Source organism: Erinaceus europaeus, chromosome X, assembly GCF_950295315.1.
Source record: "Erinaceus europaeus chromosome X, mEriEur2.1, whole genome shotgun sequence".
Classification (NCBI taxonomy): domain Eukaryota; kingdom Metazoa; phylum Chordata; class Mammalia; order Eulipotyphla; family Erinaceidae; genus Erinaceus; species Erinaceus europaeus.
The window spans coordinates 1,354,738-1,425,040 of NC_080185.1; the positions used below are offsets into that span (position 1 = coordinate 1,354,738).

The window sequence follows — 70,303 nt, forward strand, 5'->3', positions numbered from 1 at the left end:
GCTCCCAACACACACACACACACACACACACACACAAACACAAACACACACTTTGGCTCAGATCCCTACACACACACACACGCACTGTGGCTCACTTCCCTGCAAACACACACACAAACACACTGTTGCTTAGGTGTCTCCACACACACACGGTCGCCCAGCTGCACATACACACACACACACACACACTGTGGCTCAGCTCCCTACACACACAGACACACACGCACGCACTGTGGCTCAGCTCCCTACACACACACACACACTGTGGCTCAGTTCCCTACACACACACATACACACACAACCCTGTTACTCAGCTCCCTACACACACACACTCACACACACACACACTGTGGCTCAGCTTCCTACACACACAAACACTGTGGCTCAGCTCCGAACACACACACACACACAGTGGCTCAGCTCCCGACACACATACACTGTGGCTCAGCTCCGAACACACACACACACACACTTTAGCTCAGCTCCCTACACACACACACACACACACGCACTGTGGCTCAGTACCTGCAAACACACACACAAACACACTGTGGCTCAGCTCCCTACAAACACACAAAGACACTGTGGCTCAGCTCCCTACACACACACACACACACACCCTGTGGCTAATATCCCTACACACACACACACACACACTGTGGGTTAGCTCCCTACACACACACACTTGGTTCAGCTCCCTACACATATACACCCACACACAGTGGCTCACCTCCCTACACACACAGAAACACACACACACACACTGTGGCTCAGGTCCCTACAAACACACACATATACTGTGTCTCAGCTCCCTACAAACACACACACACAAACACACTGTGGCTCAGCTCTCTCCACACACACACGGTGGCTCAGCTGCACACACACAAACACACAAACTGTGGCTCAGCTCCCTACACACACATACACACACACACACGCACTGTGGCTCAGCTCCCTACAGACACACACACTGTGGCTCAGCTCCCTACACACACACATACACACACACCCCCTGTTGCTCAGCTCCCTACACACACACACTCACACACACACACTGTGGATCAGCTCCCTACAGAAACACACACACTGTGGCTCAGCTCCCTACACACACTGTGGCTCAGCTCCATACAAACACAAACACACACACACACTGTGGCTCAGCTCCCTGCACAGACACACACACACACACACACACACACACACTGTGGCTCAGCTTCCTACACATACACACACACACTGTGTCTCAGCTCCCTACACACACACACACACACACACACACACAAACACGCACTGTGGCTCAGCTCTCTCCGCACACACACGGTGGCTCAGCTCCACAGACACACACACACACATACTGTGGCTAGCTCCCTAAACACACACACACATATACACACACTCACACACATACTGTTTCTCAGCTCCCTACACACACACACATTGTGGCTCACCTCCCTACAAACACACACACAAACACACTGTGGCTCAGCTCTCTCCACACACACACGGTGGCTCAGCTGCACACACACACACTGTGGCTCAGTTCCCTACACACACACATACACACACAACCCTGTTGCTCAGCTCCCTACACACACACACACACATACACACACACACACACGCACGCACTGTGGCTCAGCTCCCTACACACAAACACACTGTGGCTCAGTTCCCTACACACACACATACACACACAACCCTGTTGCTCAGCTCCCTACACACACACACTCACACACACACACACTGTGGCTCAGCTTCCTAAACACACACAAACACTGTGGCTCAGCTCCAAACACACACAGACAACACACACACACACTTTAGCTCAGCTCCCTACACACACACACACACACGCATTGTGGCTCAGTACCTGCAAACACACACAGAAACACACTGTGGCTCAGCTCCCTACAAACACACAAACATAGACACTGTGGCTCAGCTCCCTACACACACACATACACACACACACCCTGTGGCTAAGATCCCTACACACACACACACACACACACACTGTGGGTTAGCTCCCTACACACACACTTGGCTCAGCTCCCTACACATACACACCCACACACACAGTGGCTCAATTCCTACACACACACAAACACACACACACACTGTGGCTCAGGTCCCTACAAACACACACACTGTGTCTCAGCTCCCTACAAACACACACACACAAACACACTATGGCTCAGCTCTCTCCACACACACAGGGTGGCTCAGCTGCACACACACACACACACAAACTGTGGCTCAGCTCCCTACACACACACACACACACACACGCACTGTGGCTCAGCTCCCTACAGACACACACACACACACTGTGGCTCAGCTCCCTACACACACACATACACACACACCCTGTTGCTCAGCTCCCTAAGCACACACACACACACACACACACACTGTGGCTCAGCTCCCTACACACACACACACACTGTGGATCAGCTCCCTACACACACACACACACACACTGTGGCTCAGCTCCCTACACACACTGTGGCTCAGCTCCATACAAACACACACACACACTGTGGCTCAGCTCCCTGCACACAAACACACACACACACACACACACATACACTGTGGCTCAGCTTCCTACACATACACACACACACTGTGTCTCAGCTCCCTACACACACACACACATATACACACACTCACACACATACTGTGTCTCAGCTCCCTACACACACACACACATTGTGGCTCACCTCCCTACAAACACACACACAAACACACTGTGTCTCAGCTCTCTCCACACACACACGGTGGCTCAGCTGCACACACACACACACTGTGGCTCAGCTCCCTAAACACACACACATATACACACACTAACACACATACTGTGTCTCAGCTCCCTACACACACACACACACACACACACACAAACACACTGTGGCTCAGCTACAAACACACACACACACAGTGGTCAGCTCCCTACACACACACACACACACACACACAAACCCTGTGGCTCAGCTCCATACACACACACATACACACACACACACACACACACTGTGTCTCAGCTCCCTACACACACATACACAAACACTCACTGTGGCTCAACTCCCTTCACACACACATACACACACACTGTGGCTAAGCTCCCTACACACACAAACACACACACTGTGGCTCAGCTCCCAACACACAGAAACACTCACACACTGTGGCTCAGCTCCATACACAGACACACACACACACACACACACACACTGTGGCTCAGCTCCCTACACACAGAAAAACACACACACTGTGGCTCAGCTCAATACACACACACACACACACACACACACACACTGTGGCTCAGCTTCCTAAACACACACAAACACTGTGGCTCAGCTCCAAACACACACAGACACACACACACACTTTAGCTCAGCTCCCTACACACACACACACACACACACGCACTGTGGCTCAGTACCTGCAAACACACACACAAACACACTGTGGCTCAGCTCCCTACAAACACACAAACATAGACACTGTGGCTCAGCTCCCTACACACACACATACACACACACCCTGTGGCTAAGATCCCTACACACACACACACACACACACACACACACACACACACACACACACACACACACACACTGTGGGTTAGCTCCCTACACACACACTTGGCTCAGCTCCCTACACATACACACCCACACACACAGTGGCTCAATTCCTACACACACACAAACACACACACACACACTGTGGCTCAGGTCCCTACAAACACACACACTGTGTCTCAGCTCCCTACAAACACACACACACAAACACACTGTGGCTCAGCTCTCTCCACACACACAGGGTGGCTCAGCTGCACACACACACACACACACACACACAAACTGTGGCTCAGCTCCCTACACACACACACACACACACACACACGCACTGTGGCTCGCTCCCTACAGACACACACACACTGTGGCTCAGCTCCCTACACACACACATACACACACACCCTGTTGCTCAGCTCCCTAAGCGCACACACACACTCACACACACACACACACACACACACACACACACTGTGGCTCATCTCCCTACACACACACACACACACACACACACACACACACTGTGGCTCAGCTCCCTACACACACTGCGGCTCAGCTCCATACAAACACAAATACACACACACTGTGGCTCAGCTCCCTGCACATACACACACACACACACACACACACACACACATTGTGGCTCAGCTCCCTGCATACAGTGGTCAGCTCCCTACACACACACACACACACAAACCCTGTGGCTCAGCTCCCTACACACACACATACACACACACACACACACACACACACTGTGTCTCAGCTCCCTACACACACATACACAAACACTCACTGTGGCTCAACTCCCTTCACACACACATACACACACACTGTGGCTAAGCTCCCTACACACACAAACACACACACTGTGGCTCAGCTCCCAACACACAGAAACACTCACACACTGTGGCTCAGCTCCATACACAGACACACACACACACACACACACACACACACACACACACACACTGTGGCTCAGCTCCCTACACACAGAAAAACACACACACTGTGGCTCAGCTCAATACACACACACACACACACACACACTGTGGCTCAGATCCCTACAAACACACACACAAACACACTGTGGCTCAGCTCCCTACACACACACACACACACACGCACTGTGGCTCAGCTAGCTACACACACACACACACACCCTGTGGCTCAGGTCCCTATACAGACACACACACACACACTGTGGCTCAGCTCACTACACACACACACACAGTGGCTCAGCTCCCTACACACACACACACACACACACACACACACACACTGTGGCTCAGCTTCCTACACATACACATACACAAACACAAACTGTGGCTCAACTCTCTACAAACACAAACACACACACTGTGGATCAGCTCCCTACACACACACACTGTGGCTGAGCTCCCTATACACACACACACACAAATACACACACAGACTGTGGCTCAGCTCCCTAAACACACAAACACACACATTGTGGCTCAGCTCCCTACACACACAGAAACACACTCACACACTGTGGCTAAGCTCCATATACACACACACACACACACACACACTGTGGCTCAGCTAACTACAAACTCAAACACACACACACACATTGTGGCTCAGCTCCCTACACACAAACACACACACACTGTGGCTCAGCTCCCTGCACACACACACACACCCTGTGGCTCCGCTCCCTACACACACACACACACACACACACACTCACACACACACACACACACACACTGTGGCTCAACTTCCTACACACACACAAACACTGTGACTCAGCTCCCAACACACACACACACAAACACACACACACACTTTGGCTCAGATCCCTACACACACACACGCACTGTGGCTCACTTCCCTGCAAACACACACACAAACACACTGTTGCTTAGGTGTCTCCACACACACACGGTCGCCCAGCTGCACACACACACACACACACACACACTGTGGCTCAGCTCCCTACACACACACACACACACACACACGCACTATGGCTCAGCTCCCTACACACACACACACACTGTGGCTCAGTTCCCTACACACACACAACCCTGTTACTCAGCTCCTTACACACACACACTGACACACACACACTGTGGCTCAGCTTCCTACACACACACAAACACTGTGGCTCAGCTCCGAACACACACACACACAGTGGCTCAGCTCCCGACACACACACACACTTTGGCTCTGCTCCGAACACACACACACACACACACACACTTTAGCTCAGCTCCCTACACACACACACACACACACACACACGCACTGTGGCTCAGTACCTGCAAACACACACACAAACACACTGTGGCTCAGCTCCCTACAAACACACAAAGACACTGTGGCTCAGCTCCCTACACACACACCCCCTGTGACTAAGATCCCTACACACACACACACACACTGTGGGTTAGCTCCCTACACACACACACACACTTGGTTCAGCTCCCTACACATATACACCCACACACAGTGGCTCACCTCCCTACACACACACAAACACACACACACACACACACACACACTGTGGCTCAGGTCCCTGTAAAAACACACACACACACAGTGCCTCAGCTTCCTACAAACACACACAAACACACTGTGGCTCAGCTCTCTCCACACACACACGGTGGCTCAGCTGCACACACACACACACACACACAAACTGTGGCTCAGCTCCCTACACACACATACACACACACACGCACTGTGGCTCAGCTCCCTACAGACACACACACACTGTGGCTCAGCTCCCTGCACACACACACACACACACACACACACACAGTGTGGCTCAGCTTCCTACACATACACACACACACACTGTGTCTCAGCTCCCTACACACACACACACACACACACAAACACGCACTGTGGCTCAGCTCTCTCCGCACACACACGGTGGCTCAGCTCCACAGACACACACACACACACACACACACACACACACACTGTGGCTAGCTCCCTAAACACACACACACATATACACACACTCATACACATACTGTTTCTCAGCTCCCTACACACACACACACATTGTGGCTCACCTCCCTACAAACACACATACAAACACACTGTGGCTCAGCTCTCTCCACACACACACGGTAGCTCAGCTGCACACACACACACTGTGGCTCAGTTCCCTACACACACACATACACACACAACCCTGTTGCTCAGCTCCCTACACACACACACACACACGCACTGTGGCTCAGCTCCCTACACACACAAACACACTGTGGCTCAGTTCCCTACACACACACATACACACACAACCCTGTTGCTCAGCTCCCTACACACACACACTCACACACACACACTGTGGCTCAGCTTCCTAAACACACACAAACACTGTGGCTCAGCTCCAAACACACACAGACACACACACACACACTTTAGCTCAGCTCCCTACACACACACACACACACACACACACACACACACGCGCGCGCACTGTGGCTCAGTACCTGCAAACACACACAGAAACACACTGTGGCTCAGCTCAAACACACAAACATAGACACTGTGGCTCAGCTCCCTACACACACACATACACACACACACCCTGTGGCTAAGATCCCTACACACACACACACACACACACACACACTGTGGGTTAGCTCCCTACACACACACTTGGCTCAGCTCCCTACACATACACACCCACACACACAGTGGCTCAATTCCTACACACACACAAACACACACACACACACTGTGGCTCAGGTCCCTACAAACACACACACTGTGTCTCAGCTCCCTACAAACACACACACACACAAACACACTGTGGCTCAGCTCTCTCCACACACACAGGGTGGCTCAGCTGCACATACACACACACACAAACTGTGGCTCAGCTCCCTACACACACACACACACACACGCACTGTGGCTCGCTCCCTACAGACACACACACACACACACACACACACTGTGGCTCAGCTCCCTACACACACACATACACACACACCCTGTTGCTCAGCTCCCTAAGCGCACACACACACACACACACACACACACACACACACACACACTGTGGCTCATCTCCCTACACACACACACACACACACACACTGTGGATCAGCTCCACACACACACACACACACTGTGGCTCAGCTCCCTACACACACTGTGGCTCAGCTCCATACAAGCACAAACACACACACACTGTGGCTCAGCTCCCTGCACACAAACACACACACACACACACATACACTGTGGCTCAGCTTCCTACACATACACACACACACTGTGTCTCAGCTCCCTACACACACACACATACACACACACACACACAAACACGCACTGTGGCTCAGCTCTCTCCACACACACACGGTAGCTCAGCTCCACACACACAGACACACACACACACACACAGACACACACACACTGTGGCTAGCTCCCTAAACACACACACACATATACACACACTCACACACATACTGTGTCTCAGCTCCCTACACACACACACATTATGGCTCACCTCCCTACAAACACACACACAAACACACTGTGGCTCAGCTCTCTCCACACACACACGGTGGCTCAGCTGCACACACACACACACTGTGACTCAGCTCCCTAAACACACACACATATACACACACTCACACACATACTGTGTCTCAGCTCCCTACACACACACACACAAACACACTGTGGCTCAGCTACAAACACACACACACAGTGGTCAGCTCCCTACACACACACACACACACACACAAACCCTGTGGCTCAGCTCCCTACACACACACACACATACACACACACACACACACTGTGTCTCAGCTAACTACACACACATACACAAACACTCACTGTGGCTAAACTCCCTTCACACACACATACACACACACTGTGGCTAAGCTCCCTACACACACAAACACACACACACTGTGGCTCAGCTCCCAACACACAGAAACACACACTGTGGCTCAGCTCCATACACAGACACACACACACACACACACACTGTGGCTCAGGTCCCTACACACAGAAAAACACACACACTGTGGCTCAGCTAAATACACACACACACACACACACACACTGTGGCTCACCTCCCTACACACACACACACAGTGGCTCAGCTCCCTAAACACACACACACTAACACACACACACAGTGGCTCAGCTCCCTACACACACACACACACACACAGTGTGGCTCAGCTCCCTACACATACACACACACACACTGTGGCTCAGCTCCCTACACACACACACACACATACACACACACACACTGTGGCTCAGCTCCCTACACAAAAAAAACACACACACACACACACTGTGGCTCAGCTCCTTACACACACACACACACACACACACACACACACACACACACACACACTGTGGCTCAGTTCCAAACACACACACACATACACACACTATCTGGTTCAGCTCCACACACACACACACACACACACACACACACACACACACACACACTCTGGCTCAGCCCCCTACCAACAAACACATACACACTTGGCTCAGCTCCCTACGCACACATACCCTGTGGCTCAGCTCACTACACACACACACACACTGTGGCTTAGCTCCCTACACATACACACACACACATTGTGGCTCACCTCCCTACACACACACACACACACACACACACTGTGGCTCACCTCCCTACACACAAACACACACTGTGGCTCACCTCCGTACACACACACACACACACACACACACACACATACTGTGGCTCAGCTCCCTACAAACACAAACACTCACACACATACTGTGGCTCACCTCCCTACACACACACACACACACACACACACACACACTTTGGCTCACCTCCCTGCACACAAACACACACTGTGGCTCACCTCCCTACACACACACACACACACACACTGTGGTTCAGCTCCAACACACACACATACACACACACTATGGCTCAGCTCCCTACACACACACACATATACAGACACACACAGAGACACACACTGTGGCTCAGCTCCCTACACACACACACACTGTGGCTTAGCTCCCTACAAACACAAACACACACACACACACACATACTGTGGATCAGCTCCCTAGACACACACACACACCCTTGGCTCAGCTCCCTACACACACACACACTGTGGCTCAGTTCCCTACACAGAGACACACACACACAGTGGCTCAGCTCCCTACACGCACACACACACACACACACTGTGGCTTAGCTCCCTACACATACACACACACATTGTGGCTCACCTCCCTACACACACACACACACACACACACACTGTGGCTCACCTCCCTACACACAAACACACACTGTGGCTCACCTCCGTACACACACACACACACACACACACACACACATACTGTGGCTCAGCTCCCTACAAACACAAACACTCACACACATACTGTGGCTCACCTCCCTACACACACACACACACACACACACACACACACTTTGGCTCACCTCCCTGCACACAAACACACACTGTGGCTCACCTCCCTACACACACACACACACACACACTGTGGTTCAGCTCCAACACACACACATACACACACACTATGGCTCAGCTCCCTACACACACACACATATACAGACACACACAGAGACACACACTGTGGCTCAGCTCCCTACACACACACACACTGTGGCTTAGCTCCCTACAAACACAAACACACACACACACACACATACTGTGGATCAGCTCCCTAGACACACACACACACCCTTGGCTCAGCTCCCTACACACACACACACTGTGGCTCAGTTCCCTACACAGAGACACACACACACAGTGGCTCAGCTCCCTACACGCACACACACACACACACACTGTGGCTTAGCTCCCTACACATACACACACACATTGTGGCTCACCTCTCTACACACACACACACACTGTGGCTCACCTCCCTACACACAGACACACACTGTGGCTCACCTCCGTACACACACACACACACTGTGGCTCAGCTCCCTACAAACACAAACACTCACACACATACTGTGGATCAGCTCCCTACACACACACACACACACACACACTTTGGCTCACCTCCCTACACACAAACACACACTGTGGCTCACCTCCCTACACACACACAGTGGCTCACCTCCCTACACACACACACACACACACACAGTGGCTCACCTCCCTACACACACACACACACACACACACACACTGTGGTTCAGCTCCAACACACACACATACACACACACTATGGCTCAGCTCCCTACACACACACACATATACAGACACACACAGAGACTCACACTGTGGCTCAGCTCCCTACACACACACACACTGTGGCTTAGCTCCCTACAAACACAAACACACACACACACACATACTGTGGATCAGCTCCCTAGACACACACACACACACCCTTGGCTCAGCTCCCTACACACACACACACACACACACACACACACACACACACACACACACACACTGTGGCTCAGTTCCCTACACAGAGACACACACACACAGTGGCTCAGCTCCCTACACGCACACACACACACTGTGGCTCAGCTCCCTACACACACACACACACACACACACACACACACATGTGGCTCAGCTCCCTACACATACACACACACACACTGTGGCTCAGCTTCCTACAAACACAAACACACACTGTGGCTCTGCTCCCTACACACACACACTGTGGCTCAGCTCCCTGTACACACACACACACACTGTGGCTCTGCTCCCTACACACACACACAAACACACACACTGTGGCTCAGCTCCCTACACACACAGAAACACACACACATACACACTGTGGCTCAGCTCCATACACTCACACACACACACTGTGGCTCAGCTCCCTACAAACTCAAAAAAACACACACACTGTGGCTCAGCTCCCTACACACAAAAACACACACACACACACACTGTGGCTCAGCTCCTTACACACACACACACACACACACACTGTGGCTCTGTTCCAAACACACACACACACACACACACACACACACACTTTGGTTCAGCTCCACACACACACACACACACACACACACACTGTGACTCAGCTCCCTACACACACACACTGTGGCTCAGCTCCCTACACAAACACACACACTGTGGCTCAGCTCCCTACACACACACACACACACACTGTGGCTCAGCTCCCTACACACACACACACACACACACACACACTGTGGCTCAGCTCCCTACACACACACACACACAGTGGCTCAGCTCCCTACACACACACTGTGGCTCAACTCCCTACAAACACAAACACACACACTGTGGCTCCTCTCACTTACACACACACTGTGGCTCAGATCCCTACACACACACACATACACACACATACTGTGGCTCAGCTCCCTACACACACACACACACACACACAAACACACACACTGTGGCTCATCTCCATACACACACACACACACTCACACATACACACACACTGTGGCTCAGCTCCCTACACACACAGAAGCACACACACACACACACACACACACACACACACTGTGGCTCTTCTCCATACACACACACTCACACACACACACACACTGTGGCTCAGCTCCCTACAAACTCAAACACACACACACACACACTGTGGCTCAGCTCCTTACACACACACACACATACACACACACACACACACACTGTGGCTCAGTTCCAAACACACACATACAAACACACACTATCTGGTTCAGCTCCAAACACACAAACACACACTTTGGCTCAGCCCCCTACCCACAAACACACACACACACACACACACTTGGCTCAGCTTCCTACACACACACACCCTCTGGCTCAGCTCACGATACACACACACACACACACAAACACACACTGTGGCTCAGCTCCCTACACATATACACACACACAAGGTGGCTCACCTCCATACACACACACACACACACACACACACACACACACTGTGCTTCATCTCCCTACACACACACACACACACACACACACTGTGGCTCACCTCCCTACACACAAACACACCCTGTGGCTCACCTCCCTACACACACACACACACTGTGGGTCAGCTCCCTACAAACACAAACACACACACACATACTGTGGATCAGCTCCCTACACACACAAACACACTGTGACTCACCTCCCTACACACAAACACACACACACTGTGCCTCACCTCCCTACACACACACACACACACACACACACACTGTGGCTCAGCTCCCTACACACACACACACACACACAGTCGCTCAGCTCCCTACACACACACACACATACACCCACACCCTGTGGCTCAGCTCCCTACACACACACACACACACACACACACACACACACACACACACACACGTGGCGCAGCTCCCTAAACACACAACACACCCTGTGGCTCAGCTCCCTACAAACACTCACACAAACACACGGTGGTTCAGGTCTCTCCACACAATCTGGCTCAGCTCCCTACACACACACACACACACACACACACACACACACTCTGGCTCAGCTCCATACAGAGACACACACACACACACTGTGGCTCAGCTCACTACACACACACACACTGTGGCTCAGCACCCTACACATACACACACACACTGTGGCTCAACTCCCTACAAACACAAACACACACACTGTGGCTCAGCTCCCTACACACACACTGTGGCTCAGCTCCCTACACACACACACACACACACACACACTGTGGATCAGCTCCCTACACACACACACTGTGGCTCACCTCCCTACACACAAACACACACTGTGGCTCACCTCCCTACACACACACACACACACACACACACACACGTGGCGCAGCTCCCTAAACACACAACACACCCTGTGGCTCAGCTCCCTACAAACACTCACACAAACACACGGTGGTTCAGGTCTCTCCACACAATCTGGCTCAGCTCCCTACACACACACACACACACACACACACACACACACACACACACACTCTGGCTCAGCTCCATACAGAGACACACACACACACACTGTGGCTCAGCTCACTACACACACACACACTGTGGCTCAGCACCCTACACATACACACACACACTGTGGCTCAACTCCCTACAAACACAAACACACACACTGTGGCTCAGCTCCCTACACACACACTGTGGCTCAGCTCCCTACACACACACACACACACACACACACTGTGGATCAGCTCCCTACACACACACACTGTGGCTCACCTCCCTACACACAAACACACACTGTGGCTCACCTCCCTACACACACACACACACACACACACACTGTGGCTCAGCTCCCTACAAACACAAACACACACACACACACATACTGTGGATCAGCTCCCTACACACACACACACACTGTGGCTCACCTCCCTACACACACACACACACACTGTGGCTCACCTCCCTACACACACACACACACACACACACACACACACACACACACACACACACACACTCTGGCTCAGCTCCATACAGAGACACACACACACACTGTGGCTCAGCTCACTACACACACACACACTGTGGCTCAGCTCCCTACACACACACACACACACACACACACACAAGTGGATCAGCTCCCTAAACACACACACACACACACACCCTGTGGCTCAGCTCCCTACAAACACACACACAAACACACTGTGGCTCAGGGCTCTCCACACACACACTGTGGCTCAGCTCCCTACACACACACAAACACTGTGGCTCAGCTCCTTACACACACACACACACACTCTGGTTCAGCTCCATACAGAGACACACACACACACTGTGGCTCAGCTCACTACACACACACACACACTGTGGCTCAGCTCCACACACACACACACACACACACACACACACACACTGTGGCTCAGTTCCCTACACACACACACACACACATACACACACTGTGGCTCAGCTCCCTACACACACACACACACACACACACACACTCTGTGGCTCAGCTCCCTACACACAAACACAAACACGCACTGTGGCTCAGCTCTCTACACACACACACACACACACACACACTGTGGCTCAGCTCCCTACAAACACACACACAAACACACTGTGGCTCAGCTCTCTACACACACACATGGTGGCTCAGCTCCACACACACACACACACACACACACACACACACACACACACACACACACACACACACACACACTGTGTCTCAGCTCCCTACACACACACACACACACACACACTGTGGCTCAGCTCCATACAGACACACACACACACACACACACACACACACACACACACACACACACACACTGGACCTCTCTCCTCCTGTCCCTCCCAGCATGCCAGTGGCTGAGGGGTGGTCTGAGCTGGGCTGGGGGCTGTGGTCCCCCCACCCCCATGCTTCTCCCCATCTGACCCAGGGCCTCACAGGACCCTCAGGGCAGCAATCTGAGCCATGGGGGCTGAGCTGCAATCCCCCCCCAGGCTTTGGACTCCAAGAGGTGAGGGGTGTCTCCCTGCCCCTGCTGCCACCTGGGCCCAAGTGCTGAGTGGCTGAACCTCTCTGTGGGTGTGTCCTCCCGCGATGTCACCCCTCCTTCCCAGACAGTGGCTGGCAGGATCTTTAGCATAGTGCCCCATAGCTTCCTCCCCTGATCCCCTCCCGGGGTCGCTGCCCAGCCTGGCCCTTCCTGCCCTCCGCCCGCTGTGTACCTGGGACCTCAGGTGCCCAGTGCTGTCCCCAGGGCTGTCCCCGGGGCTTCTCCTGTCCTTGCTGCCCCTCGTGCCTCAGCGGCAGCTGCCAGCTTGTGGGTGCTGCTGGCCATCCGAGAGCGGACTGCCCCCAGCCCAGCCCAGCCCAGCCCAGCCCAGCCCAGCCCAGCTCTGCCCTGCCTTGCCCTGCCCTGCCCTGCCCTGCCCTGCCCGGGAGTGTTGTTGGGGACGCCTTGCAGCGGGTGGGGCAGAGGCCTGTCTCCTCTTGGTGGCAAGTCACAGGGAGGGCTGGGGTGGGATCCTCTGACCACAGAGTCCTGGGTGCCTGCGGCCTCCTGGGAAGGCTCTGGCCTCTCAGGCCCTCCCACTTCGCCATTCACTGGCCCTCTGAGGCTGTGGTTTCCTAGAAGCCTCCAGCCTGCTTTGGCCCTGCTCTTTCTCCACTGCACAGCTCATCACCTTCGACAGTCTTTCTCTTTGTAAAATTATCTTTATTTTTATTTTATTTTTTGCCTCCAGGGCTTGGTGCCTGCATCTTGCATCGACTGCTCCTGGAGACCATTTTAAAAAAAATATCTATTCCCTTTTGTTGCCCTTTTTGTTTTATTGTTGTAGTTCTTATTGTTATTATTTTTATTTTTTTAAAGAATTTATTTATTTTTCCATGAGTAAGATAGGAGGAGAGAAAGAACCAGCCATCACTCTGGTGCACGTGCTGCCCGGGATTGAACTCAGGACCTCATGGTTGAGAATCCAGTGCTTTATCCACTGCGCCCCCTCCCGTTCCACTTAAATCTGCTTTATTTATTGGATGAAGACATGCATACATCAAGAGGGAAGGGGAAGATAGGGAGAAAGACACCTGCAGCACCGCTTTTCCACTCTCAAAGCTTTCCTCCTGTGGCTGGGAACCGGAAGCTCGAACCTGAGGCCTTGTACGTTAGAACATGTGCGCTCAATCAGGTGCACCGGCACCGGCCGGCCCCTCTTGGCAGTGTGCACTCATGCCCTGTGGGCTGGTGCTGGACATGGGGTGTGGCAGGAGCAGCTGGCGCTCCCGTGCCCAGCCGCTTCCCCCTCGACAGTTCTGTCCCCAGGCCCCATGGGCCCTGCCGCCCTGCTGGCTGAGTATTCTTCTGCGGCTATGAAGGGCAGGCAGCATTTCTGTGTCCTCGGCCCTGCCCTCCAGCACACATCTCAGCACTGCTGGGAGAGGCCCAGGCAGGGAGGAGAAGGCACACTAGGCGAGACTGGCTCCCTGGAGTGGAGAACCAGTGACGGCAACACAGGCTTTCATTCTTCGATGCGCATCTCACTTTGCCGCCAGGCTTATCAGTGCCTGCAGAGTCACACTGTTCCCGGCACCTGTTTGTCCTCTTCCCCCTCCATTTTCTTTTGGGATAGAGCGTTTGAGACAAAGGAGAAACACCGGCGGCATCATCCCACCACTCGTGAAGCTCTCCCCACCGAAAGTGGAGGCTGGATGCTTGAACCTGGATCTTCTCTATCAGATATGCCACCATGAGGTTCCTTCTCTGCGTGTGCTTTTCATTTTATTATTTTCTAAAATATTTCATTTCCTTTTGTTACCCTTGTTTTTTATTGTTGTAGTTATTATTGTTGTTGTTGATGTTGTTTTTGTTGAATAGGACAGAGAGAAATGGAGAGAGGAGGGGAAGACAGAGGGGGGAGAGAAATACAGACACCTGGGGGTCGGGCGGTGGCGCGGCGGGTTAAGCGCTCGTGGCACAAAACGCAAGGACCGGTGTAAGGATCCCTGTTCGAGCCCCCGGCTCCCCACCTGCAGGGGAGTCGCTTCACAGGCGGGGAAGCAGGTCTGCAGGTGTCTATCTTTCTCTCCTCCCCTTCTCTCCATTTCTGTCTGTCCTATCCAACAACGAACAACAACAATAATAACCATAATAACCACAACAAGGGCAACAAAAGGGGAAGAAATGGCCTCCAGGAGCAGTGGACTCACGGTGCAGGTACCAAGCCCCAGCAATAACCCTGGAGGCAAAAAAAAAAAGATAAGACACCTGCAGACCTGCTTCATCGCCTGTGAAACGACTCCCCTGTAGGTCGGGAGCCGGGGGCTCGAAACCAGACTCTTATGCCGGTCCTTGTGCTTTGCGCCAGTGTTTTCCATTTTATTCAATAGGACTGAGAGGAATTGAGAGGGGGAGATAGACCCCTGCAGACCTGTCTCACCACCCCTGAAGCTGCTCCCTTGCAGGTGGGGGTTGTAGGCCTGAATTTGAGCCTTTTGCATGGTAACGTGTGCTCAGCCAGGTGTGCCCCGCTCGGCCCTGTGTGTTTTAAATGCATAGTCACAGGCTGTCTTCAGGATCACACAGCCAGAACTAGTGCATGAAGAAACAGCCTGGCACAGGGTGGAACAGTTGTGGTGGCAGCCCCAGCCCAAGCTTGGCAGCGAGCCAACCCTTCTTGGGGGTGCTCAGCCTTGCCTTCAGGGGAGCCCAACTCGGGGCGGCACTTTCTGGCCCTTTCCTCCACATGGCAGCCCACCCAGTTTTCCTTAGCCCTTGTTCTGGCAGCAGCCCCTCACATGCTGGCAAGTCCTGCTGACCCTAAGACTAGACCCCATGCCCTCTTCCCAGGCACTGCCTTGTGCCTCGGCCATTTCCAAATCCACCTCCACGGCTGTGGTGCTCTGGTAGTTTAGTGACAAGAGCTGTGAGTCCGAGAGTCACCCCCCCCCAGCAAAGCTGTGCGTCCATGGTAGCACGTGAGCCCTGCTCCTAGAGGAAGTGCTGCAGAACCAGAACCGGTACGGCAGAGTGACCCCAGAGACCTCCTCCAGCACAAAGAATCAACAGGTTAAAAATAAAACGGTCTTTTTATTGTCTCCACAAAAACAACATCAGGGTGGCCTCCGGTGCGTCCCCCGATGGTACGACAATGAACAAGAGGCATGCATGACAACAACCATTTTTCTCCTCTCAGGAGAAGGGTCAGCCCTTGTGGGCCCCGAGGGTGACAGGCAGGCAGAGCCAGGAGGCTCCAAGGAAGCTCGGGCCCACCAAGCTGCGGGGGGGCTGGGCCGGCTGCCCCAACGGGATAAAGCAGAACAAGGCGGAACAAGGCGGGGAGGAGTGGGGGGCAGGTGCTGGCCAGGCCAGGCCCGGAGCCCCCAAGCTAGAACACACAGAAAGCGCCCACCCCAGCCCCAGCAGACCCCACGAGGAAAGTCAGCAGGACTGGGAGTGGGACCGGCAAACAGCAGCAAGCATAGCATCAGGGCTCTGCCCAGAAGGGGTCGCTGTCTCCTGTCTGCATGGAGTAGTACACCAACAGCAGGAAGGCAGCGAAGGCCACAAACAGGAGCAGCTGGCCCCAAAGCGGGACCTGGCGGTCCGGGCCCAGCCCCAGCCCAGGGGCCTGCTTCTCTGGCCGGATGGCGCGGCGGGTGAGCCACGAAGAGGAGGGCACCGAAGATGAGGATGCAGTGGAGGTGGAAGATGCGGGGTAATAGGACAGCCCCAGGGAGCCTCTGGAGATGCTGGACAGCGGGCGGTAGTGCATCATGCTCTGGTAGGCACTGTCTCGGTACACCGAGCGCTCCCTGAGGCAAGAGGGAGTGGCAGTCAGGGTCGGGACAGGGGCCTGGCGCAGCCGGCCCGGCCCACACTCACCTATCCTTGCCCTCCTCTTCGGAAGAGAAGAGCCCATCATCGCGCACCTGCAGGAGGGGACCAAGGGGGTGCTCCATCAGTAACCGTTCCTTAGGTCACAGGCTGGGTGCAGCCCGTGCCTGCGGGCTCCCATCAAACAGTTCTGATCTCTCCCCAGGGGAGCACCCTGGCCAGGTGGGTGGGACCACCACTGCACCCCGATTTGTACCAAGGCAGCTATGACCCCTTGGGTGCGCCTACAAGCTCACCTGGCAGTGGAGATTGTCAGCATCGGACAGTGAAGCGGAGGACTGGCGGAAGCCCTTGGAGGTGCCCACAGACTCTGGCTCACCGTAAGTCCTGGTGCTCATGTAACTCTCCTCGTAATAGTCATCATTGTAGCCTTGGGAGAGGGGCCAGGATAGCATTGGCAGCAGTGCTGTCCCCTCTACGCAAGCCCTCCATGATTCTGAGCAGAATCCTATCTGGGGGCTCATGACAGCACTAAGGGATGGCGGGGGGTGGGTTGAGGTCTGACACCAGGACCCTGAGGGAGACAAAGGTGCCAGGGTGCCCATCCCACCGCCCCCTTGCCTTACCCTTGCTCTGGTAAAGTAAGGAATCCTCCTTCTTGGGCAAATCATACATATCCGAGTCCGCGGATGTCGAGTCTACGTCTGAATGGGAGAAGGGACCGCCTGTGCCCAGGTTCCGTTCCCTGTTCCCTTTTCCCGTGCCCCGCCCAGCCAGAGGCCCCGTCACACCACAGCCACCCTGCCACCCACGGCTGGTCAGGTGGGGCTGCGGGGGGGGGGGGGGCGCTCACCCGAGTATCGATAGGAAAAAGAGGATGCGGACGAGTTCGGGGGCGACAGCCTTCGCCTCTGGGTCTCGTACTCGAAGATCTTCTTTTCGTAGAGCTTGCGAGTGGAGCCTAGCAGACAGGGGCGCAGGGGCGGTCAGGGCGCGGGCTGGAGCCCGGCGGCGAGGGGAGGGGGCGTGGGGAGGGGACCGCCACCACCCGCCGGCAGCATACCCACGACCGGCCCATGCGGAATGTTGTACTGGCGCAGCACGGCGGCCAGCTCGGCGTCCGACAGGCCCGCGTAGTCATCCATGGCGCGGACGGCCGAGCTGGCGACACAGGCCGAGCGGCGGCTGCCTGCAGGCCGGCGAGGGCAGCGCGAGAGCCTCGGGAGCGGCTGCGCGGGCGTCACGCGGCGTCACCCCGGCGTCACCGGCGCGGGCTCTGGAACTGCGTGCGCAGACCGGGGCGGGGCGGGGCGGGGCGGGGCCGGGAGGGAGCTGCGGGCGCAGACCGGTTAGGCCGTGGGAGCGGGCGGGACTGGGAGCGCAACGTCCCTGCGGCGGGATTGGCTGCAAGGCGAGGGGCGGGGCGTAGCTCGGCTGCGGCGTGGGAGCGGGCGGGGCTCTGAGCGCTGACGTCACCGGCGGGAGCTGGGGCAGTCGCGGGGCGGGGAGGGGCGGGGCCTGCGCGCTGACAAGGGCCCGCATGCGGGGCGGGGCGGGGCGGGCCGGCGGGAGGAGATGTCACCCTCTGGCGTGTTTCAGCAAGCGGAGAGGGAGGGCGGGGCGGTACCCACAAGTGTCTAACCGGCAGAAACCGGCCTGGAGTGCGGCAGGCAGGCTTTCACCGTCTGGCCTGTGGGTTCCAGCCTGTCACCTGCCCCCTCCACCCGCGACCCCGCAGACCCTTCGTGCTGGGCACCTCCTCCCCGGGCCCCAGCGCCAGGGCTTCCCCGCCACGATCCGCCCACCACCGCGGGAAGGGCCCCGTTCCCAGTCCAGGCTGGCCGCTGTGTGCGCGCGCCACGTCGGGGAAGGGCCGCCCGCACCCCAGAACCAGGGCCAGCGGCCGCTTCGCCACCCTACACCCTACAGGGCCGTCGCCCGCCGGCCCCCCTCCGCCTCCCTGCCTTCTTCGAAGTCCTTGCTCCACTCTCCACTATCTGCTCGCTCGGGAAGAAGTGGGGCACTGGGCCAGGAGGCCGCCAGCTCTTGAGGAGCAAGCACCCTTGGAAAGGGGCCGGGCGTGCCAGTGGGCACTGGCACAGGCTCCTCAGCGCCCAGGCAGGGGGGGCCCTTCCACCCTAGGGGCTCCTTGGCGGCGGGCCCGGAGTGTCCGGGTCTGGATAGGCCTCGCTGTGTAGGCGCATAGCAGGGAGGCAGGGGTGCCAGTCTTGCTAATGAGTCCGAATGTTACTGGATGGTCGCAATCTTAGGCAGTAAAGAGCTGTTCCAGGAAGAATGCAATCTATGTGACAACCATGTTCTAAGTAGAACCAGGATATGGCGAGATTAGAGGGCTGGGAATTGCAGCATGAGGACCAGGAGGACCAGGGGCGGCACTGTCCTGGTCCTGGGTAACAAAGGCTGACAGAGAAGCAGAGAGGCTAGGCTGGTCCCCGATCAGTGGTACATGCACTTGTATTGAGCTAGAGAAGGGAGGAGCAGCCCTGTGACTGGACACACAAGCCTTTTGAGGGCTTGCTGTGGGCCAGGCTATAGAGTGAACTAAAGGCCTGCCCTGCCTCCCTGCTGGGGTATGAGGGTGCGGCTCCCCGTCACTTGCCTGCCAGCCAGCCCAGGGAGGCAGGCCTTAACAAGCAATGGCTTGCTGCTTATCTCCCAGAGCAGGGAGGGAAGGAGCTCTTAGGCTCTGGGCCACTGATAGGCTGTCTCATGGAATTCTGAGTTTTGGCAAGACCAGAGTCCCCAGCACCTCTCCAAGCCTTCTTCTGCAATGCTGGCCCCTGTCCCAGAGGCTCCATCCTCCCCCATGCCACCCCTCCCTGTACAGATCCAAGCTGTTTCCTTATGAGGTCAAGGAATTCCAGTTTGCCTTCTCCCTAAGGAACACCCCCACCCCCAGCACCTGCCTCGGCACTCTGCCTTTTATGTGTCCCTCTGTTGTCCTACTGTGAGTGGTCCCAGGAGAGAGGCTGTGATGGCCCTCTGCGCCCACCCTATCAGCACTGGGTGCCCCGCTGAAGCACAGTCCCTTCCAGCCCACCAGAGGCCAGAAAAGACTATGGGTCCCCTCCATGCCACTTTGTCATGGAGAGGTGAACATGAGTGCCTGGTGGTGAAGACAGTCACCAAAGGGTCCCAAATGTTCTGATACCTCAAGAGACTGGATCCCCAGTCAGCACCAGTCTTGGAGTAAGGGGCCTCTCAATGTGGCCCAGCAGAGGGACCTAAGCAGTCTTAGGGGCTGGTCCTGAGTGAAAAGGGCATGGGGGTCTTCAATTCCAAGTCCAGGATAAAGAAAAATGCTTCTTCCTAGGCAAGGGAGGTTTGTAAGCAGTACTTTGTAACTCACAACCCCGGACAGATTGAAAGGTTTAAGAAGTCATACTGAGGGGAGTCGGGCGGTAGCGTAGCGGGTTAAGCGCATGTGGTGCAAAGCGCAAGGACCGGCTTAAGGAGCCCCCAGCTCCCCACCTGCAGGGGGATTGCTTCACAGGCGGTGAAGCAGGTCTGCAGGTGTCTGTCTTTCTCTTCCCTTCTCTGTCTTCCTCTCCTCTCTCCATTTCTCTCTGTCCTATCCAACAACAATGACATCAATAACTACAATAAAACAATGGCAACAAAAAAGGAATAAATAAATAAGTAAATAGAAAAAAAGGATATTAATTTTTTTTAAAAAGTCATACTGAGGCGAGTGAAGCCTTGCGCACCCATGTACTGGTAGTGGTGCTTCAGCAGACCACTACTGTTTTCCTTAAGATGTGAATCCCTCACACACACACACCTGATGTAGTTCAAGGCTTGTCAGCAATGTTACTGACCTTAGGCTTTAACTGGCATTTCAGTGCTCTGAAGCAGCAGGACAGGGACTACAGTGCCACCGTCAACAGCTGAGCAGAAGCTTCCACAAGAACACCACTGGCACAGCGGGTGCAGCATCAGTCTCTGGAGCAGGAGGTTCAGACATCCATCCCTGGTACTGCATGTGCCAGCTGAGCTCTCTGCTTCTCTCCGCCTCCTCTCTCTCTTTCATTAATAAATGTGATCTGAGAATGAGACAGAGAAAGAGCAGGAAGATGAGGGCTGGCAAAACCCTTCAGTCGGATAGTGCGCTGCTCTGCCATGTGTGAGACTCAGGCCCCACAACGTGAAAGGGAGCTTCAGTGCCATGGTGTCCCTCACCCGTCTCTCCTTTGCATCTCTCTCTCTCTCTCTCTCTCTCTCTCTCTCTCTCTCTCTGTATGAAAAAGTCATGTTGGATTGGAGAAGCCTCAGTGATGAGACACACACACACACACACACACACACACACACACACCCCTGCTCACCCCAGGCCTCGGTTCCTCTTGGTTAGCACACTGCTAGAGAGGAACTGTCCTTGATTCTGCTCTTCTCCTGGGAAGAGCTAGTGCTGCGGGGGTGGCAGCCAGGCGTTCTGAGTATCTACAGGGTGGGAGACAGTGAAGATGGAGGCGGAGGAGCCCAAGATCCCCATTTGTTCATGCCCGACCACCAAGCTACCTCTCTCTGGCTTTGAATGCACCACTGGTGCTGGGAGGCTTCCCTTCTCAAAGGGCATCCTTGGCCATGAGCTCCAGCAAGCCACCTCAGGGGCCATTTGTCTATGAAGAGGTAGTAACTCACCCTCCTCCCCGCTGGTGGAAGAGGTTCCCACCAAAGGGAGGAGGGAGACTGAGAAAGAGACAGACATTCAGACAGGCTGCTAGGAGGGCACATGGTGGGCCAAGGTGAGCAGGCCAGCAGCAACAGGGCTGGAAAATCCATCAGTAGGTGCAGACTGGCACCTTCCCGTGGTGTTGCAGTGCAGAGCCCAAGTGCACTCAGGTGTGACCAAGCTCCTGTCTTCCCTCCCTTGCCTTCTCTAAGGCAATAAAGCCAAGAGAGTAGAGAGTGTGGGAGTGCCATGCGCAGGTAGTAAGGGAAGAAGGCTTCTGTGAAGTAGGCATTTGTGTTGGGCCATGGGTGTGCGCTTTCCGGCTCAGGATCGAAAACGGAGTCCTCAGTGGGGTCGTGGGCGACATGGTAAACCAGCTTTATGTGGCCTTCCCCAAAGAAGGGACATTTTAGCTGAATCTGAAGCTGCCAGGAAATAGGCACTTAGACGAGGAAGAGGGTGCGCCTGGCAGTGCCAGGGTGCGACAGGACCTACCCCCTTCACAGATTTTTGCTGCACCCCACTGTACACCCCGACTTGGGAACTGTTCCTGACTGGGCTCCTGGAGCCCAGTCCGTTTCTGCTGCTGGTTCTCAAGCCTAGCTGGGCACCCAGGAGCTGCAGAGGGACTGCTCCGAGGTGGGCTCAGGTCTTGTTCCAATGTGGCCGCCCAGACGTGGGGCGTAGGCACACCCAGTCCCTGGGGGCTGCACCTGAGTGACCCGGTCCCCCAGTGGAGCTGCGGCCCTGGGAGCGGCCTCCGGCTGGCTGGGGGCATTGTGCTTGGTAATATGTGCACTTAACCAGGTGTGCCACCACCTGGTCCTCTCAGCTGGGGGCTTTGAATCTGCTCTAGACTGAGGGCTGAGACCCCGTGGCTCTGGAGGCCAGCGCCCCCTCCCCCATCCTCCCCAGCCGCCTCAGGGCGGTGAGCTCATCCCGGGAGGCGGGTCGCCAGGAGGCCCGGGCGCGGGAGCCCCGGCGCCCCCGCCCCCCCACTCATGGGCGATTTTACCAATTAAGGCTTTCTCGGCGGGCCGGGCTGGCCGGGCGCGGGGCGGGCGCGGGGCGGGGGAGCGGCCAACAAGAAGGCGCCGGCGGCCGCGGTCCATTCGCGTGGAGGCGCGCAGCGTGCAGCAGTCGTGAGCGTGGGGCCCCTGGGTGCGACGCAGGCGCTGAGGCTAGCCAGGCGCCACCCCTCGGTTGCCGGCCCTGCAGGGACAGCAGGTGAGGCCTCTGCTGAGAGAGAGGAGGGAGGGGGAGACGGAGAGGGAGAAAGAGGTTGATAGGGAGAGGGAGAGGGAGAGGGAGAGAGAGTGTGTGTGTAGGCTGGTCCCTGTGCTGCTCTGGGGCGGCAGGGTGCGGAGATGGGCATGGCGGGAGGACCCTAGAGTAGGCTGGGTGCAGCTGCCGCCAGATACTGGAGTACCAGGGCTGCCTTCCCTAGGGCCCCTGATCTCTCACAATGCCCATGAAAGGGTGCTGAGAGGGTGTCCTAAATGGTGGAAGGATCTGAGACCATCCTTGGGTGCCCAGGAGCTGGTTGCAAGACAGGAAGGAAGGAAGGAAAGAAGGAAGGAAGGGCCCCTGGGCAGGACACTCTGTGTCTGCTGAGGGGGGCGTGCCCACCTGGAAGGCCTTGGCATATAGTACCCTTTGAGCGGACAGTAGGTTTCCCCTGGCACAAGGCCTCAGGGCAGTAGATGCCTGGTGCACTGGGGAGCTGGCTCCAGGCAGTGTTTCCAGAGGCCAAGGCAGGGCGTGGCCAGTCTTCAGGGACTCCTCGGGCAGCCAGATTCCTGGGCTGGGCCCTGGGCTCTGTCCCAGGCTGGCCCTCAGCTGGGCGTTCGCTGCCAGCCAGGATGTGAGTAACAGAGTCCCCAGATTCTCATGCCAGCCAGGTCCAGAAAAAGTTGGCAGAGTCAGCTGTCAGGCCCACTGGCACACACTGCAGGCTGAGCAAGGATCAAGTTGTGAGCTGGGCCAGGAGTGCTCTCCCTGATGCCCCCGGGCCTCGAGCTCGTCTCACTGTGCTGTCCTGGGGCTTTCTTCCCCAATTGAAGCACCCCTGTGGGAGGGACTGACCTGGGGTCCTAGGGCTGGGCTAGGGTGGGGGCGGGGTGTCTCCAATATCCAAGAATCTACTCCAAATAAGGGAAAATATGAAAGCTGAATTTTGACTTCCAAGGATTGTCCAATCTGGGGTCTCTGGGATGGGGCGCCATCTGGTGGTGAGAGCTCCCCCTTGGCACAAGCACCCTCTGCCCCTTGACCCCTGACCCCCACCCCAAATAGGGAAAGTCTAGGGTCCGGAGGCCTGGAACCCAACCTTCCTGACCCCTTTTCTGCTAGAGGTGACTGCTGTTTGTTCCCCTGCTCTCTGAAGATGAAGGTATGAGCAGAGGGCCCACATGGCAGGGAGAAAAGCAATTCTTGAGGGGATTCTGTCCTTGGAATCCTGTTTCCCAGGACAGCCGCCATCTCCACTCAAATGGGACCTGACAGGGAAAGGTATGCTAGGGCCCCTTTCAAGCTCTCCCTGGTCCCCGGCCCCCAGTCCCTGTGCGGGTTTGTGCAGGTGAGTCTGGAAGCGATCAGCAGTGTGCGGCAGTCGAGCCAAGACTGCAACAGGCCATTTGGAGCCCTTAGCCCAAGGCCTGTGGGGCAGCAGGTGTGGAGTGAGCCAGCAGGCAATGCTGATGCCTGCTGGGAGCCGAGTTCCACCACGGGTGATGCCGACACCCAGGCAACATGAGTGCCAGCCATATTTGGGCATGACCGATTAGCTGACCAAGGCTGCTGCCACTGGCCTCAGCAGATAACTTGACTCCTATTGCTGTGCAGTTCCATCAGGAATTGAGCAAGAGGGACAGATAGCTTTTCTGGAAGGAAGGGAGGTGCTAGGAGTGGGAGGAGGAAGCCACTCTGGGAGGACTGATTAGTGCAACGTTCCTGTCCCTGTGCCTTGCTTCATCTCCATTCCTCAGTCTCCCCGATTACACACACACACACACACACACACACACACACACACACACACACAGGGTGCCCTGTCCTGAGCCCGCTGTACTCTGGCAGCACAGCGAGGCCTATCCAGACCCGGACACTCCGGGCCCGCCGCCAAGGAGCCCCTAGGGTGGAAGGGCCCCCCCCTGCCTGGGCGCTGAGGAGCCTGTGCCAGTGCCCACTGGCACGCCCGGCCCCTTTCCAAGGGTGCTTGCTCCTCAAGAGCTGGCGGCCTCCTGGCCCAGTGCCCCACTTCTTCCCGAGCGAGCAGATAGTGGAGAGTGGAGCAAGGACTTCGAAGAAGGCAGGGAGGCGGAGGGGGGCCGGCGGGCGACGGCCCTGTAGGGTGTAGGGTGGCGAAGCGGCCGCTGGCCCTGGTTCTGGGGTGCGGGCGGCCCTTCCCCGACGTGGCGCGCGCACACAGCGGCCAGCCTGGACTGGGAATGGGGCCCTTCCCGCGGTGGTGGGCGGATCGTGGCGGGGAAGCCCTGGCGCTGGGGCCCGGGGAGGAGGTGCCCAGCCTGGCGGGGGGGGGGGGGGGGGGGGGCGGGTGCAGGGCAAGTGAATCGAGCTGGGAGACATCCCCCGCAGCGGCCTAGGGGACGGAAAGTCCCTTATATGGGTTGCTCGCTGGAGGTCAAGTTGTCCAGCGCCAGGCGCCGCTCGGCCTTTCACTGGTAGCTTTTCCCCCGCAGGGCTGGCGCCAGGCCGCTGGGCCAGGGACACCGCTACCTCGTTTGGGGCCCCAGGACGCTGGGTGGCGCTGGGGTCTGGGTTCGAATGTCCGGGCGGGGGGCTGGAGGGGCATTCCAACGGGCGGGGCGGGGCGGGCATGGAGGCCCCACCCCGCGGCCCCGCCCCGCCCCCCGCCCGCATTTAAAGGGCTCGCGCTCTCTCCGCAGCTCAAGCCCCGCTGTCGGCATCGCTCCGCGAGCGCTCAAGTGCCTACGACTTTAATTAAAGGGCCGTCCCCTCGCTGAGGCTGCAGCACCGCCCCCTGGTTCCTCGCGCCTCAAAATGAGTAGCTCTCACTCCCGGGCCGGCCAGAGCGCTGCGGGCGCGGCTCCGGGCGTTGGCACCGACATACGAGACGCCGAGATGCCGGCCACCGAGAAGGACCTGGCGGAGGACGCGCCCTGGAAGAAGATCCAGCAGAACACCTTCACGCGCTGGTGCAACGAGCACCTCAAGTGCGTGAGCAAGCGCATCGGCAACCTCCAGACGGACCTGAGCGACGGGCTGCGGCTCATCGCGCTGCTTGAGGTGCTCAGTCAGAAGAAGATGCACCGCAAGCACAACCAGCGGCCCACCTTCCGCCAGATGCAGCTGGAGAACGTGTCGGTGGCGCTCGAGTTCCTGGACCGCGAGAGCATCAAGCTCGTGTCCATCGGTGAGGACGCGGGCTGTCCCTGTGCCGGGAGGGCGAGGGCGGGCGCTCCGTGTGTTTTCCCACCGACCTGGGGCCGACCGCCCCCCCCCCCGCGGCCACCCCGCTAGGCCACCCCACAGTCCCAGGGGCCCCGACTCCGCGGGGCTTTGAGAACAAAGGCGCGCAGGCCGGCGGCTGGCTGATCGTGTAGACCGCTATGCGCCCCCGCCCTCCGCGCCTGGCTGGCCCGCTCCCAGGCTGAGCTCACATCCTCCGCAGGCCGCGCCCCCAGCCTGCCTGCACCCGCAGTGGGTCAGGGTCTGGGGCGGGGTTCAGGGTGCAAGCTCTAGTCTAGCGCCCCATCCTTGCAGAGGGGAGGGCTAGGCTCTCGCCCCGATGGCGGTTTGCAGAGGGCCCCTGGGCTTTTCCGGCGCTCTCGAGCTTCTTAACCAGACACTGGGGTCTCCTTATCTTGAGCTCAGTTATTCTGGGCCTAGAAAGCAGGGCCCCCACTCGAGACGACCCCAATCCCATTTCGATTCCCCAGGGAATGCAGGCAGGTTGGAGAGGGCCCCAGCTAGACAAAGGATGTCTGAGTGGCCCCGGTGCAAGGGCTTGGCTGGTAGTAACTTGGACGCCAGCTTACTGTCCAGAGGGCCCTGCTGTTCTGCCGCAGGAATGTAGGAGCTGGCTGGGATGCTCTGTACCAGCCAAGCGTCCCTGTCATCGGCTGGGCCTCCTGCAGCATCCCGGGCCCCAGCGGACTGGGGCCATTAAGGGACAGGCGCCAACAAGGTGCCTTGGGAATGTGCACCTGGAAAAGAAGGCGGGAGCTTTCATTCTTAACAGTTTCCCTGACGGGCCCGAGTGTGGCCTGAGCTGCACCAAGAAAGAGGGACTGAGCAGCTAAGAGCCACACTTTTCTTCTGTGGGATGCCAGCTGAGGCTGAGGCCCACCCCCCAGTCTTAGCTTCAGTCCTGCCAGGCTGAGTCATCTCTTGGAGGGGGGCAAGCGGATGTGGGGAGCCCGGCCACACCCCAGCTAACTGGGGGGGGGGTCCTACTCCCTTCTCCTCTTCTGTGAGTTGGCTACATCGGGACTAGTTCCCAGAGCTTTGCCATATAAGGCAAAAAAATGTTGGAAAGCAGCAGTGATTAGGGGAGGGAGGGGACAGCCTGGCCAGGGGCTGGGGAAAGGAGTGGGGGCGGGGCTCTCCAGCCTGGGCTGGCCTCGGTCCCTCCCTCTTTTGTGAGGGGGAAGGGCCTGGCCTGGTCCCTCGTGGGTCTCCACAGGCCTCCCCAGGCCCCTGGACAGGGCCAAGGACTTGGCAGCGTGGGCAGAGGGGGCAGGTGGGCCACCCTGGCAGGGCCCCTGCCTTTGGTCTCTGCACGTTCTGCTCGCCCCATCCCAAAGCCCCTGCTTGGGCCGACCCCAGCCTGGAGCGGGAAGGCCTCCTGCTCGGAGGGCCCCTCAGGCCCTTGAGGTGCTGCCTGGTGGCAGCTGTACATGATTTGGGGGGCGGCCGCCCCCACCCCCAAGCTGGCTCCCTGCACAAGTACAAGTATTTTCTGCAGACACCAGGGGCGGGCTCCCCAGGCCGGGCTCAGATCCGCCCCCAGCCCTGGAGGAGACCCAGAAAGAGGCTTGGGTGTGGCTGCAGGCTGAGGTGTGCCTGGCCCGACCACTTCCCCTGCGGTCTCCCGGCCAGAGCCAGCTCCCATCCGCCCTAGGCCCCAGGTCCCCAGGTCCCCAGCGCTTAGCTGGTCTCAGGCTGCGAGACTCAGGGTGCCCACCTGGGGTGTGTGTGGGGAGTTAGTGGGTGCCTAGGAAGGACCCAGGCTCCCTGCCTAAGGTGTGTGGTCCTGAACCGTGGAATCCCACCACTGGTGCCTTTGGGCTGCCCTACACTCATACACACTCACTCACACACTTACACTCATTCACACACACTCATACACATGTACACACATTCACAGTCACACACTCACAGTCAGTCACACACACACACACATACACATTCGCACATGCGTGCACGCTCAGGGCCAAGCCTGCCTCTTGCCCCGACCCCCAGCCTGGCTCTCAGGAAGTGGGGTGGGTGGGGCTCACACCCTCCACCCATAGTCCTTGCCCAATGCCCCCACTTCCCCTGCCCCGCGCCCCCAGCCCTCCAAGCTGTCAGTGCTATTTCCCAACCGCCCCACCATGGCCTGGCCTTCCTCTTGTCTGCCCAGCCCCCCCTCCCCTCCCTTCCCCTCCTCTCCCCGGGGGCCGAGGCCTGGGTGCCCGCCCTCTCCAGAGGCCCCTGCCTAAGGGGGAGGTGAGCCCCACCTCTGGGCCCCCCAGCAGGGTCTCTTCATGGCGCTGCGTTGTCACCACCTGTCTACAGGTCCCCCCCTCCAGACGTCCCGTCTGTCTGCTCCCTTCCTGCCCCCACAGGGACCCTGGGCAGGGCAGAGAGGGCTCACCTGTTGGGGCCTTTCCCTCCCCTGGGACCCCTGTATCCCAACTGCCTGGGAGTGTATGTGGGGCTCCCCCCAGGCCCCCGCCTGTCCGCTGCTGACACCTCACCCCACAGACAGCAAGGCCATCGTGGACGGGAACCTGAAGCTGATCCTAGGCCTCATCTGGACACTGATCCTGCACTACTCCATCTCCATGCCCATGTGGGATGAGGAGGACGACGAGGAGGCCAAGAAGCAGACACCCAAGCAGCGGCTCCTGGGCTGGATCCAGAACAAGCTTCCACAGCTGCCTATCACCAACTTCAGTCGGGACTGGCAGAGCGGCAGGGCCCTGGGTGCACTGGTTGACAGCTGTGCCCCAGGTGAGGACAGTGGGAGTGGGTGGTCGGGCGGGGTCTTCCGGGGACCCTGCAGCCCAAGTCACGGCCTCCCTGCTCTATAGGCCTGTGTCCTGACTGGGACTCCTGGGATGCTAGCAAGCCTGTGAACAATGCCCGTGAAGCCATGCAGCAGGCTGACGACTGGCTGGGCATTCCTCAGGTAGGTGCCCGCCTGCCCCAGCCCATGGGACAATGGGCATTCATCTCGGCAGCCAAGACCATTTGGTTTCTGCCTTTTGTCTGTGGCAGGTGATCACCCCTGAGGAGATCGTGGACCCCAATGTGGACGAGCACTCTGTCATGACCTACCTGTCCCAGTTCCCCAAGGCCAAGCTGAAGCCAGGGGCTCCCCTGCGGCCCAAACTGAACCCCAAGAAAGCCCGAGCCTATGGGCCAGGTGAGGGAGTCTGCTGGGGGCCGGGGTCTTGGAGGAGGGGTCAGCAGTGCCAAGTCCTCTGGGCCTTGAGGAGGAGGCCCAGCTGCTCTCCTACGACTCAAGACGAGGCCCAGCCAGCCAGTGTGTGAGGTGGGCGAAGGGCTCAGCAGAGACAGGCTTGCTTTCCAGCAAACAGGCCCAGGCCTGTCCATCACTGGAGTGCAGTGCGGCTGGGGCCTGCTGTAGGCTGAACCACTTCCCGCAGTTGAGGTGCTGGATGGGACGGGCCTGCCGGTCCACGGGGAGGGGCAGCGCCCCCTGCTGGGCCCTTGCAGACCCCCCTCCTCGCCCTGGCAGGCATCGAGCCCACTGGCAATATGGTAAAGAAGCGGGCAGAGTTCACGGTGGAGACCAGGAGTGCTGGCCAGGGGGAGGTGCTGGTGTACGTGGAAGACCCAGCTGGCCACCAGGAGGAGGTAAGGGGACCTGGGGCTGGGAGCCTGTGGGGGGGCACCCAGAGGCGCGGCTCGTCACAAAGGCTCATGGCCTCCTCCCCACCGTAGGCTAAGGTGACAGCCAACAATGACAAGAACCGGACCTTCTCCGTGTGGTATGTCCCCGAGGTGACAGGGACGCACAAGGTGAGACCCCTCCCCCGGGAAGGCTGCTGAGGGCAGGGCCTGGCTCGGGGCCTGGCCTCACAGCCGTCCCTCCGGAACAGGTTACCGTGCTCTTCGCTGGCCAGCACATCGCCAAGAGCCCCTTTGAAGTGTACGTGGACAAGTCACAGGGCGACGCCAGCAAAGTGACCGCGCAGGGCCCTGGCCTGGAGCCCAGTGGCAACATTGCCAACAAGACCACCTACTTTGAGATCTTCACGGCAGGTGAAGCAGCTGCGGCGGCCCTGCGTGAAGGGTGGGGGGACATCAGGAGGGAGCCTGGACAGCCTGAGGCTGAGCGGGGCATCACTGCAGGAGCTGGCACGGGTGAGGTGGAAGTGGTGATCCAGGACCCTGTGGGCCAGAAGGGCGTGGTGGAGGCGCAGCTGGAGGCCCGCGGGGACAGCACCTACCGCTGCAGCTACCAGCCAACGGTGGAGGGTGTGCACACAGTGCACGTCAGCTTTGCGGGTGTGCCCATCCCCCGCAGCCCCTACACCGTCACTGTCGGCCAAGGTAGGCCAGCTGAGGTAACGCTGCAGCCTGGCCTGGTGCCCAGGCCTCTGCTTCCACTGCCGGCCTCCTCTCTTCCCTACTCCTCCCCTTCCCTCGCCTCCTACCCTCTCCCTCCCTCCTCCGCCTACCTCTCCCCCTCCTTCCTCTCACCTCTTCCCTCCTCCTTCCCCCTCCCATCTCTCCCCTCCCCCCCCTTCCTCACTTTCTCGTCTCCTCTCCATGCTCTCACCTTTGGAAGGCTCGCTCCAGCTGTCTAGACACCTGCTGTCCTCTGCTCTGCCCACTTGGTCAACGGTACTTGCATCTGTCTTCTGACTTCCATTGAGTGGGGGGTAGGTGGGGCAGGGGCGTGGGATGGCGTGGAGGTGCTGGGGTCACAGTCCCTTGTTCTTTTCTGTGTGCCTTTCACTCTCCTGTTGAGACCCTCGAATCCCAAGGGCCTGGGCCTGAGGGAGGCAGAGAGCAGGCCCCTCAGTCCTGTTCCCAGCCCTTAGCCGTCCTTCTGCCCACAGCCTGCAACCCAGGCGCCTGCCGGGCTGTGGGCCGTGGCCTCCAGCCCAAGGGTGTGCGAGTGAAGGAGACCGCTGACTTCAAGGTGTACACAAAGGGAGCGGGCAGCGGGGAGCTGAAGGTTACCGTGAAGGGCCCTAGTGAGTTGACTGGGGCGGCTGGGGCGGGCGGACAGAGGCCACCCCTAGTGCAGGGAGGCAGCCCTAACCCTCCCATCTCTCTCTGGTAGAGGGGGAGGAGCGCGTGAAGCAGAAGGACCTGGGGGATGGCGTCTATGGCTTCGAGTATTATCCCATGGCCCCTGGCACCTACATTGTCACCATCACGTGGGGTGGCCAGAACATCGGGCGCAGGTGAGGCTCCGGGTGGTGCCAGAGCTCAGGCGTGCTTCCCTCCCTGCCGGGCCTCAGACAGGGCATGACGGCGCTCTGTCTCTGTTTGCAGTCCCTTCGAGGTGAAGGTGGGCACCGAGTGTGGCAATCAGAAGGTCCGGGCCTGGGGCCCGGGGCTGGAGGGTGGTGTCGTTGGAAAGTCAGCAGATTTTGTGGTGGAAGCCATTGGGGATGACGTGGGCACTCTGGGTAAGCTGGGGGCTGTGGTGTGGCCGCCCGGGGCGGGGGCTCAAGAGGTGATGGAGCTGGTGACGGCTAACTTATCGTCAGGCTTCTCGGTGGAGGGCCCATCCCAGGCCAAGATCGAATGTGATGACAAGGGGGATGGCTCCTGCGATGTGCGCTACTGGCCTCAGGAGCCGGGCGAGTACGCAGTTCACGTGCTGTGCAACAGCGAGGACATCCGCCTCAGCCCCTTCATGGCTGACATCCGGGAAGCACCCCTGGACTTCCACCCCGACAGGGTAAGGGGCACAGCCTGGCAGAGGGGTATGCGTGTCGCTGAGTTGTGTGGCCTCTGCTGGTCCCCCTAAGATCGGGTGGTCTCCCGTCAGGTGAAGGCACGTGGGCCTGGACTGGAGAAAACCGGTGTGGCTGTCAACAAGCCGGCAGAGTTCACGGTGGATGCCAAGCACGGCGGGAAGGCTCCCCTTCGAGTCCAAGTCCAGGTGGGGGCGGCGTCTACCGAGCGCGGCAGGGCTGTGGTGGGAAGAGGCCCTGGGCCCACAGTGACCAGCCAGCGCCTGCATCCCTCCCTGCTTTCAGGACAATGAGGGCTGTCCCGTGGAGGCATCGGTCAAGGACAACGGCAATGGCACCTACAGCTGCTCCTATGTGCCCAGGAAGCCCGTGAAGCACACGGCCATGGTGTCTTGGGGCGGTGTCAGCATCCCCAACAGCCCCTTCAGGGTGAGTCGGCCTGTTCAGGGCTCCCTCCGAATACAGCTGGTCCCCCCACCCCTCCCGAGCTGAGGGTGCACCCTGTCTAGCGCTGTCAGCCACGCGTGCGTACAAGTCTACCTCAAGCGCCTCCCGCGGAGTGTACGACTTGGGGACTCCCAGTCTACCCCCATATGCAGCCAGCCACATCCGCCTTCTGGAGTGTCTGTCCTCTGAAAGAACTGCCTCCAGCCTGCCTGCAGCCTCAGCCCCTGCCAAGTGACCCTCCCGCCCTGTAGACTGAGCATGTGTGCTGCTCCTGTCTCGTGGCCGGGTGACCTTACTGCGGTTGAGGAAACACCAGAGCGCTTTGTGGTGTCCCTCTCACCAACATGGCTGAGGCAGCCCCCATCTCTCCGAAGGCTAGCCATGCCCTTTGCCTCGGCCCCTCTGCCCCTCAGGTGAACGTGGGAGCTGGCAGCCACCCAAACAAAGTCAAGGTGTATGGGCCGGGTGTGGCCAAGACAGGCCTCAAGGCGCACGAACCCACCTACTTCACTGTGGACTGCACAGAGGCCGGCCAGGGTAAGCCTGCCTCGGGGCTGGGGGCGGGTGTCGGAGAACCCCCCTGCAAGGTGCCAGCCCCCACTGTGCCACCACAGGCGATGTCAGCATTGGTATCAAGTGTGCCCCTGGAGTAGTGGGCCCCGCCGAGGCCGACATCGACTTTGACATTATCCGCAATGACAATGACACCTTCACGGTCAAGTACACGCCCCGGGGGGCTGGCAGCTACACCATCATGGTGCTCTTCGCCGACCAGGTGGGTGCCGGCTGGTTTGCCGCCAATGTTCTGAGGTGGCGTGAGTCCCTCGCTTCCAGAACACTGTGTTCTTAGAGGGAGAGAGAGAGGAGAGGCGCCAGAGCACGGCTCCGCCACTCCACTTGTGAGGCTCTCCCTGTGCAGGTGCCTGAGCTGGTGCTCAGGGATTCAGACCTGGTCCTTGAGCGTACGGGGAAATGTGCATCCCACCTCCCGGTCTGGCCCTGCAGACCGTCAGATGCTGGGGCCCTGCCTGCCTCTCAACCCACCTGCTCTCACCCTCTGCAGGCCACGCCCACCAGCCCCATCCGAGTCAAGGTGGAGCCCTCCCATGACGCCAGCAAGGTCAAGGCCGAGGGCCCTGGCCTCAGCCGCACCGGTGAGTATGGTATGGAGTGGGCTGGAGAGCGACAGAGCGGGGCTTGGCGTCTGCTGGGCCTACACATCCCGTTTGTCTTCCAGGCGTAGAGCTTGGCAAGCCCACTCACTTCACGGTCAATGCCAAAGCAGCCGGCAAAGGCAAGCTGGATGTCCAGTTCTCTGGGCTGGCCAAGGGGGACGCAGTGCGTGACATGGATGTTATCGACCACCACGACAACACCTACACCGTCAAATACACTCCAGTGCAGCAGGTACAGCCTGCCGGGGCTGCGCATCTCCAGCACCTCCGCGCTTGGTCTTGGTGGGCGGCGGGGCCGGCTGCTCTAGAGCTTCCCTCCTACTCCTGCCTGCGACTGGGGGCAGGGCTGAGCCTGCCCTCTTGGCCACTCCCCTCAGGGCCCAGTGGGCATCAGTGTTACTTACGGAGGGGATCCCATCCCCAAGAGCCCCTTCTCAGTGGGGGTGTCTCCGACCCTGGACCTCAGCAAGATCAAAGTGTCTGGCCTTGGAGAGAGTAAGTATCTCTCTCGCCCCACCGTGCTCACTGCGGATGTCGGCTGCCCGGGCTGGGCCTCATGCTTCTCTCTCCTGTTATCACAACAGAGGTGGAAGTCGGCAAAGACCAGGAGTTCACAGTCAAGTCAAAGGGTGCCGGTGGCCAAGGCAAAGTGGGGGCCAAGATTGTGGGGCCTTCAGGCACACCCGTGCCCTGCAAGGTAGAGCCAGGCTTGGGGCCTGACAACAGTGCGGTGCGCTTTGTGCCCCGTGAGGAGGGGCCCTACGAGGTGGAGGTGACCTATGATGGCGTGCCAGTGCCCGGAAGCCCCTTCCCTGTGGAAGCCGTGCCCCCCACAAAGCCTAGCAAGGTAACTGGGGTACAAAGGCACCCTGTCTTCAGGCTTTCCCTGGCCTGTTGTCAGCTTTTTCCTAACCAGCGGCCTGGTGGGTGAAGGAGGCCAGAATCGGGGCATGTGGAGGCTCTGGGAGGTGGCAGGGCCTTCTGACCCACCCTTCCTCCCTTAGGTCAAGGCATTTGGGCCAGGTCTGCAGGGGGGCAGTGCGGGCTCCCCTGCCTGCTTCACCATCGACACCAAGGGTGCTGGCACAGGCGGTCTGGGCCTGACGGTGGAGGGCCCCTGCGAGGCCCAGCTCGAGTGCCTGGACAACGGGGACGGCACGTGCTCTGTTTCCTACGTGCCCATCGAACCTGGGGACTACAACATCAACATCCTTTTCGCCGACACACACATCCCTGGCTCCCCATTCAAGGCCCACGTGGTTCCCTGCTTCGACGCATCCAAGGTCAAGTGCTCAGGCCCTGGGCTAGAGCGGGCCACAGCTGGCAAGGCTGGCCAGTTCCACGTGGACTGCTCGAGCGCCGGCAGCGCGGAGCTGACCATTGAGATCTGCTCTGAGGCAGGGCTGCCGGCCGAAGTGCACATCCAGGACCACGGCGACGGCACACACACCATCACCTACATCCCCCTCTGCCCCGGGGCCTACACCGTCACCATCAAGTATGGTGGTCAGCCTGTGCCCAACTTCCCCAGCAAGCTGCAGGTGGAGCCTGCAGTGGACACCTCGGGGGTTCAGTGCTACGGGCCTGGGGTTGAGGGTCAAGGTGAGGGGCCGCGCCACGGGACAGGTAGGCAGGGAGCCAGGGCCCCCCGGACCCCCTGGAACCCATGTCTCCTCCTCGCGCTGCCCTGCAGGTGTCTTCCGAGAGACTACCACCGAGTTCAGTGTGGATGCCCGAGCCCTCACGCAGACGGGAGGACCACACATCAAGGCTCGTGTGGCCAACCCCTCGGGCAATGTGACTGAAACCTACGTGCAGGACTGTGGTGACGGCACGTACAAAGTGGAGTACACGCCTTATGAGGAGGGTGTGTGCTGATGCTTCAAGGCGGGGTGGGGGTGGGGGTGGGGGCGACCGGAGCTGTTCCTAAGCCAGGCTGTTCTCCAGGACTTCACTCCGTGGACGTGACCTATGACGGCAGCCCTGTGCCCAGCAGCCCCTTCCAGGTGCCTGTGACGGAGGGCTGTGACCCCTCCCGAGTGCGCGTCCATGGGCCGGGCATCCAAAGTGGGACCACCAACAAGCCTAACAAGTTCACCGTGGAGACCAGGTATGTGAGCCCTGCAGCGAGGCAGGGCTTGGGGCCTGGGGCCTGAGAACCAGAAGTGACAGGCTGTCTGTTTTGCCCAGGGGAGCTGGCACTGGAGGGCTGGGCCTGGCAGTGGAGGGCCCCTCTGAGGCCAAGATGTCCTGCATGGATAACAAGGACGGCAGCTGCTCGGTGGAGTACATTCCCTACAAGGCTGGTACCTACAGCCTTAATGTCACCTATGGTGGCCACCAAGTGCCAGGTAAGGAGCTGCCGTTCAGCAGGGACTGGGCTGGCATCATCTACTTACCCTCTATCATTTCTGACACCTGCTGCCCCTCTGCGTCTGCCCCACGCCAGGTAGCCCCTTCAAGGTCCCAGTGCACGATGTGACTGATGCATCCAAGGTCAAGTGCTCTGGGCCTGGCCTGAGCCCAGGCATGGTCCGTGCCAACCTTCCTCAGTCCTTCCAGGTGGACACAAGCAAGGCAGGGGTAGCCCCACTGCAGGTCAAGGTGCAGGGGCCCAAAGGTTAGTGTCTACATGCCTGGGGGGGCCAGAGGGCACGGCTATCCTGGAGGGGTCAGGAAGGGAGCCCCGCAGGTGGGTGCACAGGTATCTGATGGGGGTGGGGGCGCAAGGAGTGAGGCCGGGCAAGACTTCAAGATGGCACGCTTGTTAGTACCTGCTGCTACAGCAGCCAGTGGCCACCAGCAGGGGGTGCAGGTGAGAGCCAAGCTGGGCCTGGGGGCTGGCTGGCTCAGGCTCTGTCTCTGGGACTGGGCCAGGCCTGGTGGAACCAGTGGACGTGGTGGACAATGCCGATGGCACCCAGACTGTCAACTATGTTCCCAGCCGAGAGGGGCCCTACAGCATCTCGGTACTGTACGGGGATGAGGAGGTGCCCCGAAGGTGAGCGTCAGGGTCCCTTCCCATGGGAGGGCCTGGGCTGGGCACCGAGAGCCTTCCTGACTCCTCAGTGCACCCTGGCCCAACAGCCCCTTCAAGCTCAAGGTGCTGCCTACACATGATGCCAGCAAGGTGAAGGCCAGTGGCCCCGGGCTCAATACCACCGGTGTGCCTGCCAGCCTGCCTGTGGAGTTCACCATCGATGCCAAGGATGCAGGAGAGGGGCTGCTCACCGTCCAGATCACGGTGAGCCAGCCAGCCGCCCAGCCCTGCTGGGTCACAGCTCTGGGTACAACTCTGAGTGAGCTAGAGTGGTGTGCGTGCGCGTGTGTGTCTGGCGTGGGGTCCTCTGCTCTCCCCTGGGAGCCTCGCCAGTGAGGGCAGTCCCTGCCTCTAGGAGGGTGGAAACGAACACAGACGTGCCAACAGGAGCTGGCCGCTGACTGAGCACATCACCAGAGCCCTCAGTGCTCACCCCACCCACCCATCCCTTTGCCAGGGGCCGGGGGAGCCCTTCCTGGAGCTGAGTGGGCCCTGGGCAGACAGGAACAGAGAGGCCCCAGTGGAGAAAGGGCAGAGCAGGGGGGCTGCTGAACTCCCAGGTCCTGCCAGTCGCGTGAGGCTACAGGACAATGCCAGGCACAGGGAACTGTCTGGGCCATTGTGCTACAGGCCGTCCCCTGGCAGTGCTGCTCGCCGTCCCCTCTTGTGGAGGCTTGAGGTGGGCCTACTGGCCTGGAGCCGACCCCTGCCCTGTGCTCGGCCTCACAGGACCCCGAGGGCAAGCCCAAGAAGACCCACATCCAAGACAACCACGATGGCACCTACACGGTGGCCTACGTGCCAGATGTGCCAGGCCGCTATACTATCCTCATCAAGTACGGTGGGGACGAGATCCCCTTCTCCCCATACCGAGTCCGGGCTGTGCCCACTGGGGATGCCAGCAAGTGTACAGTTACAGGTAAGCCAGCCCGCTGGCGGTGGCCACAGCGCTCACACGGGGCCGGGCTGTGCCTGTGTGCCAGGGCTCGCTGCTTGGCGGCGTGTGGGAGTGGGGGCCGCCCCCTCGAGTGCCTCACCTGACCTTTCTCCTTGCTCTCTGCCCTCTCACCTCAGTGTCAATCGGAGGTCACGGGCTAGGTAAGCCGCTTGCTGGGGCCACTCCCGATGCCCCTCCTGCCCGAGGGCGCCCCCTTTCCTCTTCTGTGCCCGCTCCCAGCACAGTTCCAGCTGCAGCTCCTGGCGGAGAGAGGGGAGGCCAGAGGGTGGGGGTCCTGGGAGGTCTCCAGAGTGGGGAAAGTCACTCCAGCTCTTCCCCTCTCTGGGCCTCTGTGTCCCCATCTGAAAAGTTGGGTTGCAGCTGTGAGCTTTGGGGTGAGGTGTGTCCTGAGAGGCACCCCACTGGGGGCTCAGGGGTCTGGGGATCTTGGCACCACAGGGAAGCCCCCTCCTGCTTCCAGTTATGTGCCAAGGGCTCCTGTGTGGGCTGAGGGGACAAGAGGTCTCCCCTGGCCAGATCCACAGACCCCAATCCCCACGTCCAGGGGCCTCTGCGTCCCAAGCTGGGGTGTGCGGGGCTGCAGGCTGCATGAGTTGGGGGTGAGGGGGGCTGACTAGTAGCGCAGTGTCACCAGCAGAGACGCTTGGGGAGCCAGCATGGCAGGGCCCAGCCCAGCCTCGAGCCCCAAGTGCATTTGGGGGCTCACCTGCCCTCCCTGCCTCCTTCCCCACTCCTCCCCCAAGCAGTGACGTTATTCAGGTGTCCCCAACCAGGCGTGGAGGCTGGTCTGCTGGGCATGGGATGGGGAGGGCCAACCCCAGCCAGGCACCCCTTCAAAGGCTGTGGGTGGCCAGGGCTTCCAGGGCAGGCCTCAGGTGCTGTGCTGGCTGAGCATGTGTGCCTCGGGCAGGGTCAAGAGCAAGGGGCTCCCATGTGCAGAATAGAGGGCGCAGGGCCCGCTTGCTGAGCTGGGGGACAGCTCGGACCCGGCTGGTTTCTGTGGGTCTCACACAGGGGCCCACATCGAGGGAAGCAGTCAAGACCTGCTGGTGGGCTGGGCACTAAGCTGGAGAGCAAGAAGTTAGGGCCTGAGCTGCTAGCTAGGTTGTGGGTCCGGGCCGTGAGCTGGGGGGCTGCAGTGGTGGGCGTGATGTGAAGCCCCCACAGCAGGAAGGAGGGTGCGGGCAGCCACCTGTAGGTCCAGGAGAGCCGCAGACGGCCTGCACAGCCGAGTGCCGGGAGCTCAGGGCCGGGTTGGCCGGGTGCTCGCAGCTGCTCCCCTGGCAGGGGCCGGGCTACAAGGACCACTCGCTACCAGGCCTCGCCACCAGCAGCCCCCGAGCCTCCACGGCTGAGCCCAGGGCATAACGTCACTGTCCCTCCCCTTTCCGCGGGCACTCAGCTGCTCTGCTCCTGCAGCCTGGCGGCAATGGCCGTGGCTTGGGCCTCCCGTCCCCTCCCTCGGTGCTGTCACTGCCTGCCGTGCTGCTCAGTGCTAACCCTCTGCCTCCCGCTTCCCTGCTCCCTGCCTGCGCCGGGTCCACTCACCATGACCTGCCTCCGGTTGAGCGAGCCTTCTCAGTTGTCAGGAAACTCGGTTCCCCTTCAGGCCTGGGGGTGGGAAGCCAGCGGCACGCCCCCCCCCCCCACGCTGCAGCAGGACTCTTGCCTTGTCACCTGCACACGGCACGCAAGGCCAGGCCGCAGGGCAAAGGCAGCTGTGGCTGTAGCCAGAGCGGGGCTGCTGGTCAGCCTGGTCCCCAGTGCTAGCTGACGCCAAGCTGGCAGGGAGGTAGCAGTTCACACCTGTGCCCCGGCTGTGAGGGCAACCTTGTGGGCTGCCAGCCCCTCTTCCTCTCGCACTCCTGGCACCACCCTCAAGCCCTTCCCGTGCGGAGGCCCCCTAGACAGGACTTCCTGGTTCAGAGGGCTCGCGAGAACCTTCCCTGCCTTCTGAGAAACCATTCACCGGGTAGCGTGGGGACGGGGGCGGGAGGCCTGGCTGTGCGTGGTGGTGGTCAAGAGAAGCTGGGTGGGAGGCAGGTGGACAGGAGCCGCTCTGTCAGCACGCTCACACGCTGGCCCCTTTGGGGACCCGTCCCACCCACAGGTGCTGGCATCGGGCCCACCATCCAGATCGGGGAAGAGACGGTCATCACTGTGGACGCCAAGGCAGCAGGCAAAGGCAAGGTGACCTGCACCGTGTGCACGCCCGATGGCTCTGAGGTAGACGTGGACGTGGTGGAGAACGAGGACGGCACCTTTGACATCTTCTACACAGCACCCCAGCCTGGCAAATACGTCATCTGTGTGCGATTTGGCGGTGAACATGTACCCAACAGCCCCTTCCAAGTGACGGTGAGGAGGGCCCGGGGTGAAAGGTTGGGGGAGCCCGCTCGGCCCCCGGGGCCCCTCTATGAGCGGCTTCCTCTTGTGTATTCTCCACAGGCTTTAGCTGGGGAGCAGCCCACTGCTCAGCCTGCTCTGCGCCATCAGCAGCTGGCCCCAGCCTACAGCTATGCCCAGGGTGGCCAGCAGACCTGGGTACGGTTGGGCCCCAGGGCACCCACCCCCCACCTGAGGAGGGAGCCTGGGCATTCCCACCTGGGGCGTCCTCTCTTGCAGCCCCTCACCCCGGCCTTCTGCTCCTGATGCAGGCTCCAGAGAGACCCTTGGTGGGTGTCAATGGGCTGGACGTGAGCAGCCTGAGGCCCTTCGACTTGGTCATCCCCTTCACTATCAAGAAGGGCGAGATCACTGGTGCGTGTGGCCTCAGATGGGCTTGGGAGGCCAGGGTGGGTCTTCAGGCTGCCCTAATCTTGCGCCCTGGCCCTTCAGGGGAGGTGCGCATGCCCTCGGGCAAGGTGGCACAGCCAGCCATTACTGACAACAAGGATGGCACCGTGACTGTGCGCTATGCGCCCAGCGAGGCTGGCTTGCATGAGATGGACATCCGCTACGACAACATGCACATCCCAGGTGCGCCTTCAGCCAAGCCCGGCGGGGAGAGTCAAGGGTCCTAAGGTCCCAGTTCCATGTAGCCCGTCTTTCTGCCACAGGAAGCCCGCTGCAGTTTTACGTGGACTACGTCAACTGTGGCCATGTCACCGCTTATGGGCCTGGCCTCACCCACGGCGTAGTGAACAAGCCCGCCGTCTTCACCGTCAACACCAAGGACGCGGGAGAGGGTGTGTGGCGGCCCAGGGTCATCCCATACACTGGGAGCTATTCTGGGGGTCCCTCTGCCTTCTGTGGGGATCCCTGGCCTGACGGGCACCGCTCCCACCCTGAGCCTCCACTATCTACAGGTGGTCTGTCCTTGGCCATTGAGGGCCCGTCCAAAGCGGAGATCAGCTGCACCGACAACCAGGATGGGACTTGCAGTGTCTCCTATCTGCCTGTGCTGCCGGGCGACTACAGTATCCTGGTCAAGTACAACGAGCAGCACATCCCAGGCAGCCCCTTCACCGCAAGGGTCACAGGTGGGTGGCCCAGGAGCAGTGGGGGAAGCAGGCAGGGCAGCTCCCCTAGACACTCAGCCACTGTCCCCTTCCAGGAGACGACTCGATGCGTATGTCCCACCTGAAGGTGGGCTCTGCTGCCGACATCCCTATCAACATCTCAGAGACCGACCTCAGCCTGCTGACGGCCACCGTGGTGCCACCCTCAGGCCGGGAGGAGCCCTGCCTATTGAAGCGACTGCGCAACGGCCACGTGGGTGAGAGGCTTTCTGGAAAGGATGGAGGGCAGCCAGGGGAAGGGCACACCTTTCCCTGACCAGTGGCCGCCTCTGTGCCAGGGATCTCGTTCGTGCCCAAGGAGACAGGGGAACACCTGGTCCACGTGAAGAAGAATGGCCAGCATGTGGCAAGCAGCCCCATCCCCGTGATGATCAGCCAGTCGGAGATTGGGGACGCCAGCCGGGTGCGAGTCTCGGGCCGGGGCCTCCAGGAAGGCCACACCTTTGAGCCTGCAGAGTTTATAATTGACACCCGTGATGCAGGTAGGTGGCACTGGCCTCCCAGCAGGATCGAGACAACTGTTTGGGCTGGGGAGATAGAAGACTCTTGATCCTTGAGACAGTGAAGGTCCCAGGTTCAACCCCCAGCACTACCATCAGCCAGAGCTGAACAGGGCCCTGCTTAAACAGAAATGAAGACATCAACATAAAAATGTAAAAATAAAAAAGACTGTCACTGTGCGTGGCCCTCTGGCTTAGGGGTGTCCCTCCCACAGGCTACGGTGGCCTCAGTCTGTCCATCGAGGGACCCAGCAAGGTGGACATCAACACAGAAGACCTGGAGGATGGCACCTGCAGAGTCACCTACTGCCCCACAGAGCCCGGAAACTACATCATCAACATCAAGTTCGCCGACCAGCACGTGCCAGGTAAGCATGACGCCCGTGCACTTCTCCCACAGCTAGGTGACCCCCCCCCGTGCCACGCCCCAGGGCCCGCCCTCAGAGCGTGACCTGTGTGGCCGTGGGTGTCACTTGTTCTTGTAGGCAGCCCCTTCTCTGTGAAGGTCACGGGAGAGGGCCGCGTCAAGGAGAGCATCACACGCCGGCGACGGGCTCCTTCGGTGGCCAATGTTGGCAGTCATTGTGACCTCAGCCTAAAAATCCCAGGTAGGGGCTTTGGGAAGCCAGGAGGGGCCCAGCAGGACAGGGGTGGGGACCCCGCCACCCTGGTGACCAGCAGGCTGTTTCTGCTACAGAAATCAGCATCCACGACATGACAGCTCAGGTGACCAGCCCGTCAGGCGCAAGCCACGAGGCTGAGATCGTGGAAGGGGAGAACCACACTTACTGCATCCGCTTCGTGCCTGCTGAAATGGGCATGCATACAGTCAGTGTCAAGTACAAGGGCCAGCATGTGCCCGGGAGCCCCTTCCAGTTCACTGTGGGGCCCCTGGGAGAAGGGGGAGCCCACAAGGTCCGTGCCGGGGGTCCTGGCCTGGAGAGAGCTGAAGCTGGAGTGCCAGGTAGGCCTTTCTGGGGAGGGGCGTGAGGAGGTGGCACTAACCCTCCTGGTCTCAGTCAGTCAAGCGGATGTGGGGTGGCCAGGTCAGGGTAACAGCCTAGCAACGCCTACCCTGCTTCACCACAGCTGAATTCAGCATCTGGACCCGGGAAGCGGGGGCTGGGGGCCTGGCCATTGCTGTTGAGGGCCCCAGCAAGGCCGAGATCTCCTTTGAGGACCGCAAGGACGGCTCCTGCGGCGTGGCCTATGTGGTCCAGGAGCCAGGTACGGCTCCTGACTGGGGTGTGGCGTGCGGCAGGCTTGGGTGCCGGCCAGTGGGCTCTTTCAGTATGCCCTCCGTACTCTTCCCCTTCCCAGGTGACTACGAGGTCTCGGTCAAGTTCAACGAGGAGCACATCCCCGACAGCCCCTTCGTGGTGCCTGTGGCTTCTCCGTCTGGCGATGCCCGCCGCCTTACTGTTTCTAGTCTTCAGGTGAGGCACTGAGAGAAACTGCCCACCTGGGGCTCCTGGGCCCGGCCAGACCAGAGCCGCTGTGCAGAGTGGGTCTTGTCCCTGTGCCAGGGGACCTGCCCAGCCTCTGCTCTGGCCAGGTGCAGCCCATGTTCGGGGTGGCAGGACGTGGCCCTGCCCACCGCATGGAGTTTTTCTCGTGTCTCAGGTCTAAAGGCTTTGAACAGGAGCCTGTGCCCCTTGAGCACTAGGGCTGAGGTTTAAAGAGGGATAGCCTGCCGGCCTGCGTGCTGCCCCTGTGGGGCGGAGCCACCGGATGTGTGATTGCGAAGCTGGGCTGGGGGTGGGGGCGTGTGCCTGTAGCTTGCTGGCCCTCCAGAGCCAGAGAGGTACGGCTCTCCCTCTTTAAACCAAGCTGGACGCCAGATGGGTAAGTGCAAACCTGGGGCTTCCTGCTCTGGGGCCTTGAGCTCTTCCCTGACCCCCACCCTGGCCGCCCTTCTAACCGCATCTGCTGTGCTTCCAGGAGTCAGGGCTAAAGGTCAACCAGCCAGCCTCTTTTGCAGTCAGCCTGAACGGGGCCAAGGGGGTGATCGATGCCAAGGTGCACAGCCCCTCAGGAGCCCTGGAGGAGTGCTATGTCACAGAGATCGACCAAGGTGAGGCCTTGTCCCTGCCCGGCCACCCAGCCGCCTGTCCTGCCCAGCTGGCTGGAACAGGCTGAGAGTATGAAAGGCAGGTACAAGTTCTGTGAGCAGCTTCCATGGGCCCCGGATGCCTGAGCTCCCTCTGCCAGGCTGACCTTCCCCCATGACCCAGGCCTTAGGGTTCCGGTGTGGCAGTCATGATTACAAAGAAGGAGAAAGCCTTCTGCAGACAATACAGTACAGCCCCTGTGGAGAGCCCTCCCCAGTCTAGCCTTGGAGCTGCCCTGCTCCTTACCAAGACACGGCACCTGCAGGCAGGCCTGGGCACAAGAGAAGCTCATCAGCCAGATTTCCCTGGTCTCATAACCAAACCCTGAACCTTGCCGGCTGCGCAACCTCTAGCAAGGCCCTGCCCATGTCTGAGCCCAAGTTAGCATGCAGGGAATACAGTATTGGTGGCATAACCTTTTGAGGAGGGCATTTTTCTGAGAAGAGTCCAAAGGATCCCGGATGGTGAGCTGTGTGGGTCTCTGAAGCCTCAGGCCCTCAGGCTCAGGCCTGTGCTGTGGGCTGTGGGTGCCTAGTGCGGCCTCAGGGACAGCAGACTGGGTCACGTGAACCTGCAGGCCTCCTACTGGTTAGCCGGGGGCGCTCTTGGAGTGTGCCGCTCACTGGGTTTCGGTGGCGCCAGGTGCTTGATGTGCCCCTCTGCTCCTCAGATAAGTACGCCGTGCGCTTTATCCCACGGGAGAATGGGGTTTACCTGATTGATGTCAAGTTCAATGGCACTCACATCCCTGGAAGCCCCTTCAAGATCCGCGTTGGGGAGCCTGGACATGGAGGGGACCCAGGTCTGGTATCTGCCTATGGAGCAGGCCTGGAAGGCGGGGTCACAGGTAGGCCACAAGCTGCAGCTTCTGTTGGGTGCAGACAGCTGCTAGGGCCCTTCCTCCCCCCTCTCAGTGGCAAGTCTGTGTTGGGGACAGGAAAGGGTGGGTAGGGTTGGGCAGAGAAACATGCTGAGCTGGGCTTCTCACACCCCAGGTAGCCCCGCAGAGTTTATTGTGAACACAAGCAGTGCGGGGGCCGGTGCCCTGTCAGTGACCATCGACGGGCCCTCCAAGGTGAAGATGGATTGCCAAGAGTGCCCTGAGGGCTACCGCGTCACCTACACCCCCATGGCACCTGGTAGCTACCTCATCTCCATCAAGTATGGTGGCCCCTATCACATTGGGGGCAGCCCCTTCAAGGCCAAAGTCACAGGTGAGCCAACGTCAGATGGTTGGTATGTACCCAGTGCCCTCACACTCAGCCACCTCTTACCCGGCATGCTCTGCCCTACAGGTCCCCGTCTCGTCAGCAACCACAGCCTCCACGAGACATCCTCCGTGTTTGTGGACTCCCTGACCAAGTCTTCTGGCACCCCCCAGCAGGGGACCCCAAGCCCAGGTACCACAGATGCCAGCAAGGTGCTGGCCAAGGGCCTGGGGCTGAGCAAGGCCTACGTGGGCCAGAAGAGCAGCTTCACCGTGGACTGCAGCAAAGCAGGTGGGTGCCAGGCTCTGCTTAATTCTCGGGAGATGGGTGGCCAGGTGGGAGGCGCCTCGGGAGAATGGACGTCCCTGAGCTGGACTGATGGGGGTGAGGGGGACTACCAGGACCTCTGAGTAGGCAAGGGAGGGGCCAGGGGCTGCCACTGAAACCCCATCCCACCCCAGGTAACAACATGCTTCTTGTGGGGGTGCATGGCCCCCGGACACCCTGCGAGGAGATCCTGGTGAAGCACGTGGGCAGCCGGCTCTACAGCGTGTCCTACCTGCTCAAGGACAAGGGGGAGTACACACTGGTGGTCAAGTGGGGTGACGAGCACATCCCAGGCAGCCCCTACCGAGTCCTGGTGCCCTGAGCACCGTGCTGGTGCCCTGCTGGCAGCCCCCGCAGGGACAGGAAGCGCCCCGCGCCCCCAGCAGCCCCCTCCTGTCCGCAGCCCTGGAGCCCTGGCCAGCCTTGGCCACCCCGTCACTGCAGCCGCCCCTGCCCCGCGCTGCGCTCACCTGCCTCCACGTGGGCAAAGGAGAGAGGCAAGCAGATGTCTCCCTGGGCTCCGGGAGGGTAATGGCTGGAGTCCTGCCTGCCCCATAGTTGTCTTCCTCAGCCAAGAAGAATAAAGTTCTGCTTCCATTATCTTGAGGGCGGCTCAAGCTTTCTACAAGGGCATTTTGGGGGTGGTTGCAAGTCACCATCTCCAGTCCTGGCTCCTCTCCCTGTGGGGCGAGGGCAGGGAGGAGGGTTTCGGGTCCTATTTCCCTCCTCTCCGCCACCTCCAGACTCCAGAAGGAGCTGACAGCAGTCACCTCCTCTGCCATTCCAGGTTCAGATGAATCCGACCCAGGCTGTGTGGACCTGCCGCTATAGGGCTGGTGCTGGGTTGATGTCAAGGCACAGCAGGACAGACAGCAGGGCAGGGCATGGCATGGCCAGGCTATGGGCACGGGAGTGCCGCGGGGGCCCCAGAGAAGCAGGCCTAGGAATCTCAGCAGCCTGGATGCCTCTGTGGCATCGCCGCGCTAAGGGACTAGTGAGAGGCTTGCCTCAAGGCCCCGCAGGAGGTAGCACCAACAGCCCTTCTGCATAGACCACCCATGCTCCCTCTTGCCAAAAGTGCAAGGAGAAAGCTGCTCTTCACACACAGGTCCCTCCTCATCACCCCACTCTAAACGACAAAACCCTGTCAAAGGCCACCTGAGACTTACTGCTGGCCATGCCGACCCCACCAGTATGAATTGCCCCCATGAGGACTAAGGACCCAGAGGCCCGAAGGGCAGCTGTGGGGTTGTGGCCAGCTATAGCTCAGCAGATGGACAGCTCCTGTCCGAGGCTTCTCGGCTAGCTTGGTCCAAGGTCCAGGCCAGTTCCTTCAGGGACACTGTCCCCTAGAAGAGTGGGACAAGAGGACCAGCGGGTTCTGACAGAAGGTCTCTTACCCTTCTAGTCCAACCCACATCTCTAGACGAGGGTTGGCTGGGGTAGGGGAGTCCAGGGACTTTGCTGATGAAGCCGGACACAAGAATCAACCTCATGCAGGCTGCCTAGGTTTGAGGCAGGTGGGGCGGACGCAGGTTGGAGGCTTCTGGAGGCTGCACAGCCGGAGAGGCAGTAGGAGAACTGCCAGAGGGCCAGTGAATGGCGAAGTGGGAGGGCCTGAGAGGCCAGAGCCTTCCAAGGGGGCCGCAGGCAACCAGGACTCTGTGGTCAGAGGATCCCACCCCAGCCCTCCCTGTGACTTGCCACCAAGAGGAGACAGGCCTCTGCCCCACCCGCTGCAAGGCGTCCCCAACAACACTCCCGGGCAGGGCAGGGCAGGGCAGGGCAGGGCAAGGCAGGGCAGAGCTGGGCTGGGCTGGGCTGGGCTGGGCTGGGCTGGGCTGGGCTGGGCTGGGCTGGGCTGGGGGCAGTCCGCTCTCGGATGGCCAGCAGCACCCACAAGCTGGCAGCTGCAGCTGAGGCACGAGGGGCAGCAAGGACAGGAGAAGCCCCGGGGACAGCCCTGGGGACAGCACTGGGCACCTGAGGTCCCAGGTACACAGCGGGCGGAGGGCAGGAAGGGCCAGGCTGGGCAGCGACCCCGGGAGGGGATCAGGGGAGGAAGCTATGGGGCACTATGCTAAAGATCCTGCCAGCCACTGTCTGGGAAGGAGGGGTGACATCGCGGGAGGACACACCCACAGAGAGGTTCAGCCACTCAGCACTTGGGCCCAGGTGGCAGCAGGGGCAGGGAGACACCCCTCACCTCTTGGAGTCCAAAGCCTGGGGGGGGACTGCAGCTCAGCCCCCATGGCTCAGATTGCTGCCCTGAGGGTCCTGTGAGGCCCTGGGTCAGATGGGGAGAAGCATGGGGGTGGGGGGACCACAGCCCCCAGCCCAGCTCAGACCACCCCTCAGCCACTGGCATGCTGGGAGGGACAGGAGGAGAGAGGTCCAGTGTGTGTGTGTGTGTGTGTGTGTGTGTGTGTGTGTAGGGAGCTGAGCCACAGTGTGTGTGTGTGTGTAGTGAGTTGAGCCACAGTGTGTGTGTGTGTGGGGGGAGCTGAGCCATAGTGTGTGTGTGTGTTTAGGAAGCTGAGCCACAGTGTGTGTGTGTGTGTGTGTGTGTGTGTGTGTGTGTGTGTGTGTGTAGGGAGCTGAGCCACAGTGTGTGTGTGTGTTTAGGGAGCTGAGCCACAGTGTGTGTGTGTGTGTGTGTGTGTGTGTGTGTGTGTGTGTGTAGGGAGCTGAGCCACAGTGTGTGTGTGTATGTGTAGTGAGCTGAGCCACAGTGTGTGTGTCTGTGTGTAGGGAGCTGATCCACAGTGTGTGTGTGTGTGTGTGTTTAGGGAGCTGAGCCACAGTGTGTCTCTGTGTGTGTCTGTGTTGGGAGCTAAGCCACAGAGTGTGTGTGTGTGTGTGTGTGTGTGTGTGTGTGTGTGTGTGTAGGGAGCTGAGCCACAGTGTGTGTGTCTGTGTGTCTGTGTGTAGGGAGCTGATCCACAGTGTGTGTGTGTGTTTAGGGAGCTGAGCCACAGTGTGTCTCTGTGTGTGTGTGAGTGTGTGTGTAGGGAGCTGAGCCATAGGGTGTGTGTCTGTATGCGTGTGTGTAGGGAGCTGAGCCACAGTGTGTGTGTGTGTGTGTGTGTTTTTGTGTGTAGGGAGCTGAGCCACAGTCTGTGTGTGTGTAGGAAGCTGAGCCACAGTGTGTGTGTGTGTGTGTGTGTGTGTGTGTAGGGAGCTGAGCCACAGTGTTTGTGTGTGTGTGTGTGTATGGAGCTGAGCCACAGTGTGTGTGTGTGTGTGTGTGTAGGGAGCTGAGCCACAAGATGTGTGTGTGTGTGTAGCTGAGCCACAGTGTGTGTGTGTGTGTGTGTGTGTGTGTGTGTGTGTGTAGGGAGCTGACCCACAGTGTGTGTGTGTGTGTGTGAGTGTAGGGAGCTGAGCCACAGTGTGTGTGTGTGTAGCTGAGCCACACAGCAGGAGCACAGAATTCCTGCTGGAGGGCTGCCTGTGCACTGGGCTCACCATCGCTGGGCCAGTTGCTGAGAGCTCCATGTCCTGCTCCACTCCCGGGGGACCTAGGGGTGGGGGACACAGAGACTGTCCACCTGCAGTGGGCTCAGTGAGTGCCAAGAGCTGCCACGAGCCCACCTAGGGCTGCCGGGAAAAGCACTGGGTGCCAGGGAGCACGGGCGATACAGAGCACAGAGCTCAGCCTGGGGAGGTGCCCCTGAGGGGCAGCAGCCTGGCCGGCCATGCCGGCCTCTGGGGAACCAGAGCCTCTCGTTCCCCCCCAGGCCCACTCCCTCTGGAGACATCCTCCAGGTCGAGGCAGGCAGGGAGGGGGCTACCACCACCTGGGCAGAGAGAGGCCAGGAAAGCCCCTCCAGCACCAGCTACCAGTGCAGCGAGGGCTTGTGCCCCCCCACCTCTCCTGTGGCACCACACCCCATGGTGCCAGAGGAAGGCGGAGGGAGGGCAGCCAGCAGGGGTGGGAGGGGCATGAGGAGGGGCGCGGCCCAGGGCAGAGTCTTCCTCTCCTCAGCTGCTCAGGCCTCAGGTCCGCAGGGGGCAGGAGGGAGCACGCTGGCAGAGTGCAGGCCTGGGTGGGTGCTCCTGGGGAACACTCACGGGTACCTGATGCCAGGGAGCTCTGGGACTGACAGCAGGGCCTCCACGCCTCTGAGAGGGCAGCGGGCACCCAGCTTGGGGTGGGTGGATCCTCTCTCCAGGGCAGCTCCCTGCTGAATCCTGCCTGTGCAAGAGAGAGACAGAGAGACACAGAGAGAGAGAGATGCCCAGGCCCTTGTAAATACAGGCCCTGAGAGGTAGGGCCTCAGGGCCCCAGGGCGGGAGTCAGCATCTGTCCCCGGGGGCCCCTCCCCTGCAGGGGACCGGGTCACTAGCTCCAGCACCCTGCAAGGCATCCTGGGACCCGCAGGCAGTGACTGCTGGGCGCTTCAGAGGGAGGCGGGGGACTGAGAGGTGTGGCCACACGGCTGTGTGTGTCCCGTGGGAGGACACCCGAGTGCGGCGCCAGACACCAGCGGGCAGGGTGCGGGTTCAATGGCCCCATCAGCACAGCCAGAGCTGAGCAGTGCTCCGGTGAAAGGAAGCCCACTGGGGTGTGCGCTCCTGGGGCCGGGGCAGGGACAGGAGAGGCAGAGAGACAGAGCAGCTGCACCGCATGCACTCACTCACACAAGCACGCACATACAGCACACTGCCTGCAGCCTTCATGGGGCCTGCTGTCTGCTCTGCTTCCTGGGTCTGGGGCTCTGGGAAATCGTGGCTCACTCTCCTCGCCCCACGCAGCCCCACGGTCCCGAGACGCCCCTGGCTGAGAACCAGCAGATGGCTGTGGCAGCGCCCGGCGGCAGGCACAGGGGCCGGTGCAGCGGCTGGTGGGACTGCAGCCTCCTGAGATGGAGCAGCCCCCTGGCACACAGGCTCCTGCGCCACCTGGCAAGTCGGGCAAGCCTGAGGAGAAAAGAGCCACGGCGAGTGAGAGAGCAGGGCACATGGCCGAAGGAGCAGGCGGGGCTCCGGAACTTCCCAGCGCCCCCCAGAGCTCCCCCCACCCCAAACACAGGGGCCTGCTCCTGGGATGCAGCCTAGGCCCCAAGGCGAAACAGAGCTCCCTGGCTGGCTCCCCCAACCAGGCCCTGGGTCGGCTCAGCAGGAATCCCTGGGCTCCACTGGCCCTGAGCCCCCTGCCCTGTAGCTCCACCAGCCCACTGGGGGCCTGAGGGAAGGGGCCAGGGCAGGGGGGGTCTCAGTGCCGCAGTGGAGCTCCAAGTTCAGGCCAGCCTGCTGGGATGCTGCTCTTGACAGGCTCTGGGTGGGGGCCGCCCAGGGTTGCCAGCCTCCAGGGGTAAAGCTCAGAGCCCTGGGGTGGTCAGAGTCCTGGCCAGGCGCTCAGTGGGGCCAGAGGCCCCCAGAGGCGAAGAGCAGGTGGGAGACATTTTCCCTGACTGGAGCCTCCAACCCCAGGAGGCACAGGGCTTCTGCCAGCTGCCAAGAGGCAAAGAGGGAAGGGGATGGGCCATAAGCCTTGGTGCCAGCAGAGCTCCCACTACAGGGGGGCCATGCCTTGCCCTGCCCTATCCACCAGAAGTGTGGGGTCAGACTGGAAAAGGGGGCAAGAGGAGGGGACAGCGCAGCCAGGGTGTGGGGTCAGCACTGGGGATGGGGGAGCATGGGGAGGGGATAGTGCAGCCAGGGTGTGGGGTTATCATTGGGGATGGGGAGCATGGGGAGGGGGACAGTGCAGCCTGAGTGTGGGGTCAGCACTGGGGATGAGGGGGCATGGGGAGGGGACAGTGCAGCCAGGGTGTGGGTCAGCACTGCGGATGAGGGGATAGGCATGGGAAGGGGACAGTTTAGCCTGGGTGTGGGGTCAGCACTGGGGATGGGGAGCATGGGGAGCAGGACAGCTCTGCCTGGGTGTTGGGTCAGCACTGGGGATGGGGGAGCATGGGGAGGGGACAGTGCAGCCTGGGTGTGGGGTCAGCACTGGGGATGGGGAGCATGGGGAGCAGGACAGCTCTGCCTAGGTGTAGGGTCAGCACTGGGGATGGTGGAGCATGGGGAGGGGACAGTGCAGCCTGGGTGTGGGGTCAGCACTGGAGATGGGGAGCATGGGGAGGACAGCGATGCCTGTGTGTGGGGTCAGCACTGGGGAAAGGGGAGATGGGGAGGGGACAGTGAAGCCTGGGTGTGGGGTCAGCACAGGGGATGGGGGAGCATGGGGTGGGGGCCAGTGCAGCCTGGGTGTGGGGTCAGCACTGGGGATGGGGGAGAATGGGGAAGGGACAGTGCAGCCTGGGTGTGAGGTCAGCACTGGGGATGGGGGAGCATGGGGAGGGGACAGTGCAGCCTGGGTGTGGGGTCAGCACTGGGGATGGGCGAGCATGGGGAGGGGACAGTGCAGCCTGGTTGTGGGGTCAGCACTGGGGATGCGGTAGCATGGGGAGGGGACAGTGCAGCCTGGGTGTGAGGTCAGCACTGGGGATGGGGGAGCATGGGGAGGGGACAGTGCAGCCTGGGTGTGGGGTCAGCACTGTTGATGGGGGAGCATGGGGAGGGGACAGTGCAGCCTGGGTGTGGGGTCAGCACTGGGGATGGGGGAGCAAGGGGAGGGGAAAGTCCAGCCTGGGTGTGGGGTCAGCACTGGGGATGGGGAGCATGGGGAGGGGACAGTGCAGCCTGTGTGTGAGGTCAGCACTGGGGATGGGGGAGCGTGGGGAGGGCACAGTGCAGCTTGGGTGTGGGGTCAGCACTGGGGATGGGGAGCATGGGGAGGGGGACAGTGTAGCAGGGTGTGGGGTCAGCACTGGGGATTGGGTGCATGGGGAGGGGACAGAACAGCCTGGGTGTGGTGTCAGCACTGGGGATGGGGAGCATGGGGAGGGGACAGTGCAGCCTGGGTGTGGGGTCAGCACTGGGGATGGGGAGTATGGGGAGTGGACAGTACCGCCTGGGTGTGGGGTCCGCACTGGGGATGGGGGAGCATGGGGAGGTGACAGTGCAGCCTGGGTGTGGGGTCAGCACTGGGGATGGGGGAGCAAGGGGAGGGGACAGTCCAGCCTGGGTGTGGGGTCAGCACTGGGGATGGGGAGCATGGGGAGGGGACAGTGCAGCCTGGGTGTGGGGTCAGCACTGGGGATGGGGAGCATGGGGAGGGGACAGTGCAGCCTGGGTGTGGGGTCAGCACTGGGGATGGGGAGCATGGGGAGGGGACAGTGCAGCCTGGGTGTGGGGTCAGCACTGGGGATGGGGAGCATGGGGAGGGGACAGTGCAGCCTGGGTGTGGGGTCAGCACAGTGGATGGGGGAGCATGGTGAGGGGACAGTGCAGTCTGGGTGTGGGGTCAGAACTGGGGATCAGGGGGCGGGCATGGGGAGGAGACAGTGCAGCCTGGGTGTGGGGTCAGCACTGGGGATGGGGGAGCATGGGGAGGGGACAGTGCAGCCTGGGTGTGGGGTCAGCACTGTGGATGGGGGAGCATGGGCTGGGGACAGTGCAGCCTGGGTGTGGAGTCAGCACTGGGGATGGGGAGCATGGGGAGGGGACAGTGCCGCCTGGGTGTGGGGTCAGCACTGGCGATGGGGAGCATGGGGAGGGGACAGTGCAGCCTGGGTGTGGGGATAGCACTGGGGATGGGGAGCATGGGGAGGGGACAGTGCAGCCTGGGTGTGTGGTCAGCACTGGGGATGGGGAGCATGGGGAGGGGACAGTGCAGCCTGGTTGTGGGGTCAGCACTGGGGATGGGGGAGCATGGGGAGGGGACACTGCAGCCTACGTGTGGTCAGCACTGGGGATGGGGAGCATGGGGAGGGGACATTGCAGCCTGGGTGTGGGGTCAACACTGGGGATGGGGAGCATGGGAAGGGGACAGTGCAGCCTGGGTGTGGGGTCAGCACAGGGGATGGGGGAGCATGGGGAGGGGACAGTGTAGCCTGGGTGTGGGGTCAGCACTGGGGATGGGGAGCATGGGGAGGGGACAGTGCAGCCTTGGTGTTGCGTCAGCACTGGGGATGGGAGAGCATGTGGAGGGGACAGTGTAGCCTGGGTGGGGGGTCAGCACTGGGGATGGGGAGCATGGGGAGGGGACAGTGCAGTCTGGGTGTGGGGTCAGCACTGGGGATGGGGGAGTATGGGGAGGGGACATTGCAGCCTGGGTTTGGGGTCAGCACTGGGGATGGGGAGCATGGGGAGGGGACAGTGCAGCCTGGGTGTGGGGTCAGCACTGGGAATGGGGAGCATGGGGAGGGGACAGTGCCGCCTGGGTGTGGGGTCAGCACTGGGTAAGGGGGAGCATGGGGAGGGGACAGTGCAGACTGGGTGTGGGTTCAGCACTGGAATGGGGAATATGGGGAGGGAACAGTGCAGCCTGGGTGTGGAGTCAGTACTGGGGATGGGGGAGCATGGGGAGGAGACAGTGCAGACTGGGTGTGGGGTCAGAACTGGGGATGGGGAGCATGGGGAGGGGAGAGTGCAGCCTGGGTGTGGTGTCAGCACTGGGGATGGGGGAGCATGGGGAGGGGACAGTGCAGCCTGGGTGTGGGGTCAGCACTGGGGATGGGGAGCATGGGGAGGGGACAGTGTAGCCTGGGTGTGGGGTCAGCACTGGGGATGGGGAGCATGGGGAGGGGACAGTGCAGCCTGGGTGTGGGATCAGAATTGGGGATGTGGAGCATGGGGAAGGGACAGTGCAGCCTGTGTGTGGGGTCAGCACTGGGGATGGGGAGCATGGGGAGGGGACAGTGCAGCCTGGGTGTGGTGTCAGCACTGGGGATGGGGAGCATGGGGAGGGGACAGTGCAGCCTGGGTGTGGGGTCAGCACTGGGGATGGGGAGCATGGGGAGGGGACAGTGCAGCCTGGGTGTGGGGTCAGCACTGGGGATGGGGAGCATGGGGAGGGGACAGTGCAGCCTGGGTGTGGGGTCAGCACTGGGGATGGGGAGCATGGGGAGGGGACAGTGCAGCCTGTGTGTGGGGTCAGCACTGGGGATGGGGAGCATGGGGAGGGGACAGTTCAGCCTGGGTGTGGTGTCAGCACTGGGGATGGGGAGCATGGGGAGGGGATAGTGCAGCCTGTGTGTGGGGTCAGCACTGGGGATGGGGAGCATGGGGAGGGGACAGTGCAGCCTGGGTGTGGGGTCAGCACTGGGGATGGGGAGCATGGGGAGGGGACAGTGCAGCCTGGGTGTGGGATCAGAATTGGGGATGTGGAGCATGGGGAAGGGACAGTGCAGCCTGGGTGTGGGGTCAGCACTGGGGATGGGGAGCATGGGGAGGGGACAGTGCAGCCTGGGTGTGGTGTCAGCACTGGGGATGGGGAGCATGGGGAGGGGACAGTGCAGCCTGGGTGTGGGGTCAGCACTGGGGATGGGGAGCATGGGGAGGGGACAGTGCAGCCTGGGTGTGGGGTCAGCACTGGGGATGGGGAGCATGGGGAGGGGACAGTGCAGCCTGGGTGTGGGGTCAGCACTGGGGATGGGGAGCATGGGGAGGGGACAGTGCAGCCTGGGTGTGGGGTCAGCACAGTGGATGGGGGAGCATGGGGAGGGGACAGTGCAGTCTGGGTGTGGGGTCAGAACTGGGGATCAGGGGGCGGGCATGGGGAGGGGACAGTGCAGCCTGGGTGTGGGGTCAGCACTGGGGATGGGGAGCATGGGGAGGGGACAGTGCAGCCTGAGTGTGGGGTCAGCACTGGGGATGGGGAGCATGGGGAGGGGACAGTGCAGCCTGGGTGTGGGGTCAGCACTGGGGTGGGGAGCATGGGGAGGGGACAGTGCTGCCTGGTTGTGGGGTCAGCACTGGGGATGGGGAGCATGGGGAGGGGACAGTGCAGCCTGGGTGTGGGGTCAGCACAGGGGATGGGGAGCATGGGGAGGCGACAGTGCAGCCTGGGTGTGGGGTCAGCACTGGGGATGGGGAGCATGGGGAGGGGACAGTGCTGCCTGGGTGTGGGGTCAGCACTGGGGATGGGGAGCATGGGGAGGGGACAGTGCAGCCTGGGTGTGGGGTCAGCACTGGGGATGGGGAGCATGGGGAGGGGACAGTGCAGCCTGGGTGTGGGGTCAGCACTGGGGATGGGGAGCATGGGGAGGGGACAGTGCAGCCTGGGTGTGGGGTCAGCACAGTGGATGGGGGAGCATGGGGAGGGGACAGTGCAGTCTGGGTGTGGGGTCAGAACTGGGGATCAGGGGGCGGGCATGGGGAGGGGACAGTGCAGCCTGGGTGTGGGGTCAGCACTGGGGATGGGGAGCATGGGGAGGGGACAGTGCAGCCTGGGTGTGGGGTCAGCACTGGGGATGGGGAGCATGGGGAGGGGACAGTGCTGCCTGGGTGTGGGGTCAGCACTGGGGATGGGGAGCATGGGGAGGGGACAGTGCAGCCTGGGTGTGGGGTCAGCACTGGGGATGGGGAGCATGGGGAGGGGACAGTGCAGCCTGGGTGTGGGGTCAGCACTGGGGATGGGGAGCATGGGGAGGGGACAGTGCAGCCTGGGTGTGGGGTCAGCACAGTGGATGGGGGAGCATGGGGAGGGGACAGTGCAGTCTGGGTGTGGGGTCAGAACTGGGGATCAGGGCGCTGGCATGGGGAGGGGACAGTGCAGCCTGGGTGTGGGGTCAGCACTGGGGATGGGGAGCATGGGGAGGGGACAGTGCAGCCTGGGTGTGGGGTCAGCACTGGGGATGGGGAGCATGGGGAGGGGACAGTGCAGCCTGGGTGTGGGGTCAGCACTGGGGATGGGAGCATGGGGAGGGGACAGTGCTGCCTGGGTGTGGGGTCAGCACTGGGGATGGGGAGCATGGGGAGGGGACAGTGCAGCCTGGGTGTGGGGTCAGCACTGGGGATGGGGAGCATGGGGAGGGGACAGTGCAGCCTGGGTGTGGGGTCAGCACTGGGGATGGGGAGCATGGGGAGGGGACAGTGCAGCCTGGGTGTGGGGTCAGCACAGTGGATGGGGGAGCATGGGGAGGGGACAGTGCAGTCTGGGTGTGGGGTCAGAACTGGGGATCAGGGGGCGGGCATGGGAGGGGACAGTGCAGCCTGGGTGTGGGGTCAGCACTGGGGATGGGGAGCATGGGGAGGGGACAGTGCAGCCTGGGTGTGGGGTCAGCACAGTGGATGGGGGAGCATGGGGAGGGGACAGTGCAGTCTGGGTGTGGGGTCAGAACTGGGGATCAGGGGGCGGGCATGGGGAGGGGACAGTGCAGCCTGGGTGTGGGGTCAGCACTGGGGATGGGGAGCCTGGGGAGGGGACAGTGCAGCCTGGGTGTGGGGTCAGCACTGGGGATGGGGAGCATGGGGAGGGGACAGTGCTGCCTGGGTGTGGGGTCAGCACTGGGGATGGGGAGCATGGGGAGGGGACAGTGCAGCCTGGGTGTGGGGTCAGCACTGGGGATGGGGAGCATGGGGAGGGGACAGTGCAGCCTGGCTGTGGGGTCAGCACTGGGGATGGGGAGCATGGGGAGGGGACAGTGCAGCCTGGGTGTGGGGTCAGCACAGTGGATGGGGGAGCATGGGGAGGGGACAGTGCAGTCTGGGTGTGGGGTCAGAACTGGGGATCAGGGGGCGGGCATGGGGAGGGGACAGTGCAGCCTGGGTGTGGGGTCAGCACTGGGGATGGGGAGCATGGGGAGGGGACAGTGCAGCCTGGGTGTGGGGTCAGCACTGGGGATGGGGAGCATGGGGAGGGGACAGTGCTGCCTGGGTGTGGGGTCAGCACTGGGGATGGGGAGCATGGGGAGGGGACAGTGCAGCCTGGGTGTGGGGTCAGCACTGGGGATGGGGAGCATGGGGAGGGGACAGTGCAGCCTGGCTGTGGGGTCAGCACTGGGGATGGGGAGCATGGGGAGGGGACAGTGCAGCCTGGGTGTGGGGTCAGCACAGTGGATGGGGGAGCATGGGGAGGGGACAGTGCAGTCTGGGTGTGGGGTCAGAACTGGGGATCAGGGGGCGGGCATGGGGAGGGGACAGTGCAGCCTGGGTGTGGGGTCAGCACTGGGGATGGGGAGCATGGGGAGGGGACAGTGCAGCCTGGGTGTGGGGTCAGCACTGGGGATGGGGAGCATGGGGGGGGGGGACAGTGCAGCCTGGGTGTGGGGTCAGCACAGTGGATGGGGGAGCATGGGGAGGGGACAGTGCAGCCTGGGTGTGGGGTCAGAACTGGGGATCAGGGGGCGGGCATGGGGAGGGGACAGTGCAGCCTGGGTGTGGGGTCAGCACTGGGGATGGGGAGCATGGGGAGGGGACAGTGCAGCCTGGGTGTGGGGTCAGCACAGTGGATGGGGGAGCATGGGGAGGGGACAGTGCAGTCTGGGTGTGGGGTCAGAACTGGGGATCAGGGGGCGGGCATGGGGAGGGGACAGTGCAGCCTGGGTGTGGGGTCAGCACAGTGGATGGGGGAGCATGGGGAGGGGACAGTGCAGCCTGGGTGTGGGGTCAGAACTGGGGATCAGGGGGCGGGCATGGGGAGGGGACAGTGCAGCCTGGGTGTGGGGTCAGCACTGGGGATGGGGAGCATGGGGAGGGGACAGTGCAGCCTGGGTGTGGGGTCAGCACTGGGGATGGGGAGCATGGGGAGGGGACAGTGCAGCCTGGGTGTGGGGTCAGCACTGGGGATGGGGAGCATGGGGAGGGGACAGTGCAGCCTGGGTGTGGGGTCAGCACTGGGGATGGGGAGCATGGGGAGGGGACAGTGCAGCCTGGGTGTGGGGTCAGCACAGGGGATGGGGGAGCATGGGGAGGGGACAGTGCAGCCTGGGTGTGGGGTCAGTACTGGGGATGGGGAGCATGGGGAGGGGACAGTGCAGCCTGGGTGTGGGGTCAGCACAGTGGATGGGGGAGCATGGGGAGGGGACAGTGCAGTCTGGGTGTGGGGTCAGAACTGGGGATCAGGGGGCGGGCATGGGGAGGGGACAGTGCAGCCTGGGTGTGGGGTCAGCACTGGGGATGGGGAGCCTGGGGAGGGGACAGTGCAGCCTGGGTGTGGGGTCAGCACTGGGGATGGGGAGCATGGGGAGGGGACAGTGCTGCCTGGGTGTGGGGTCAGCACTGGGGATGGGGAGCATGGGGAGGGGACAGTGCAGCCTGGGTGTGGGGTCAGCACTGGGGATGGGGAGCATGGGGAGGGGACAGTGCAGCCTGGCTGTGGGGTCAGCACTGGGGATGGGGAGCATGGGGAGGGGACAGTGCAGCCTGGGTGTGGGGTCAGCACAGTGGATGGGGGAGCATGGGGAGGGGACAGTGCAGTCTGGGTGTGGGGTCAGCACTGGGGATGGGGAGCATGGGGAGGGGACAGTGCAGCCTGGGTGTGGGGTCAGAACTGGGGATCAGGGGGCGGGCATGGGGAGGGGACAGTGCAGCCTGGGTGTGGGGTCAGCACTGGGGATGGGGAGCATGGGGAGGGGACAGTGCAGCCTGGGTGTGGGGTCAGCACTGGGGATGGGGAGCATGGGGAGGGGACAGTGCTGCCTGGGTGTGGGGTCAGCACTGGGGATGGGGAGCATGGGGAGGGGACAGTGCAGCCTGGGTGTGGGGTCAGCACTGGGGATGGGGAGCATGGGGAGGGGACAGTGCAGCCTGGCTGTGGGGTCAGCACTGGGGATGGGGAGCATGGGGAGGGGACAGTGCAGCCTGGGTGTGGGGTCAGCACAGTGGATGGGGGAGCATGGGGAGGGGACAGTGCAGTCTGGGTGTGGGGTCAGAACTGGGGATCAGGGGGCGGGCATGGGGAGGGGACAGTGCAGCCTGGGTGTGGGGTCAGCACTGGGGATGGGGAGCATGGGGAGGGGACAGTGCAGCCTGGGTGTGGGGTCAGCACTGGGGATGGGGAGCATGGGGAGGGGACAGTGCAGCCTGGGTGTGGGGTCAGCACAGTGGATGGGGGAGCATGGGGAGGGGACAGTGCAGCCTGGGTGTGGGGTCAGAACTGGGGATCAGGGGGCGGGCATGGGGAGGGGACAGTGCAGCCTGGGTGTGGGGTCAGCACTGGGGATGGGGAGCATGGGGAGGGGACAGTGCAGCCTGGGTGTGGGGTCAGCACAGTGGATGGGGGAGCATGGGGAGGGGACAGTGCAGTCTGGGTGTGGGGTCAGAACTGGGGATCAGGGGGCGGGCATGGGGAGGGGACAGTGCAGCCTGGGTGTGGGGTCAGCACAGTGGATGGGGGAGCATGGGGAGGGGACAGTGCAGCCTGGGTGTGGGGTCAGAACTGGGGATCAGGGGGCGGGCATGGGGAGGGGACAGTGCAGCCTGGGTGTGGGGTCAGCACTGGGGATGGGGAGCATGGGGAGGGGACAGTGCAGCCTGGGTGTGGGGTCAGCACTGGGGATGGGGAGCATGGGGAGGGGACAGTGCAGCCTGGGTGTGGGGTCAGCACTGGGGATGGGGAGCATGGGGAGGGGACAGTGCAGCCTGGGTGTGGGGTCAGCACTGGGGATGGGGAGCATGGGGAGGGGACAGTGCAGCCTGGGTGTGGGGTCAGCACAGGGGATGGGGGAGCATGGGGAGGGGACAGTGCAGCCTGGGTGTGGGGTCAGCACTGGGGATGGGGAGCATGGGGAGGGGACAGTGCCGCCTGGGTGTGGGGTCAGCACTGGGGATGGGGAGCATGGGGAGGGGACAGTGCAGCCTGGGTGTGGGGTCAGCACTGGGGATGGGGAGCATGGGGAGGGGACAGTGCAGCCTGGGTGTGGGGTCAGCACTGGGGATGGGGAGCATGGGGAGGGGACAGTGCAGCCTGGGTGTGGGGTCAGCACAGGGGATGGGGGAGCATGGGGAGGGGACAGTGCAGCCTGGGTGTGGGGTCAGTACTGGGGATGGGGAGCATGGGGAGGGGACAGTGCAGCCTGGGTGTGGGGTCAGCACAGTGGATGGGGGAGCATGGGGAGGGGACAGTGCAGTCTGGGTGTGGGGTCAGAACTGGGGATCAGGGGGCGGGCATGGGGAGGGGACAGTGCAGCCTGGGTGTGGGGTCAGCACTGGGGATGGGGAGCCTGGGGAGGGGACAGTGCAGCCTGGGTGTGGGGTCAGCACTGGGGATGGGGAGCATGGGGAGGGGACAGTGCTGCCTGGGTGTGGGGTCAGCACTGGGGATGGGGAGCATGGGGAGGGGACAGTGCAGCCTGGGTGTGGGGTCAGCACTGGGGATGGGGAGCATGGGGAGGGGACAGTGCAGCCTGGCTGTGGGGTCAGCACTGGGGATGGGGAGCATGGGGAGGGGACAGTGCAGCCTGGGTGTGGGGTCAGCACAGTGGATGGGGGAGCATGGGGAGGGGACAGTGCAGTCTGGGTGTGGGGTCAGAACTGGGGATCAGGGGGCGGGCATGGGGAGGGGACAGTGCAGCCTGGGTGTGGGGTCAGCACTGGGGATGGGGAGCATGGGGAGGGGACAGTGCAGCCTGGGTGTGGGGTCAGCACTGGGGATGGGGAGCATGGGGAGGGGACAGTGCTGCCTGGGTGTGGGGTCAGCACTGGGGATGGGGAGCATGGGGAGGGGACAGTGCAGCCTGGGTGTGGGGTCAGCACTGGGGATGGGGAGCATGGGGAGGGGACAGTGCAGCCTGGCTGTGGGGTCAGCACTGGGGATGGGGAGCATGGGGAGGGGACAGTGCAGCCTGGGTGTGGGGTCAGCACAGTGGATGGGGGAGCATGGGGAGGGGACAGTGCAGTCTGGGTGTGGGGTCAGAACTGGGGATCAGGGGGCGGGCATGGGGAGGGGACAGTGCAGCCTGGGTGTGGGGTCAGCACTGGGGATGGGGAGCATGGGGAGGGGACAGTGCAGCCTGGGTGTGGGGTCAGCACTGGGGATGGGGAGCATGGGGAGGGGACAGTGCAGCCTGGGTGTGGGGTCAGCACAGTGGATGGGGGAGCATGGGGAGGGGACAGTGCAGCCTGGGTGTGGGGTCAGAACTGGGGATCAGGGGGCGGGCATGGGGAGGGGACAGTGCAGCCTGGGTGTGGGGTCAGCACTGGGGATGGGGAGCATGGGGAGGGGACAGTGCAGCCTGGGTGTGGGGTCAGCACAGTGGATGGGGGAGCATGGGGAGGGGACAGTGCAGTCTGGGTGTGGGGTCAGAACTGGGGATCAGGGGGCGGGCATGGGGAGGGGACAGTGCAGCCTGGGTGTGGGGTCAGCACAGTGGATGGGGGAGCATGGGGAGGGGACAGTGCAGCCTGGGTGTGGGGTCAGAACTGGGGATCAGGGGGCGGGCATGGGGAGGGGACAGTGCAGCCTGGGTGTGGGGTCAGCACTGGGGATGGGGAGCATGGGGAGGGGACAGTGCAGTCTGGGTGTGGGGTCAGCACTGGGGATGGGGAGCATGGGGAGGGGACAGTGCATCCTGGGTGTGGGGTCAGCACTGGGGATGGGGAGCATGGGGAGGGGACAGTGCTGCCTGGGTGTGGGGTCAGCACTGGGGATGGGGAGCATGGGGAGGGGACAGTGCAGCCTGGGTGTGGGGTCAGCACTGGGGTGGGGGAGCATGGGGAGGGGACAGTGCAGTCTGGGTGTGGGGTCAGCACTGGGGATGGGGAGCATGGGGAGGGGACAGTGCAGCCTGGGTGTGGGGTCAGCACTGGGGATGGGGAGCATGGGGAGGGGACAGTGCAGCCTGGGTGTGGGGTCAGCACAGTGGATGGGGGAGCATGGGGAGGGGACAGTGCAGCCTGGGTGTGGGGTCAGCACTGGGGATGGGGAGCATGGGGAGGGGACAGTGCTGCCTGGGTGTGGTGTCAGCACTGGGGATGGGGAGCATGGGGAGGGGACAGTGCAGCCTGGGTGTGGGGTCAGCACTGGGGATGGGGAGCATGGGGAGGGGACAGTGCAGCCTGGGTGTGGGGTCAGCACTGGGGATGGGGAGCATGGGGAGGGGACAGTGCAGCCTGGGTGTGGGGTCAGCAATGGGGATGGGGAGCATGGGGAGGGGACAGTGCAGCCTGGGTGTGGGGTCAGCACTGGGGATGGGGAGCATGGGGAGGGGACAGTGCAGCCTGGGTGTGGGGTCAGCACAGTGGATGGGGGAGCATGGGGAGGGGACAGTGCAGTCTGGGTGTGGGGTCAGAACTGGGGATCAGGGGGCGGGCATGGGGAGGGGACAGTGCAGCCTGGGTGTGGGGTCAGCACAGTGGATGGGGGAGCATGGGGAGGGGACAGTGCAGCCTGGGTGTGGGGTCAGAACTGGGGATCAGGGGGCGGGCATGGGGAGGGGACAGTGCAGCCTGGGTGTGGGGTCAGCACTGGGGATGGGGAGCATGGGGAGGGGACAGTGCAGTCTGGGTGTGGGGTCAGTACTGGGGATGGGGAGCATGGGGAGGGGACAGTGCATCCTGGGTGTGGGGTCAGCACTGGGGATGGGGAGCATGGGGAGGGGACAGTGCTGCCTGGGTGTGGGGTCAGCACTGGGGATGGGGAGCATGGGGAGGGGACAGTGCAGCCTGGGTGTGGGGTCAGCACTGGGGTGGGGGAGCATGGGGAGGGGACAGTGCAGTCTGGGTGTGGGGTCAGCACTGGGGATGGGGAGCATGGGGAGGGGACAGTGCAGCCTGGGTGTGGGGTCAGCACTGGGGATGGGGAGCATGGGGAGGGGACAGTGCAGCCTGGGTGTGGGGTCAGCACAGTGGATGGGGGAGCATGGGGAGGGGACAGTGCAGCCTGGGTGTGGGGTCAGCACTGGGGATGGGGAGCATGGGGAGGGGACAGTGCTGCCTGGGTGTGGTGTCAGCACTGGGGATGGGGAGCATGGGGAGGGGACAGTGCAGCCTGGGTGTGGGGTCAGCACTGGGGATGGGGAGCATGGGGAGGGGACAGTGCAGCCTGGGTGTGGGGTCAGCACTGGGGATGGGGAGCATGGGGAGGGGACAGTGCAGCCTGGGTGTGGGGTCAGCAATGGGGATGGGGAGCATGGGGAGGGGACAGTGCAGCCTGGGTGTGGGGTCAGCACTGGGGATGGGGAGCATGGGGAGGGGACAGTGCAGCCTGGGTGTGGGGTCAGCACAGTGGATGGGGGAGCATGGGGAGGGGACAGTGCAGTCTGGGTGTGGGGTCAGAACTGGGGATCAGGGGGCGGGCATGGGGAGGGGACAGTGCAGCCTGGGTGTGGGGTCAGCACAGTGGATGGGGGAGCATGGGGAGGGGACAGTGCAGCCTGGGTGTGGGGTCAGAACTGGGGATCAGGGGGCGGGCATGGGGAGGGGACAGTGCAGCCTGGGTGTGGGGTCAGCACTGGGGATGGGGAGCATGGGGAGGGGACAGTGCAGTCTGGGTGTGGGGTCAGTACTGGGGATGGGGAGCATGGGGAGGGGACAGTGCATCCTGGGTGTGGGGTCAGCACTGGGGATGGGGAGCATGGGGAGGGGACAGTGCTGCCTGGGTGTGGGGTCAGCACTGGGGATGGGGAGCATGGGGAGGGGACAGTGCAGCCTGGGTGTGGGGTCAGCACTGGGGTGGGGGAGCATGGGGAGGGGACAGTGCAGTCTGGGTGTGGGGTCAGCACTGGGGATGGGGAGCATGGGGAGGGGACAGTGCAGCCTGGGTGTGGGGTCAGCACTGGGGATGGGGAGCATGGGGAGGGGACAGTGCAGCCTGGGTGTGGGGTCAGCACAGGGGATGGGGGAGCATGGGGAGGGGACAGTGCAGCCTGGGTGTGGGGTCAGCACTGGGGATGGGGAGCATGGGGAGGGGACAGTGCCGCCTGGGTGTGGGGTCAGCACTGGGGATGGGGAGCATGGGGAGGGGACAGTGCAGCCTGGGTGTGGGGTCAGCACTGGGGATGGGGAGCATGGGGAGGGGACAGTGCAGCCTGGGTGTGGGGTCAGCACTGGGGATGGGGAGCATGGGGAGGGGACAGTGCAGCCTGGGTGTGGGGTCAGCACAGGGGATGGGGGAGCATGGGGAGGGGACAGTGCAGCCTGGGTGTGGGGTCAGTACTGGGGATGGGGAGCATGGGGAGGGGACAGTGCAGCCTGGGTGTGGGGTCAGCACAGTGGATGGGGGAGCATGGGGAGGGGACAGTGCAGTCTGGGTGTGGGGTCAGAACTGGGGATCAGGGGGCGGGCATGGGGAGGGGACAGTGCAGCCTGGGTGTGGGGTCAGCACTGGGGATGGGGAGCCTGGGGAGGGGACAGTGCAGCCTGGGTGTGGGGTCAGCACTGGGGATGGGGAGCATGGGGAGGGGACAGTGCTGCCTGGGTGTGGGGTCAGCACTGGGGATGGGGAGCATGGGGAGGGGACAGTGCAGCCTGGGTGTGGGGTCAGCACTGGGGATGGGGAGCATGGGGAGGGGACAGTGCAGCCTGGCTGTGGGGTCAGCACTGGGGATGGGGAGCATGGGGAGGGGACAGTGCAGCCTGGGTGTGGGGTCAGCACAGTGGATGGGGGAGCATGGGGAGGGGACAGTGCAGTCTGGGTGTGGGGTCAGAACTGGGGATCAGGGGGCGGGCATGGGGAGGGGACAGTGCAGCCTGGGTGTGGGGTCAGCACTGGGGATGGGGAGCATGGGGAGGGGACAGTGCAGCCTGGGTGTGGGGTCAGCACTGGGGATGGGGAGCATGGGGAGGGGACAGTGCTGCCTGGGTGTGGGGTCAGCACTGGGGATGGGGAGCATGGGGAGGGGACAGTGCAGCCTGGGTGTGGGGTCAGCACTGGGGATGGGGAGCATGGGGAGGGGACAGTGCAGCCTGGCTGTGGGGTCAGCACTGGGGATGGGGAGCATGGGGAGGGGACAGTGCAGCCTGGGTGTGGGGTCAGCACAGTGGATGGGGGAGCATGGGGAGGGGACAGTGCAGTCTGGGTGTGGGGTCAGAACTGGGGATCAGGGGGCGGGCATGGGGAGGGGACAGTGCAGCCTGGGTGTGGGGTCAGCACTGGGGATGGGGAGCATGGGGAGGGGACAGTGCAGCCTGGGTGTGGGGTCAGCACTGGGGATGGGGAGCATGGGGAGGGGACAGTGCAGCCTGGGTGTGGGGTCAGCACAGTGGATGGGGGAGCATGGGGAGGGGACAGTGCAGCCTGGGTGTGGGGTCAGAACTGGGGATCAGGGGGCGGGCATGGGGAGGGGACAGTGCAGCCTGGGTGTGGGGTCAGCACTGGGGATGGGGAGCATGGGGAGGGGACAGTGCAGCCTGGGTGTGGGGTCAGCACAGTGGATGGGGGAGCATGGGGAGGGGACAGTGCAGTCTGGGTGTGGGGTCAGAACTGGGGATCAGGGGGCGGGCATGGGGAGGGGACAGTGCAGCCTGGGTGTGGGGTCAGCACAGTGGATGGGGGAGCATGGGGAGGGGACAGTGCAGCCTGGGTGTGGGGTCAGAACTGGGGATCAGGGGGCGGGCATGGGGAGGGGACAGTGCAGCCTGGGTGTGGGGTCAGCACTGGGGATGGGGAGCATGGGGAGGGGACAGTGCAGTCTGGGTGTGGGGTCAGCACTGGGGATGGGGAGCATGGGGAGGGGACAGTGCATCCTGGGTGTGGGGTCAGCACTGGGGATGGGGAGCATGGGGAGGGGACAGTGCTGCCTGGGTGTGGGGTCAGCACTGGGGATGGGGAGCATGGGGAGGGGACAGTGCAGCCTGGGTGTGGGGTCAGCACTGGGGTGGGGGAGCATGGGGAGGGGACAGTGCAGTCTGGGTGTGGGGTCAGCACTGGGGATGGGGAGCATGGGGAGGGGACAGTGCAGCCTGGGTGTGGGGTCAGCACTGGGGATGGGGAGCATGGGGAGGGGACAGTGCTGCCTGGGTGTGGTGTCAGCACTGGGGATGGGGAGCATGGGGAGGGGACAGTGCAGCCTGGGTGTGGGGTCAGCACTGGGGATGGGGAGCATGGGGAGGGGACAGTGCAGCCTGGGTGTGGGGTCAGCACTGGGGATGGGGAGCATGGGGAGGGGACAGTGCAGCCTGGGTGTGGGGTCAGCAATGGGGATGGGGAGCATGGGGAGGGGACAGTGCAGCCTGGGTGTGGGGTCAGCACTGGGGATGGGGAGCATGGGGAGGGGACAGTGCAGCCTGGGTGTGGGGTCAGCACAGTGGATGGGGGAGCATGGGGAGGGGACAGTGCAGTCTGGGTGTGGGGTCAGAACTGGGGATCAGGGGGCGGGCATGGGGAGGGGACAGTGCAGCCTGGGTGTGGGGTCAGCACAGTGGATGGGGGAGCATGGGGAGGGGACAGTGCAGCCTGGGTGTGGGGTCAGAACTGGGGATCAGGGGGCGGGCATGGGGAGGGGACAGTGCAGCCTGGGTGTGGGGTCAGCACTGGGGATGGGGAGCATGGGGAGGGGACAGTGCAGTCTGGGTGTGGGGTCAGCACTGGGGATGGGGAGCATGGGGAGGGGACAGTGCATCCTGGGTGTGGGGTCAGCACTGGGGATGGGGAGCATGGGGAGGGGACAGTGCTGCCTGGGTGTGGGGTCAGCACTGGGGATGGGGAGCATGGGGAGGGGACAGTGCAGCCTGGGTGTGGGGTCAGCACTGGGGTGGGGGAGCATGGGGAGGGGACAGTGCAGTCTGGGTGTGGGGTCAGCACTGGGGATGGGGAGCATGGGGAGGGGACAGTGCAGCCTGGGTGTGGGGTCAGCACTGGGGATGGGGAGCATGGGGAGGGGACAGTGCAGCCTGGGTGTGGGGTCAGCACAGTGGATGGGGGAGCATGGGGAGGGGACAGTGCAGCCTGGGTGTGGGGTCAGCACTGGGGATGGGGAGCATGGGGAGGGGACAGTGCTGCCTGGGTGTGGTGTCAGCACTGGGGATGGGGAGCATGGGGAGGGGACAGTGCAGCCTGGGTGTGGGGTCAGCACTGGGGATGGGGAGCATGGGGAGGGGACAGTGCAGCCTGGGTGTGGGGTCAGCACTGGGGATGGGGAGCATGGGGAGGGGACAGTGCAGCCTGGGTGTGGGGTCAGCAATGGGGATGGGGAGCATGGGGAGGGGACAGTGCAGCCTGGGTGTGGGGTCAGCACTGGGGATGGGGAGCATGGGGAGGGGACAGTGCAGCCTGGGTGTGGGGTCAGCACAGTGGATGGGGGAGCATGGGGAGGGGACAGTGCAGTCTGGGTGTGGGGTCAGAACTGGGGATCAGGGGGCGGGCATGGGGAGGGGACAGTGCAGCCTGGGTGTGGGGTCAGCACAGTGGATGGGGGAGCATGGGGAGGGGACAGTGCAGCCTGGGTGTGGGGTCAGAACTGGGGATCAGGGGGCGGGCATGGGGAGGGGACAGTGCAGCCTGGGTGTGGGGTCAGCACTGGGGATGGGGAGCATGGGGAGGGGACAGTGCAGTCTGGGTGTGGGGTCAGCACTGGGGATGGGGAGCATGGGGAGGGGACAGTGCATCCTGGGTGTGGGGTCAGCACTGGGGATGGGGAGCATGGGGAGGGGACAGTGCTGCCTGGGTGTGGGGTCAGCACTGGGGATGGGGAGCATGGGGAGGGGACAGTGCAGCCTGGGTGTGGGGTCAGCACTGGGGTGGGGGAGCATGGGGAGGGGACAGTGCAGTCTGGGTGTGGGGTCAGCACTGGGGATGGGGAGCATGGGGAGGGGACAGTGCAGCCTGGGTGTGGGGTCAGCACTGGGGATGGGGAGCATGGGGAGGGGACAGTGCAGCCTGGGTGTGGGGTCAGCACAGTGGATGGGGGAGCATGGGGAGGGGACAGTGCAGCCTGGGTGTGGGGTCAGCACTGGGGATGGGGAGCATGGGGAGGGGACAGTGCTGCCTGGGTGTGGTGTCAGCACTGGGGATGGGGAGCATGGGGAGGGGACAGTGCAGCCTGGGTGTGGGGTCAGCACTGGGGATGGGGAGCATGGGGAGGGGACAGTGCAGCCTGGGTGTGGGGTCAGCACTGGGGATGGGGAGCATGGGGAGGGGACAGTGCAGCCTGGGTGTGGGGTCAGCAATGGGGATGGGGAGCATGGGGAGGGGACAGTGCAGCCTGGGTGTGGGGTCAGCACTGGGGATGGGGAGCATGGGGAGGGGACAGTGCAGCCTGGGTGTGGGGTCAGCACAGTGGATGGGGGAGCATGGGGAGGGGACAGTGCAGTCTGGGTGTGGGGTCAGAACTGGGGATCAGGGGGCGGGCATGGGGAGGGGACAGTGCAGCCTGGGTGTGGGGTCAGCACAGTGGATGGGGGAGCATGGGGAGGGGACAGTGCAGCCTGGGTGTGGGGTCAGAACTGGGGATCAGGGGGCGGGCATGGGGAGGGGACAGTGCAGCCTGGGTGTGGGGTCAGCACTGGGGATGGGGAGCATGGGGAGGGGACAGTGCAGTCTGGGTGTGGGGTCAGTACTGGGGATGGGGAGCATGGGGAGGGGACAGTGCATCCTGGGTGTGGGGTCAGCACTGGGGATGGGGAGCATGGGGAGGGGACAGTGCTGCCTGGGTGTGGGGTCAGCACTGGGGATGGGGAGCATGGGGAGG

General features: G+C 61.6%; 2 protein-coding genes and 1 long non-coding RNA gene across 6 annotated transcripts; 1 reads left to right on the top strand and 2 right to left on the bottom strand.

Moving 5' to 3' along the window:
- Positions 1-18,045: 18,045 nt before the first annotated feature.
- EMD (emerin) lies at positions 18,046-20,131 on the bottom strand. The gene is made up of 6 exons (XM_060182588.1): positions 19,876-20,131; positions 19,666-19,773; positions 19,439-19,516; positions 19,109-19,242; positions 18,861-18,907; positions 18,046-18,790 (listed from the first exon to the last, which is right to left on the bottom strand). The coding sequence occupies exons 1-6, from the start codon at positions 19,955-19,957 to the stop codon at positions 18,463-18,465; spliced, it is 777 nt and encodes a 258-aa protein (XP_060038571.1). The 5' UTR covers positions 19,958-20,131; the 3' UTR covers positions 18,046-18,462.
- Positions 20,132-20,365: 234 nt separating this feature from the next.
- Positions 20,366-24,659, bottom strand: LOC132535727 (uncharacterized). 2 transcript variants are annotated; one of them, XR_009547448.1, is made up of 5 exons: positions 24,521-24,659; positions 23,149-23,273; positions 22,652-22,876; positions 21,985-22,142; positions 20,370-21,233 (listed from the first exon to the last, which is right to left on the bottom strand). It is a non-coding gene; the product is annotated as an uncharacterized LOC132535727 (long non-coding RNA). The 2 variants fall into 2 exon arrangements; XR_009547447.1 differs by having other exon boundaries at positions 20,366-22,142.
- Positions 24,606-47,543, top strand: FLNA (filamin A). Of its 3 annotated transcripts, none has more exons than XM_007539051.3 (48): positions 24,606-24,732; positions 27,414-27,901; positions 30,457-30,705; positions 30,786-30,883; positions 30,973-31,120; positions 31,457-31,575; positions 31,663-31,740; positions 31,821-31,983; positions 32,074-32,274; positions 32,787-32,924; positions 33,014-33,137; positions 33,229-33,365; positions 33,447-33,640; positions 33,731-33,844; positions 33,942-34,085; positions 34,517-34,640; positions 34,718-34,878; positions 35,167-35,257; positions 35,341-35,510; positions 35,656-35,773; positions 35,863-36,125; positions 36,283-36,880; positions 36,972-37,145; positions 37,226-37,388; positions 37,469-37,629; positions 37,728-37,898; positions 38,156-38,279; positions 38,366-38,522; positions 39,048-39,237; positions 39,393-39,416; positions 41,387-41,634; positions 41,725-41,820; positions 41,934-42,036; positions 42,115-42,255; positions 42,336-42,464; positions 42,585-42,758; positions 42,833-42,994; positions 43,076-43,279; positions 43,513-43,665; positions 43,783-43,905; positions 43,995-44,261; positions 44,387-44,524; positions 44,618-44,733; positions 45,239-45,371; positions 46,079-46,255; positions 46,404-46,622; positions 46,704-46,907; positions 47,078-47,543. In XM_007539051.3, exons 2-48 carry the CDS (start codon positions 27,529-27,531, stop codon positions 47,263-47,265), a joined length of 7,944 nt encoding a protein of 2,647 aa, XP_007539113.1. In that variant the 5' UTR covers positions 24,606-24,732; positions 27,414-27,528; the 3' UTR covers positions 47,266-47,543. The 3 variants fall into 3 exon arrangements, with proteins under 3 accessions (XP_007539113.1, XP_007539115.1, XP_060038543.1); XM_060182560.1 differs by lacking the exon at positions 24,606-24,732 and adding an exon at positions 25,884-26,016; XM_007539053.3 differs by lacking the exon at positions 39,393-39,416.
- The last annotated feature ends 22,760 nt before the right edge of the window (positions 47,544-70,303 follow it).

What these genes read in the sequence shown, in the direction of transcription:
- EMD (XM_060182588.1), bottom strand. Translation starts at nt 19,957, where the DNA reads ATGGATGACTACGCGGGCCTGTCGGACGCCGAGCTGGCCGCCGTGCTG. An exon ending in TTTTTCCTATCGATACTCGG is followed by an intron (nt 19,517 to 19,665) that starts GTGAGCGCCCCC and finishes TCTCCCATTCAG; the next exon opens with ACGTAGACTCGACATCCGCG. An exon ending in GAAGAGGAGGGCAAGGATAG is followed by an intron (nt 18,791 to 18,860) that starts GTGAGTGTGGGC and finishes CTCTTGCCTCAG; the next exon opens with GGAGCGCTCGGTGTACCGAG.
- FLNA (XM_007539051.3), top strand. Translation starts at nt 27,529, where the DNA reads ATGAGTAGCTCTCACTCCCGGGCCGGCCAGAGCGCTGCGGGCGCGGCT. An exon ending in ACTGGCTGGGCATTCCTCAG is followed by an intron (nt 30,884 to 30,972) that starts GTAGGTGCCCGC and finishes TGTCTGTGGCAG; the next exon opens with GTGATCACCCCTGAGGAGAT. An exon ending in TGCTCACCGTCCAGATCACG is followed by an intron (nt 38,523 to 39,047) that starts GTGAGCCAGCCA and finishes TCGGCCTCACAG; the next exon opens with GACCCCGAGGGCAAGCCCAA.